Source organism: Diabrotica virgifera, chromosome 5 (assembly GCF_917563875.1).
Source record: "Diabrotica virgifera virgifera chromosome 5, PGI_DIABVI_V3a".
NCBI classification, from domain to species: Eukaryota; Metazoa; Arthropoda; class Insecta; order Coleoptera; family Chrysomelidae; genus Diabrotica; species Diabrotica virgifera.
Genome location: NC_065447.1, coordinates 222,193,896 through 222,265,984, shown reverse-complemented (window position 1 = coordinate 222,265,984; position 72,089 = coordinate 222,193,896).

The window sequence follows — 72,089 nt, the reverse complement described above, 5'->3', positions numbered from 1 at the left end:
GTGCTGGTTGATATTCCTGGCATCTAAACATAATCTCAATTCTCCACTGCTTTTCTTTACTATCACAATCGGGTTAACATACGGTGAATCACATCTTTCGATGATTTGATCTTCCAACATTTTATTTATTTCTTCTTTCACCTCTTGTCGATACTTGTATGGAATCGGGTAAGTCTTTGATCGAAAATTTCCCAAGTTTTTCACCTCAAATGAATGTTCGTACTTTTTAGCCACTCTGTTTTCCTCATTGATCAAATTTTCGTAGTTTCTTAACATCAACCGCAATTCTTTTTCTTTCCCTTCTCCACATATCAATTTTCTGTCTTTTTTCTCAGATTCTTCACACATGTTTACCGTGCATTCTGCATCCTCGTTTGCATATACCTCCTCTTCAAATACCACTGTTTCAATCATATTCTTTTCACTTTCATTTTTTTGCTTTATTTCTTCTTCTCCTGAGCTCGTCTCTTCTTTTGAGGAATCCCAGGTTTCCTTTGTTTCTGATACTCTCAAATTTTCTTCTTCTGGGCTCAACTCTTCTTTTGAGGAGCCACAGGTTTCATTTTCTTTTATCTTTTTCTGATCTTTTCTCCTTTTTTTTCTTTGTCCTTGCTTCGCTGCCAAATTCATTTCCACTGTTTGTTCTTTACCTGATTCGTCCGTATTTTGTTTCTCATGTTCCTTGTCCTGTTCTTTTTCTTTTTCTTCTGTTAGTTTCATCGTATTATTTTTAAAATCTATCACTACATGTTTTTCTGCCAATTCGTCAACTCCTACTATCATGTCATGTGACATGTTTGGCATTATTACACATTGTAGTGCATACATCTTCTTACCCAGTCGTACCATTACTCGTATGCCTTCATTTATAGTTGCCAATGTCCGTTTGTTTGCGCCCACTAAATTTACCCTAGGTATTTTGTAAATTAAATTTGTTAAGTTAACTTCTTCTATTAGTTTTCTGTTGACCAATGTTATTTCAGATCCAGTGTCTATCATAATTTTAATTGGTTTCTCGTTGATAAATCCATCCACAAATTTTAAATTAACTCCATTTTTCTTTTCGTTGTTTCCTGCCAATTTAATAAACTCCTTGGGGTGACAAAAGATTCCTGTTTGATTTTTGGTTTTTAGTGAGCGCCGTCGTGAAAAGACGCCGGTTGCTCATCGTTGTTTATATTTTCGTCATAATGTCTCTCTCCGTCATATTCATCTGTCTGGGTATTATTTACTTCTCTTCTATTTTCTCTTGGTCTGTCGGATCTGTTTCGGTTTTCTCGATATCCCTGTTCATTTTGTCTACCATTATTTCTGTTTTCTTGATTTGAGCGTGTGGTGTTTCTATTCTGGTATTCTCGATTTCTATCCTCATTCCATTGCCTATTTCTTTGTTCATAATTTCCTCTTCCGTTGTCTCTATTTTCGTTTTCCCTTCTGGGATTAAAATCTCGTCTTGTATAGTCCCTCCTATTTTGATTTCTATCTCTGTAATCTTGTGTTTCTCGGGGCCTGTAATCTTCTCGCGACCTTCTTGATTTTCTTTCTCTTAGACGTGATTCTCTTATTTGTAGGAATTGGCATAAACTATCTATGTCTTTGTAGTTTTGCAATGTGATATGGTCTTCCAGCGTTTCTTCGAAATGTCTTGCAATCAGTTCGACTAATTGTTCCGATGAGTAATTATATTGTAAATGTTTTGCGTTATAGTAAATTTGTAATGCATATGTCCTTTCTGATATACCCATCCTATCATTGTATTTCCCATTTTGCAATTCCTTGTTAATTTCCAATTGTTGGACTTTTCCCCAGAAATAATTCAAAAATTTTTGTTCAAATTCTTGCCAACTGTCAAATTCTTCTTCTTTGCAATCGAACCATAGGCTTGCTTCATTTTTGAGATGGTTTCTGATAGTTTCTTTTGCTGTTTCGAAATTTCCGATGTGCTGTATTTTCTTTATCAGGCTATTTATGAACGGCACTGGGTGTAATCTTCTTACATCCCCGCCAAACCTTATCTTCACGTCATCTGTGCTATGTATAACCATTTCTCTTCTTTCTCCGACATTCTGTTGCGTCCTGTTTTCGGTGACTTGTTTTTCTATTTCTGTGATTCTTTTTTCCACTTCTTCTCTGTCTACTTGAATAGCATTTTCCAACTTATTTTCCAAATTTTCTATTTCCTTTTTCTGGCAATTCGTTATTTCCTTTATTTTGCTTTTGATTTCTTTAATCTCTGTCTCTTGTTGTCCCATATCGTTCTTGATCATTGTCAAACATCCTTTTACTTCCTTTTCATACTTTCCTATGCGTTCCTCCATTTTCTTGTTGTTCTCTTCTATTGCTTGTTTCATTTTTTGTTGTGTTTCATCCATTTTTTGATCCAATTTTTGTTGTGTTTCATCCATTTTTTGATCCACTTTTTGTTGTGTTTCATCCATTTTTTGTTGTGTTTCATCCATTTTTTGATCCAATTTTTGTTGTGTTTCATCCATTTTTCGATCCACTTTTCGTTGATTGTCATCCAGTTTTTGTGACTGGAGTTGCATCAGTTGTAATAGTTTATCTATTCCTGATAATTCTTGCTGTCCTGATGCCATAATTGTCGTGTCTAAAATATCTTCTTGGTCTGAATTATTCTCTTGATTTGAATGTTCTTTTTGTTTTTTGTTGTCTTTGCTTTGGCTTCTTGTCACAGACATTTGTTTTCAAGAAGTACTGTCCCCGCCAAATATGAAATTTTACTAGTATGTTACCAAGACGACTTTTTCTCACCCAAATATTATAAATTGTCAATAAATATATCAAATGTAAATATCGTAAAAATTAAAATATTAAATCAGTTATGTAAAATTTGTACCTAAAGAGATCTAAAATTTTATGTTATCAAATGTAAGTATCTCACTTTTTACCACAGGCATATAAATTTTCAAATACCGGCTTTACTCTTTCTATCCTTCAAATTTGCCACTAGAAATACTTTACAATGCCCTCCACGTTGGACGACAGTTGTTGTGATCTTGATTATTGATATGAGATGATAATTTTATATGTCATTTAATTTAATCAATGCATTACTAATAATCTAATTAATTTACCAGATCACATATCAATATGTTTTCAATCTCAGGGCTTTTTATAAAATTAATTACTTACATACGTGGCTTCTAAGTATTTCTTAATGGTTCCTAATCGGGATAGGAAAGAAAAGAGTAAAATAATAACACATATGGGTTACAATTGTAATCAAAATATTGTTTATTTTATTCAAATGGCAATCACTGCTTAATATTTGCTATATCTTATTATTCTTAAACATAACATTTACACATGGGAATCTTATTTTCTTTTGATTTCCAATTGAAAGTTTTTATTAACATTTAACTATTATAATTTATTAGCAACAATTCTATTTAAGTTTGATGAAGCTTTTCTGATATTATTGATTATGTTTCTTCAATTTTAAATGTGGTATTTACTACGAAAAACCCATACATTCATGTCCAAAAAAATGAGACTGACCTTTTTCTGGTGCACTGAGAAAGTCTTCACACAAGACCCGTTTCCTGCTATCCTTGGCTGCAATCAAAACCTCGTCCTGGCTTCCAGTAATGTTCTCCTCTGAAACTAGCTCGTATAGCTCTCGTTTCCTGCTTCTGTCGTGATGCTGTCTTCTACCTTTTTCGAAACTGCAATCAGCTACCGGGAACTCTTGGCTCAAGGAGGTTCTTTTACTCTCAACCTGGCCTACCTCTCGTTCTACGATAGATACTCCACACTCACGGAACTACACAGGCTTTCTCACTCTCCGTACACTACCGTCTACTACTCGACTTCACTTCTCGACAGCTCAAAACATTCTGATCTCTATTTGTCATTCATTCCCCTACTTTCTAAATATCCCTTCCAGATTCACAAATCAAAATTCCACCACCAACTCTCATTCGCAGTATTCCTCAAAACCAATTTTTAAACTTTCTAAATATGCTTAATGGATTTCAAAGAAAATAGTTAATTCCCATTCTAAAATTACTTTCTACTATATACAAATTTTAATGACCTATTCTCTATTTCCACTTAGTCTTAATTAGCATCGGCTAATGACCGATCCTTCCGCGAACAACGATAATGACCTATTAACGATTTCACTTGAGTCTTATTTAATCACTTCTTAAAATTAAATATAACAATTTGTTGTATACAGGTTGTTCTAAATTTATATGCCCGTGGTTGAGAAAATTGAAAATATTTTATATTAAATTGAATTTTGTCTATAATTATCAAATTTTAATTTTCATATCAAATAGAAATATAACAATATATATATATTTACATTGCAGTATTTTGCTTTTAACAATTTTCATCCTTTCAGATCGTAAATCTTTCGAAAATATCGTCTGAGTGCGTCATATAAATTTTGATCTTTTATGGTTCGTGAATATCATTAGTAACCGTGCTCCAAAAATTACTTGTCCCACTTCACCTGTCAATTCCAATCAGTTTCAAAGCCTAACGATATGATCTTGAGAGAAAACGAAAGTGATATTGAGATCACAATGCAGATAGTTGGTCCGATAAGGGCATTGTTATGACAAAAGTGACAAATGATCGTTAAATGGACATAAACAAATGGGATTAGAGATCAGATGTTACCATCTCATGTTCTATTAAAGTTTCCGCTAGACCGTAACAAAAAAGCGGTTTATTGTATAAAATAGATAATCGATTATTTTTTAATCAATATGACATGACAACATGTATGCTGTAGTTCATAATAACGAGGAACCCGAGTAATGAACGAGTTGTTTCTTAAAAAAATTACCGGAAAGATGGTTTAAGATTAAATTCTGCCATAAATAAATTAAAAAGATAAAGAAATATTGATATTTCAAATACATAGTGCTATTTCAATTATTTCAAATGATGCTTTTTACTAAAAAGTATTTTCAAAAATATATTAAAAATAAAAGCATCGGCCAAAGGTGCAGCAGAGAAGCAGGGCTATTGAGAAGTTACACAAGATACAAATTCTTGTCTGTCTCAGCATTACAGGTGTAATGAGAGAAACACTAACTATAGCAATGGAAGCTTTACTTGACCTTCCTCCCTTACACATCATAGTGAAGGGCGAGGCAAGGATGGTATTACATAAACTGCAGGGAAATTGCAGTGGGCAAAGGACACTGCAGCTGCAGCATCAAGGATATATGTGGGGATCCAATATGGGAGATGACAACAGGTCATTCAATCCCCAAATATAAAATGAAAATACCTTTCCAGGTGGAAATACACTCCAGAGCGGTATGGGGAGATCCTGGCAAACATCTGAAGTATGAGGGCCACACCTGATATACAGATGGGTCCAAGATAGAAGATGGGTCGGGATCAGGAGATCGAAATCACTATGTATAGTGACGATAGGCATTATAATGGATCTATTCCACTACGAGAATACAAAGACAATACAAAGAATACTGGAAAAAAATTCACACGAAAAGCATGCGAAGTAATTTATACCTCAGACGTTCGCGAAAAGAGCTGAAGAACTGCTCAATAAAAACAGAAATCAGCTCAAAATCACTACAGGTTTCCTAACTGAACATTTTCCAGTAAAAGGACACTTACACATGATAGGACTATACAATAAAGATCTCAGTTGCAGACGATGCAAGAGACAGACCTAGACAGTCAGACATATTGTCTGAGAGGCTCTGGACCGCAAGAGAAACGCAATATATGGAGACTGCACACCAAGTCTGAAAACATATGGCACTAACCCAATGGACCTTTACACGATAGTGAAGGGCACTATTATGAATAGTTGATGGAATGGAGAAGCTGATGGAATTGAGAACATTGAGAAATGAATATACATGGGAAATCTAAAATATGCATTCCATAACGCGTCGATTTATCTAGGTAAAAATCCAATTTTTTTTCCTAGGCCTTAATTTGTACAAACAACCTTCTATAGCAAATTATGTAAAAAGGCAAAGATGGGCAGGTTTTCTTCTTCTTCTTTCTTTTTGTATGTAGGCTTTAAAGCCTGTTTCTTCTTCAATATTAGCCTCCTAAATTATTTAAGTTATCGCACCATCTTTTTCTTGGTCTGCAAATACTTCTTCGTCCATTTGGTGACTTATCTCGTGCTTATATTCCCAGATACCTAAACCTTGCTTTCTGCTTTATTATCTTCCCATCAATTTCGATTTTACAGGTGGGTATTTAGATGTTGTCATACATTTGGTTTTTTTTGCTGATATTATCATATTTTATTTCTTGGTACGGATGCACATCAAGCGAACTATTCAGAGCAGCAGCATCTAAGATCAGAATACCCATAATGATTGCCAACCTCCGTCGCGGAGATGGCACGTGAAGAATAAGATTTCTTGGCTGTTGTATTCAAGATGTGTGTTAATCTTTGGAGATCGTCTTCTGTCTCGGCAATTATTGCGGCGTCGTCTGCATAACATAATATTTGAAATAATTTGTTCCCCATTCTGTAACCATGACCTTTACGTACTGCTTTTTTTATTTCGTCCATTATTATATTAAAGAGCAGCGGGCTTAATGAGTTACCTTGTCTGACTCCGCTTTGTACTGGTATAAACTGCGTTAGTTTTCCATTTATCTTTGCCTGTATTCGATTATGAAAATAGATGTTTTCGATGGGTTGTATAATATTGATTGGTATGTTTCTTCTATACAGTAAATATAAGACGCTTTCGACTTGGATGCGATCAAAAGCCTTTGTCAGGTCTATAAAACATAAATATGCTGGTTTATTGTAATCAATTGCCTTTTCTGTGATTTGTCTCAGTACAAATACGGCGTCTAAGCAGGATCTTCCGGATCTGAATCCTTGTTGTTCATCTGGTAAAGTTATTAGTTTATTGATTTTGTTGGTTAGGACTTTTGTGGTTAGCTTAAGTGCGGTGTTCAGTAGATTTATACCTCTATAATTGTTGGGGTCTTCTTTGTCTCCTTTCTTGAACATTGGTATCATTATGCTGTTTCTCCATGTGTCTGGTATCTTGCAGTGCAATATTAGTTTTTGTATAAGTTTTGTCATCTCTAGGGTTGTACTTTCTTCTCCGTATTTTAGAAGCTCGTTGGTTATTCCGTTTGATCCTGGTGACTTTCTGTTTTTGAGTGAATTTATGGCTATCTCTACTTCCTGAAAACTTATTTCTATTTCGTATCTTAATTCAGGTAGGTTATTGTTTTGATTAATATTTTCCTTTCCTTTAAACAGTTCCGTCAAGTATCTTTCCCATTCTTTTGTTGGTATGTTATTGTATTCCTTCAATTCTGCCATTTCTTTCCGTTGGTTCTTATGAATCTCCATATTTGTTTTTGTGTTCCGTAGAAGTCGCTTTCCATCCTTTTTGTAAGCTGTTCCCAGTGTTCATTTTTTTGTTCTTCTTACCAAATGCTTTGTTCCATTTCGTATTCTTCTATAGGTGTCTCTGGATTCTGGAGTGTTTGATGTTTTATACTTCATGTAGGCCTCTCTTTTATTTCTTTTCTGAACCATGGTGTATTTTTGTTTCTTTTGTTCAGTATGACTTTGCGTTTTCCTAGAGCTTCTGTTGCTGCCTCTTCAATGTTGTTTTTAATTTTCTCCCAGCTCCCGCTTATCTCTTCGGTATCGTCTATTTGTTTCAGCCGTATCTACTGTGCTAGCCTATTTTGGTACATTTCTCTTGTAGAATCGTTCTACAGTGATTCTATATTGTAGGTAGGTCACCTTATATAAATGGATAATCAATGACAGATCACCTAGTAGAACGCATAGCGGAACTATGGTGGGACGTCGGTCAACAGGACGACCAAGGAAGGGGTGGATAGACGATAACGGTGAACACACGGTGGATAAGGAGATATTGGGGGTGGATAACTGGAGGAGAGCAGCCAGGAACAGAGATACTTGGAGGAGGATGCTGGGTGGTCCAGGGCCCGTCTTGCTGTGTAGCGCCATATGAAAGAGACAAGAAGAGATCAACGTCTGAGTAAATCTATGGTAATAAAACATAGTTTAATAATTATTTTTGTTTCGGAGACCACCAAAAGTTGTATAAGCTGTTCATTTCTAAGAGCTCTATTTATTAATTTGAAGAAATTACATTCGCCTTTAAACCGTTAACGGAAAGTAGATCCCCGCTTGTTTACTAATGTTCTTGTTATTGTCAGTCCGTCGATAAAATCTATAAAAGGAAAATAGTATCTTATAATAGCCGGTATCATCTACAACAACGGACTTGGTATGCATCGAATCGCCCGCAGTGAACATCCCTAAATAATTCACATTGCGTCTGAAAGTTCATCAGCAGACACAATGTTAAAAGCGACATCCTCCGAACCATCGGTACCGTCCGGTGTGGTACTGCTTTTGCATACGATATCAGCTCTGATTCGATAGACTTTAGAAGGTAACGAAGGCGGCAATCGGACGATATCCATATCCTCTGCATACGGATCGGTGCATACCGATGCGATGCGCCGAGGCTCTCAATCGTAAAGACTGGACAAGTACGTGAGCCCAAATAGAAATGGGTTGTTTGATCTTCTTTTATACATAAATTGTACAATCAAACTGTTATGTAATGATAATTGTTTTCAGGTAATAACATATTACGTAAAGAGTATGGTAAGGCCCTATTGCGCAAGTCTCAACTGTAACTAAATTGACTACTCTGACACTCTGACGGTTTACCACATAAACTATACAATGAGGACGTTTGAGTTCGAATAAATTCATTTTATGCATATAAAATATGCATAAAATGCAGAAACAAATCGATATTTATTTTTTTCTACAACCGTACTTTTTAGCACCCCATATAGGAGCGTTAAAAATGCTAATTTAAGGCAGTAGTGCTTTAAAAATTTTAAGGCACTGCAGTTAAAAGTAAATTGTCAAATTGTGAAACGTCAAAATATTTATATTTCATTTATTAACATTAATATTAATAGTACAACTTGCGCAAGTGGAAAAAGGTGGTTTAAAAGGTTTTTTAAAATTTAATTTAAACGGTATTATTGCATTTTTAACACGTTTGTAGAAAAAACAAGTTTATGTAACGGTATAATATTTTCGCTCAGAATTTTTAGACATTCCCCTCAAAATTTGAGGGTCAAATTAATGTAGAGTTGGGTCAAAGGTAGGGTCAAAGTAATGTAGGTCAAATTAATGTAGACAACCAGTTCTACCTTTTACGGGTCATAGGTTTCATGGTTTCAACAATTAACAAAAATATTGTATTTCATAAATTTATAACGTTTTTAGAAAAAATATTGTATGATATACGTGTTAAAAAGTACATTTTTAAGGCACTCATGTGAATTGCAGAATTCGCTTCGGTCATTCTGCAAACTTTCACATGCGTGCCTTAAAATTGTACTCTTAACACTTATATATCATAAATAACTATTAGATTTATAATTTTCTGGCATATATCATACTAGTGACGTCTTCCATCTGGGCCTGATGACGTAATTGATGATTTTTTTAAATGAGAATAGGGGTCGTTTGATAGCTTATTCGAAAGGTTATTCAATGCTCTATTCGCTAATATAAACATTAACATAATTATTTATACAGGGTGCACAATATTTTTTTAAATTAAATTAATTGAGACAAAAAGAGGAATGTATATAATTTATTTAATTCGAAATACATTTTTTCTACGGCCGTGCTAAAAGAGCCACTTTCCCGCACGCATTTCTTATCCGAAAGTTGCACTTTCCCGCATGGCGTGCGTGAAAGTAAATTTTCCCGCACGGCGTGCGGGGAAGTAAAATACCTTGTAATATGGCATTATAATATATTATAATACATGCAATAAACTAATATTTAGATATTAGTTACTAATTTATTTCAAATTTATCTTATTGTGTTCATCTTTTAATGAAATAAGCGCGATTATTTCATTCATAGGAGATTCTGACCAATAGAAAGCTACAGAAATAAAAATTAAACTGATAATTTTTGATAATATCCCGTCGTCAAGTACATTACGTCAGATGCCCTTCGTTGCTACGAAAAAATACATTCAGTGACATTAATGACAATTAATTTTTTAAAAATTATAAAAGTGATGACTTTCAACTGTCAAATATTTATAACAACTGTGTGTTTAATTGTACTAATTTGTACTTACATAAATAAATTACAATAAAATTTTGGTTTTGAACAGTTTTATACATGAAATAATCGCAACAAATTGCACTCGATCTCTAACATTATTATCGAATTTTTGCCATCGTGACATTTTGACATAATTTCACTCCCCTTCGGGCCGTGAAATTAAAACTGTCAAAGTGTCACTCGGGAAAAATTCGATAATTTTAGAGCTCTTGTGCAATTACTACTGATAATTCGATGAAATAAAATTATTTTGAGATAATATTTAAAAGTCAGATCAGTAGACAATTACAATGGTTTTGAATCGTCGTCATGGAAACCAATATCGTCGTCGTGGTAACTCATTATATTGAAAGTTTGGTTTTGACAACCTTGTCACAGAATTAATTTGTGTATTTTCACTCCTAAATATAAATTGATATAACTCTATTTTTTGTGGCTTTTTCCGAAACGTACGGCCCTAGAAAAAATATTGTTGCTAACTCATGCGGAAAGTGTCTTCCCCGCACTCGACTGCTTGCCCGAACTCCGCTATCGCGTCGTTCGGTTCAACGGCAGTCTCGTGCGTGAAAGTATCACTTTCCGCACTAGTTAGGAAAATAATTATTACTGTTGTCCAGAAGCAGGAAAAAATGTTTATTTTATAAATAAATATTGTTTTTCGCTTTAATTCAATATTAAAGCGATGGGTACGAACTTTCGGCTTCAATGCTATTTAAATGGGATTAATTTTTTTTCGATCCGGAGAAAACTAATAAGTATTTTTGAAAAATTTAAACGCAGAATGAAAGACTACGTTATTACCGAGGGCCAAAAGTCCCTGAAAACTATTTTAATAAGTTACAGAGGTGAAAAACTAAGAGAAAATTTAGTGTGATTTTAATTTCAAATATCTCATTCAAAAGAAACTGTTTATTCATTCTAAGGGACTTTCGGCCCTCGTTAATACAGTAATCTTTCATTATGCGTTTAAATTTTTCAAAAATACGTATTAGTTTTCTCTGGATTCGAAAAAAATTATTACATTTAAAATGCATTGAAACTTTTGACAGGCGTCAAAATGTTTCTTTCCTCATAAAGCCAAAAGCAATGTTTATTTTTTAAACATTTTTTTCTATTTTCTGACTGCAGCAAAATGTATTTTGCGTTAAATAATTTACATTCATTCTTCTTTTTGTCTCAATTAATTTATTTAAAAAAATTTTTTTTGGGCACCCTGTATAAATAATTATGTTAATGTTTATATTAGTGAATAGAGAATTGAATAACCTTTCGAATTACGCTACCCCTATTCTCATTTAAAAAAATCATCGATTACGTCATCACCCCCAGATGGATGACGTCACTAGTATGATATATATGTCTAAAAATTATAATTTAAAAATAAAAATCGACTTGTTTCCGCATTTATCTCCAGAGTCGCCCATTCTCGAGAAAATGAATTTATTATAACTCAAACATCATCACCGTATGTATACTACTTCATGGTAAAATATTGTAAAACTTTCAAATTTTAAACAACCGCTTGAATTGACATATTGATTACAAAATATTATGTTCCAGATACTGCTACAAGCCATCCAGCAACGAAAAATATTTGGAAAGCGAGGTCCAGAAAGATGAAGAACATGCTGATTAAAGAACCTCAGAAACAGAGAGAAATAGTTTTAAGGATCGAAGAAAATTGTTCAGTGAATTGACTTCGAGTGCAATTATACTGTAAATAAGTAAAGATATTTATTTATTTTCCAGTATTAGTCATTGTAAGACTAAAATAAAACGGTATTCTTGAAATAAAATATTTGACCACTAATCCATCTTTGTCAATAAATTTCGTAATAAAATTTATTATGTTAATATTAATAAACATAACAATACAAAAAGAAAACAATTTTCAGCTAGTTCCTTTACGCACTGAATATTAAATTCGTATTGGTATGGACGTCAGGTGGAGTCCGCTCCTGTGACTCATACGAAGCGGTCATTGATTTCAAGTACCATAAAGCACCCCATTGAATTCGTCCAACATACGCGTACCTAAAAGACCGTGCATGTGTGAGTGCGCGCGGGAAACAGTCTCTCTTCGATTGCTGGTCGTAGAAGAGACCATCTGGTCAGTGGCCGGCGCATACAATGTAGAGTACCATCTTAGTACCATCGTAGATGGACGACTGGAAGCGGTGTGTGATCGACTGAAGGCGAGCAGGACTGGTTTACAGAAATTTCTTAAAGATAATAGATAAAATAAAAGACGTCCAATTGTACCTGTATCATATAATATAAAAATAATTACAATGATAAGAGGATAATTTATATAATCGATTTTACGGCAGCTGAAGCATGAAGCTGTAAGTAGTGTTTTTTAAACGCTTATTAAGATAAATATCAGAATCTGATCTGCAATACTTAAGAAGTAAATTTTCTATAACTAAAATTTCTAATCAGAATATAAGGTATGACTCAATAGTGTTTCTTCTTAGACCCTATGCCAGTTGTTTCCAACCTTTTTGTACCTGCGCCCCCTTTAAAAAATAAAATTGTAGCGTCCCCTTAATTTTTTAACATATCTAATTTTATAAATTCTCAACTCAATCTTGAAAATTTGCTATCACTAGATATATCTATTAGTCTAGGCGCCAGAGGGGTCACCGTGTCATATTCAATTCTGATGGACAAACTCAACGGTTTCTTATGGATTTTTGGCTGCTGATTACGAATTTCGAGGGGTGATTTCGATCCGAGTGGTCAAAAAATTGTTATAAACAATTTAATTGTTTATAAATTGTTTATAAGGCTCTGGCTCATAAACTAAACGAGATAAAAAAAATGTTTCAAATAAAATTTGTTCCTTAATAAAAAACGAAGAAATGACGTTTACTAAACTTAAATCTAACAATTAGAACTCAAGATATTGTAAAATTAGTGCACAATGCAAATTGCAAAATAAGTATTTTTCGAAGCTTTATCGATCGTAACTCGGCTTCTACGCACGCAAATGAACCTTAGAAGGTGAATGAAAGGTGATACGAGATACAGTATGATGATTTAATTATAAGAAGTATTTGATAAAATGTTATTAGGATATTCAAAAATGAAAAATGAAGATAACGTATATATACATAGAAATTATAATTTGCATCGAGATCTTAGCGCGTGAACCTTTACGCTGTGAGCCAATCTTGCGCCTCATAGCGCGAGTTATAGTACAACGACCGCTACCATCCAGTATATTCTACCACGTGGAATCAACACGAGGCTACGCCGCGTCGCAGCGTTGAACATTCTGGACCTAATTGCGACATATTGGACAGCAAGATCAGCAATTATAAAATTATAAAACACCATGTAAAAATCAATATTTTTCAGTCTGATTAAAATCTCTAAATAAAAGTCTAATTTAAATGTTAAAGTAAAGTCTGATTTTAAATTATTGAGTTGTATCTAAAATCTTTGTTTGTCGAAATAAAAGTTTTAATTGTGAAGTTCAGTTTTTTAAAAAAGTGTTTTTCCAAAGAACATTCATAATTCGCGCCATTAAAATATCGACATCTTAGCCAAAAATAAACATATGAACAGTTTTGTAAGCTCAAATTGTTCCTTTTGAGCTTTTCTATCATTATTTTTAATTAAAGTATAAATGTTTATAGCTCAAATTTGCTTGAAACCCTTATAAACAAATGAATGTACAATATTTTTAAGAAAATTATAAATTCAAACGGGTATAACTTTAAAACAAACGAAGATCAAATAATTTAACAAACTTTGTTTGGAAGCCTCTTAATTAAGCTTTAAAAGGATACCTTATAAGGCTCATTTACATGCGTAGAAGCCGAGTTACGATTGATAAAGCTTCGAAAAATACTTATTTTGCAATTTGCAGTTTACATTGTGCACTAATTTTACAATATCTTGAGTTTTAATTGTCGGATTTAAGTTTAGTAAACGGTTGTTTCTTCGTTTTTTATTAAGGAACAAATTCTATTTGTAACATTTTTTTGTATCTTTTTAGTTTATGAGCCAGAGCCGTATAAACAATTTATAAACAAGTAAATTGTTTATAACAATTTTTTGACCACTCGGATCGAAATCCCCCCTCGAAATTCGTAATCAGCAGTCAAAAATCCATAAGAAACCGTTGAGTTTGTCCATCAGAATTGAAAATGACACGGTGACCTCTATTTGGCGCCTAGACTATATTATCATTTCCTGCTCTGCTATCGTAAGGCCAAAATCATCATATTTTTCAGTCACAAACGGATTTCTAATCCATTCATATTTGGACATCTTTAAAGTAAAACGAGAATTGCTTCCATCGACTGGTCAAATGATTATTATTATGAACTTTACTTTCTTCTATTTCATCAGCAAGACAAGTAATTTTAAAAGTTGGAAACATGTCAAAATTTTTCAAACTTATTATTATCTACAGTTATTATTATTATCACAGTTATTATTATCCTCAGTTCTAATTTTTTCATAAATGCAGTAATCTTGTCTTTCTGCGTAATTGCACGCATTTGAGGCCCTTGCATTGATTTATTTAAAATACTGCGTCTTTGAAGAATAATAACTACTAAATACGCAAGTTTACAAGGAATTTCGTGTCATAAAACAAGTTTGCTTATTCTCTATTATTATCAGTGAGAAATAGAAGGGAGCTAGAGCTCTTTGAAAATGGCGTCTTATAATTAGTTTTTCTTAAATACCTCCAGAACACTTGAATTTAGAAAAAAAAAATCGATGCGTATAAATTTATCTTTCAGAGATAAATCGATTCCATCCATTTCGAATTTCTTGTGCCGATCATGTGCTTCCGTTTTGGGTAGGGCAACGGTTATTTTATCACATAACTTTTTTGTCTTTAACTTTTAAGCATTTTTGACATTAGATTCTTAAATTGTGAGGTATTCTAATACTGAAAGGTATTCTTGCTTTAAGTCGGTAGGACACACAGTTTTCTAGAAAAATCGATTTAAAAATTTGTCGATTTTTGAAATTTGAAAAAACATTGTAAAACAAAAATGTTATGCGATAAAATAACCGCTGAAATCGATTCATCTCTGAAATATAAATAAACGTACCAGTTTTCGAATTTTTAAATAGTTTTTTTTTGAAATTTTTTTTTTAAATTCAAAAAAGGAAAAATTTTTAAATCGATTTTTCTAGAAAACGGTGTATTCTATCGACTGAAGAGTACCTTTTAGTTGTAGAATACCTCACAATTTAATAATCCCGATTCAAAAATGCTTAAAGATTAAAGATAAAAAAGATATGGAATAAAATAACTGTTGCCCTACCCAAAATGGACGCTTATGACCTGTACTAGAAAATCTCAATGTATGGCATCGATTTATCTCTGGAAGATAAATAGGTGCACAAATTTTCGTTTTTCTCAATAGAATTGTTCTGAAGTTAGTTAAGAAAAACTAATTACAAGACGCCATCTTCAAAGAACTTTAGCTCCATTAGGAAGCATTTTCGAACTAGGTGAATTAGGTTAAAATATCTTAAAATTATCCGAGGAATCTCCTGTCTTCGTTTGTCGGTAGAATTTCTGGACACACTGTATATCATTTCTTTTTAAAATACTAATTTTTTATTAAAAAAAATGTATTAATTTTCAGCAACAATTGGAAATAAAACTACGTATTTAAGTACTGGTAATTAAAAAAAAAAATTAAAACTTCAAAAATTTATTCGAGAACAAGGTACATTCTGCTTACAAACCTGATGATGTAAATTCCTGAAACGCATTAGCGCTAAATTGCTTACAAGTAAACCAGATTAATGACTTACCATCAAATTTCGAACCACATCTAATATATTATAACATCTATTTGGAATTTTTAGTAAGTGCCGATACCGACCTTCCACGAACAAACAATTCCTCATAAAAAAATAAATGAGATCACTACAAATGAAACATATAAATACTATGTATAAGAGATGATGCCAAGTATTAGTAGATAATGAGTCAGATTATAATAAATGACTTTTATACAGAGTTACCTGTTACACAGAACTGGATTGAGAAAAAACTGACCTTGACGTCGAAAAATACTCATTTTATAACAAAACTTTATAAATGGTCTTTGTGTTATACAGGGTGATTGATTAGTGGAGTAAAGCTCAATAGATCCGCTATAGTAATAGAGAGGAATAAAAGTTAATAACAAAAGTTGTAGCCAACTTTGAGCTTCACATTACAAAATTAGTTAGAATGTTACAAGTTGTTCGATATCACAGTGGCAGACCAAACTTATGTTTTTTTTTTAAATGGAATGCCCTATATTTCATTTTATATTCGAAATCATGTTAACTTCTCCATCACAAAAATATAAAGATTTATTATATTATACAGGGTATTTACAAAGTTATAACCAATTTTGTATAAAAATCGTAACAAGTTCAACTCACCGTATAAATAAAAATAAGCACAAAAGAAATGGTTTATTAATGCCATATTTTTTTTATTTATTGTCAAAATTTTCAAGAATTATTGACATTGCTAATTGTCTTTATATCAAACACAGGGTGAGTCAAAACGCAAGTACATTATTTTCTCAGTAATTTTAAATGGAATACCTTGTATTTTATATCACTATTGGCAAGTAACATTACCGTACTTTAATTTTTATATAACATTCCCTATGTCCAAATTTATTAGTTTTCGAGATATTTTCATTTTTCAGAGCAAATTATTTTAGGTGTCTAAATTTATCTAAATTTTAAGTAAGCCATGACTGAATTGACAATTGACGATTACTGATTATAAATCCGGTAATCAATGTAACAAGGTAGCAAATAAAGAAATAAAAATAATTTATTAGTAATACATTTTACAAAAAGAACACAACCACAATATGCAACATTTTTGAAACAATTAAAAACTACTTTTTATGTAAATGCACCAAATAAAGAAAGAAAATTAGTAATAAATTTTACAAAAAAACAAACAAACACAAAATACAACATTTTGTGAAGACAATTAAATACGACTTTTGTATGTAAATGTAACAATGTAACAAATAAAGAACGAAACATAATTTATCAATAATACATATTGCAAAAAACATATTTGAAAAAATTAGAAGCTACTTTTAATAAAATAATTTTAATATTTAATCACATAAAGTGTTCAAAATTACCTCCTAAACACATTTATGCTCGCCTCGATCATTGAATGAGCTACTTACTCTATGAAGCTTTGTAAATTAACACATCGAAATACACTTTGTATTCTATTTTTTATCTCATCCCTTATTGTTGAAGACATTCTATAATTCATTATTGACGTAACCCCAAAAAAATCAGTCCAGTTTATTAAATTCTGGTGATTTGGGTGGCCACGCTACTGGTCCATTGAAAAATGAAAATATCTCGAAAACTAAAAAAATTAGACAATGGAATGTTATCCAAAATTTAAGTATGGTATTGGTACTTTTCAATGGTGACATAAAATATAGGGTGTTCCATTTAAAATTACTGAGGAAATAATGCACTTGCGTTTTGACTCACCCTGTATTTGATATAAAGAAAATTAGTAATATCAATCATTCTTGAGAATTTTGACAATACGTACAATATATGGCCTTAGCACACCATTGTTGTTTTGCTTATTTTTATATATACAGGGAGTTGAACTTGTTACGGTTTTCATATAAAATGGGTTATAACTTTGTAAATACCCTGTATAACATAACAAACCTTTATATTTTTGTGATGGAGAAGTTAACAGTATTTCGAGTATAAAATAAAATATAAGTTTGGTGTTCCATTAAAAAAAACATAAGTTTGGTCTGCCACTGTGTTATCGACCACCCTGTAACATTCTAACTAATTTTGTAATGTGAAACTCAAAGTTGTCTTCAATTTTTGTTATTAACTTTTATTGCTATCTATTACTATAGCGGATCTATTGAGCTTTACCCCACTAATCAATCACCCACGAATTATTTTTTATTTTACGCTATATAAACAACTATTTTTATGATATTTTAATCGTGTCTTCCCAGATCAATTAGCGAGTCTAGTAAACTTCCGGAATTGGTACCGTCTTACTTTAGTTGGTATCAAATCTTTAATAAGTTCACTTCATACTCATTTACGTATTCCCTAGCGTTACCACCCTTCGTACCTTTTAGCTGACTCTACAACATGCGCACTCTTCTCTGTCTTGAGAAATCTCTATCCGGTTCTCAACGTCCATAGCTTTCAGGTCTAGTGTGTATATGTCTAGTCTAGTGTCTATGTTCTATATTATCTCGCCATCGGAGTAGTGATGTTAAAAAAGTAACTATTCGTTACAAAGTACTCGTTACTTACGAATACCGAAAGTAACGATTACTATACAGAGAGGCAAATCGTTACTTTGATTACTCCAATTACTTCGTACCAATCGTATCAGAGCGAATAACGACTATTACACAGGCCTACCGTGTTTTTGGTGCCAAAGTGTTTAGAGCTAATTTTAGGTATATTTGGGGTGCTGATTCCGAATATGGCTTTAGTTTTGCGCTATCAGGGCCCGGATTACGTACACTCGATACGCATCGTATCCGCCATGTTTTACCATAGCGCCTTATGGGAAAACATGGCGGATACGATTCGTATCGAGTGTTCGTAATCCCTATGCAGATCTAGTTTTCAAGATAACGTTGGTCATGCCAGCTTTTAGGCATTAAAATACGAATATGCTGATATGGATATACTAAATTTAAATAAAAACCACACAATTAAAAAATACGTATATTGTAAGCCATTGCATCATCACCCAGCCCTTTGCGTCCACTGCTGGACATAGGCCTCCCTCATTTTTGTTTATTGTGCTCCATTTTGACACTTTGCATCCAATTTCTCGACATTTTCTTGAGATCGTCAGTCCAACGAGTAGGGGGTCTTCCTCTACTTCTTTTGTCTAATCTCGGCCTCCACTCAAGTAATCTGTTCGTCCACCTCCCATCACAGCGACGTGCCCGGCCCAGTTCTATTTCAAGGTGGCAATTCGGGAAATTACATCGGTAACTCATGTTCTTAGTCTAAGTCTTAATTTCCAACTCGGTCACGAAGTGATATACTCAGCATGGACCTTTCCATTTTCCTCTGAGCTATTTGCAGCATTTTAGAAGTTGTAGCTATCAATGTCAAAGTTTCGGCACCATAAGTCATCACCGGCAACGCACATTGGTCACATGTTTTACGTTTTAAAGAAATTGGTATATCGCTTTTAAAGATGTCTTTGAGTTTTCCATAGGCTGCCCATGCTAGGTTTATTCTTCTTCGTAGTTCGCATATTGAGTTGTTTCTTGTGCTCTTTATTTCGTGTCCAAGGTTTATGTATTTTTCCTCTAGCTCTATTTCGTTGTCTCCAATATTAATATTTCCGCTAGGTAATAGGTTTGTCATGAATTTTGTTTTGAAGATGTTTATTTTAAGACCTACACTGGCACACACTAACTGAAGTTCATGTAGCATTGCACATATCTCCTTGAAGTTGTCAGAGAACAAAACTATGTCGTCTGCGAATTAAGCCATTTAACTACAATAAAACCCTTTGTACAATGAAACAGATATACAATTAGTTTTGAGAAAAAAACTAACAAAATAGAAAAAACTTTTTCCACCTACCTCTACCGAAAGTATACTTTTCCGGACCTGATTGTAGGGAGCAAAGTACTTTTCCTCCCTAGGGAGGAAAAGTAAAAGTGACATCATGGTATTTCATTCATGAAATATAACTTATTGACGCCCTGTACAATATCTATTTTCTATTATGTAAGTATTTATACATTTTAACGTTTATTTAAAAACACTCTGTATTTTGCAGAATGGTAAAAAACAGTAAATTGTTATTCTAACTGTTTACATTAATAATTTGACTTATATTTGACAGTTGACAGTTATATTGTATCTACTTGTTAGTTTTAGTTCTAATAAATTTTGTTGGTTAATTACATAAATAAAATAAGTAAAAATGAAAAATGACTTGTTATTTCAGGAAGGTGGAAAAACCATATGTATAACATGGGAGTAAAGTGCCTTTTCCTCCCTTAAATGATTACTGCCCTCCGCTACGCGTCGGGCAGTAAACTTCATTCTCGGGAGGAAAAGTAGCACTTTCCTCCCTTGTTATACAAATAGCTATACTTGACGTATCGAAAGCTTCGCTTGCGTGATTTCCTGAAATGAACATTTAAACAGTCTCTCTTCAAACCGCAGCAAAAATCTGCCTCCATATGGGTGTTCCATCTTCCTTGGTAGCAATCCTCAATGGTTTTTATCTCTTGGTGAAGTCCCTCACCTTGCTCCTCACTTGTGTCACCTAAGTTTTCAGGGAAACGGTTCAGGTGGCTGTGAAGATAGTTGACTTTAATGCTCATATTCCATCCAAGTAATTGGAAGTTATTCAGCAAACGGTTTACCAGCTCAGCATAGTTTTCACTTTTGTGATTTCCCAGAAAATTTTTCATAATATCCACAAATGAAAGCCGAGCTTTTTTCTCTACCTCATTCATTGACCCCACAAAAGCCGGATCCTTTGTAAGAAGTCTGATCTCTAGTCCATCAAAGATTCCACCTTTAAGTTTTTCCATACTTATCTGGGGAAGCTTCCTTCCTATGTAGGCGAAGCATGGTCCATGGGCTATGAGCCATTATTAGGTAGAAGCTGAATGGGTTTACAAGTGGTAAATGTATCATTTTAAAAGTTTAAAAATACTCTCCAAGCTGTTGTATTTCCTTATAAAATAGTAATGTAACGACATTAAAAGTATTATTTCTTGCATAAATAAGGCATAATACAGTGAGAACAACAAATATATACTGAGGAATAAGTTTAATTAACAGTGTACTTTCCTTTGAATAGCATATTCTTCATTATCTCAAATATTAAAACTCTAATTTCGGATTTTGTCATATCCATAAAACTAGAGCTGATACAAAAAATCGAAACCCATATTTCGATTTATCGCCCCTAATATAGTAAAAATAAGCTTAAAGATTCACGGCACCTAAACAAATTTTTTTTCTGTAGGCCTGTGTTGTATCTACTTCGATTACTCTGATTACTTCATTACAAAATACAAAAGTAACAAAAGTAATCATAGTAATCAAATCATTTTTATCCCTTAAACAGATCGGTGAAGGTCGTTGTTATATCGGAATACCTATACAAAATACCTACCTACTGAGAAATACGATTCTCGATTTGATTACCGGGACTCAAATACAAGAGTAACAAAAGTAATCATAGTAATCAAAGTAACGCTGTAAATGATTACCTTATACAAAATACCCACCTACTGAGAAATACGATTCTCGATATGATTACCGGTACTCAAATACAAAAGTAACAAATGTAATCATAGTAATCAAAGTAACGAATACTCTAAATAATTATTTTATACAAAAGTAACGAATCGTAACGAATACTCGAAAGTAACTATAATCAACATCACTACATCGAGGTCGAGAGTGTACACACGATCTTATTCCAGTTGAAACTACTTACTCTGGGCTAATTAGCAAAATTCATGGAAAAGTTATTTACCAGCAATTTTATTGCTGGAATCGAATTATAAGATCCTATATATTAATAATATAGGTATGCAAAGTCCGCAGATAGTGTGCTACTTTTTTTATAGACAAAATGGCGCCGACAAATCGTATTTTTTCAATTATTGCTCTATAACTCCGAAGATTTTAACTTTACAACAAAAACACCCAAATAAAAATTCACCGCAATTAAATTCTGCATAGAGATATGTTTTTCCCGATTTGCTCCGACAATAATTTTCCTCGGAAAATGCGGGTTTTCCCAACAAAATCTCTAATTTTCAAATAAAGTTTTAGGTAAGTAATTATTAATTAATAATTAAATGACTTAGTGACATCAAAGCTTTCTTGGTATAGATTGTAATTCCAGAAGCCGGTGGAAATTAAAAGGATATTTTAGCAACAATTCAATTGTTAATTAACAATTTACGATCGCAATAATAACCAAAATAATCATGATACATTGATCAAACTTATAAATATTATAAAGATGAGATGCTTATTTAATATTTTATCAACAAAATATAAATTTTTCTTTTTTTTGCACAATCTTTGAATTTTGAAAAAAAATAGTTATAATACGCTGGTTTAATTAATAAAGTACAAAGAAAGGTTATTTACCAGCAATTTTATTGCTGGAATCGAATTATCAGATCCTATATATTATTAATATAGGTATGCAAAGTCCGCAGATAGTGTGCTACTTTTTTTATAAACAAAATGGCGCCGACAAATCGTATTTTTTTCAATTATTGCTCTATAACTCAGAAGATTTTAATTTTCCACCAAAAACACTCAAATAAAATTCACCCCAATTTAATTCTACATAGAGGCATGTTTTTCCCGATTTGCTCCGACGAAAATTTTCCTCGGAATATGTGGGTTTTCCCAACAAAATCTCGAATTTTCAAATAAATTTTTTGGGCCAGTAATTATTTATCAATAATTATATAACTTGGTGTAATAAAACCTTTCTTGGTATAGATTATAAATTCAGAAGCCGGTGAAAATGAAACGAATATTTTAGCAACAATTTAATTGGTAATTAACAATTTACAGTCGCAATAACAACCAAAATAATCATGAGATATTGATCAAACTTAGAAAGATTATAAAGGTGTGATGCTTATTTAATATTTTGTGAACAAAATATAAATTTTTCTTTTTTTGCATAATCTTTAAATGTTTAAAAAAATTGTTATAAACAAATTAACATTTCTCAGAAATTGTTTATTATAATCTAATTTTAAAAAATACTTAAAATGCGTATTTCATAGGTCTTGAAAATGAATGCTTTAAAAAAATTTTACAACCATTTGCAAAAAAGTTATGAAACAGCAAAATAAATATACGATTTTTCCGTTGTTTATAATTTGTTTTAATTGTTTCAAAGCTTAAAAGTGAGTCTATGGTACAATCTAATTACTCACAAAGAATGTCAAAAATTAGTGCAATGGTTATATTTTAATCAAAGATTAAAAATACTTTTTTTTGTAATTTTTAGCGCAAAAGTAGGCCTGATACAGAGTCGGAGCTGAAATGTTAACTCGAAGCGACTGACACGCAGCATACATTATTTATTAAAAGTGTCGTCGCGTGGCCGGTCGTCGCTCCGAGTGAAAATTTTAGCTACAATACTGTATTAGTCTACTTTCGCGCGTGTAAATTACAAAAAAATATATTTATAATCTTTAATTAAAATATAACCATTAAACTGATAATCGATATTTTTTTGTAAATAATTAGCTTGTACTTTAAACTCACTCCTACGCTTTGAAAGAATTAAAAAATATATATAAACACCGTAGTAATCGTATGTTTATTTTGCTGTTTCATAACTTTTTTGCAAATCGTTGCAAAAAAGTTTTAAAGCATTCATTTTCAAGATATTTGAAATGCGCATTTTAGTTATTTTTTAAAATTATAATATAATAAAAACTTTCTGATAAACGTTAATTTGTTTATAACTATTTTTTTAAACATTTAAAGATTATGCAAAAAAAATAAAAAAATTATATTTTGTTGACAAAATGTTAAATAGGCATCTCATCTTTATAAGATTTCAAAGTTTGATCAGTGTATCATAATTATTTTGGTTATTATTGCGACCGTAAATTATTAATTAACAACTGAATTGTTGCTAAAATATTCGTTTAATTTTCACCAGCTTCTGGAAATATAATCTAAACTAAGAAAGCTTTTAATTCACCAAATTATTTATTTATTGGTAGATAATTACTTATCTAAAACTTTATTTGAAAATTAAAGATTTTGTTGAGAAAACCCGCATTTTTCGAGGAAAATTTTCGTCAGAGCAGATCGGGAAAAACACATCTCTATGCAGAATTTAATCACGGTGAATTTTTATTTAAGTATTTTTGTTGTAAAGTTAAAATCTTCGGAGTTATAGAGCAATCATTAAAAAAACACGATTTTCGGGCGCCATTTTGTTTATAAAAAAAGTAGCACACTATCTGAGGACTTTGCATACCTATATTAATAATATATAGGATCTTATAGTTCGATTCCAGCAATAAAATTGCTGGTAAATAACTTTTCCCAAAAATGGCCTATTCTCCGATAATCAGCCCAGACTAACTTCCCATACCAGCCTTACTGTTCTTTGGCTAGAATGTCTTCTGAGGTGTCCTCCCCGTTGGAGTCTTCTGGATTTTATTTCTTTTATGATGTTGGCGTCTGGGTAAAGTTCTTCGAGCTATTTGTTAGTTCTTATCCTATACTGTCCTGTAGCTTCATCAAGCACAGGCCCAAAGACCTTCTTTAGGATTTTTCTGTCCGAAATATGTAATCTCTTTTCGTTTGCCTTTATTATCGTCTACGTTTCGCTTCCGTACATCACTATGGGTAGTATGATTGTTTTATATTGTTGTATCTTTGTACGTCTTATTAGTTGACTCGATTTTATAAGTTTTTGAAGCGCCTAAAAACATCTGTTGCCGGCTTGTATAATATTGTGTATTTCTTGTGATCCGTTATTGTCTTCAGCTATTGTTGTTCCAAGATACTTTAATTATCTAACGTGCTCAAAGTTAAAGTCATCGATGGAGATGTTCTGATCGATCCTGTCTTTGCTTTGGTTATTGCGGCTCCTATACTTTTCTTTCTTTCTCCCCTTCCTTATACCCTTTCAGGTGTCGGATTTGAGTTTAGTTTAGCTACATATACACCCATCTCTTCCATTCTTTTCTGTCTGGTGTTAAGAAATGAAACTATTCTTCTAGCGTTTTCTGTTTAATTTTTCCTGCTTCTACTATTTGCTGTATCAATTTTTTCCTCGGTCTGCCTTTTTTCTTTTTTGTAATATGTCGGCTCCTATACATATATGTTTTTCGTTTTATTTTCCTTGATTAGGGGCCCCATCTCCTCTGTTTTCTTCTCGAAATTGAAGAAAGTCTCCTTCATCCTTAATCTGGGGTTTCCTATTAGATCGATATCGTCTGCAAATGTTAACAGTAAATTTGGTCTATAAAATATATCTTCTCTATAAAATACTTTAGTCGGTTTCTCGCTTCTTGCACTTCTGATTATGTGTTCCAGAGCTAAGTTGAAAATTTGTTGATGAAACTGCATTTCCTTGTTTTACTCAATTGTTTCTTTCAATTGCCTCAGATTATTGTTGTCCAACTATCACCCTACATCGTAACCTTTCCATCCATACACATCCGTATCAAACTGAGTAGTTTTTTTGGAAAGCCAATTCCTGCATCGCTCTCCACAGTCTCGCCCTGCATACTCTATCAAATGCTTGTTTAAAATCTATGAACATCTGATGAAGCTCACTTTCAAACTTCCAGCATTTTCTATTATCTGTTTTATTGTGAAAATTCCACACCTGTACTTTTGAACCAATCAAAATACGTTATTTTGACAGATCACCATGGTAACGGAGGTATTTTATCGGAAATTTTTTGCTCGTGGGGTACCCAACAGCGAATTATAGTGGAAATTTTTTGACGTTTACAATAACAGAACATTTTTGACAGACTGGTTTTTATTTGTTTACATAATTTAGTTTTGATTCATTTTCTATCACTTGTAGTTACTCAAAACTTATGTAAAATTGAAGAATATACTATTTTCTATCTTGAAATGGTATTCCCATGCAACTACAATGAGTAGAAATTATGAATTTTAAAGCCTAAATAATTGCTGACAAAGCTATGGCGCGCTATTAATCTGTTCATGCAGCTTTGGATTTTCAAATGCAAATTTGGTGTGGAATTTTCTTACCGAATACCACGTGAAGTCAAATTAATATCCGGAAATTTTTTTCTGATCATGAATATTTTTAGAAAATTTCCCTCGTCTGCGACTCGGGAAATTTTCAAAATATTCATGATCTCAAAAAAATTTCCGGAAATAATTTGACCTCTAGTGGTATTACTAGTGAATATCTGGTCAATACTAGAGCGACCCGGTCTAAATCCGCATTGATAATCCCCAACGGTTTCTTCTTTGTATATTTGTTATTCTTTCTAGAAGCATGTTTGCAAACACTTTGTAGGTGGTATTTAAGGTGTGTTATTTCTCGATAGTTAACACATTGCTTTTTGTTTCCTTGTGTTTCCTTTTCTGGTGGATTGATTTTTTCCATTCATCTGGCATTCTTTCTTCTCGCTCAATGTCGAATTAGCTTGTATATAGAACTGTACAACGCTTCTCCTTTGTATTTTAAACATTCTGTGGGGGCATATACTAATTCGCTCCGGCGGCCAGATTTTAATACCTTACAGAAAAGGGTCATAGGTAAATTCGCTCCGGCCATATATTTCTTAGAAAAGATAGTTTACAAATGTCTTTACTGGATACACAACGAATAATAATGATTAGCGAGGGTCAGCGTAAATAGATAATGTTACTTTCATACAGCAGGTGCTTTGATACATTTTATTAATAAAATTTTTAATAAATATTTCTCAAACTTTGTATTTACCTAAATATAAAACTATTTCTTACTTAAAATTATATTAAAATTGTAACGATATTATCAATAAAGTATTATAATGTTAGAGCTCATATGCTATTATTAATATTACCATATATTTATATCATTTTAATAAATGTTATGAATTTTTGAAGTAAACGGTGAAGATTCTTGAATTGCAAAGTTTATTCGCAAAATTTGAGTGACGAACTTTGAAATTTAGCTTTTTAATCACCTTTATGTAAACATATATAAAATATAGAGTACAAAGAAGTTTTCTGAAAAATTTTAGATCAAATGTTTTATAGAAAAAAACGGTGCAACTTTTAATAACGACGTTATAAATTACCAAAATAACGCTTATTTTTAGGGAAACTGACCATGGGTGGTGAATGGCTAATTAGTCAATTTATTCATTTCTTATTTCAAACGTACGTTTTTTCACCTCCGAGAAAGGGTGTCTTTCACCCTCAAGTAAAAGCAACTAACGGCAGAAGTCCAACTATGAAGTGGAGGGTAAGTAGAGCCTAAAACCAAATTTTCTAGCAAATCCGTCGTAACACGGAGAATTACACTCCAAAACGGTCATTTATTCGACTAAATCTAAATCTAAATAATCTAATTCGACTGTCTCATAATATTTATACAGGGTGTCCCGAAAATATTGGTCATACATTATATGTACCACAGATTCTGGGGTCAAAAATGGTTTGATTGAACATCATTTACCTATATAAAATAGTGCACACAAAAAAAGTTACAGCCCTTTGAAGTTACAAAATGAAAATCGATTTTTTTTTCATATATCGAAAACTCTCCGAGATTTTTAGTGAAAATGGACATGGGCCATTTTTATGGCAGCAACATCTTAAAAAAAAATAAAGTGAAATTTGTGCACCTCATAAAAATTTTATGGAGGTTTTGTTCCTTTAAACCCCCCCAAACCTTTGTGTACGTTCCAATTAAATTATTATTGTGGCACCATTAGTGAAACACAATGTTTTTAAAACTTTTTTGCCTATTAGTACTTTTTCGATAAGCCAGTGTTTATCGAGATATTTTGAATATTTTTCGAATTCACCACATATTTGTACATATATGGTTAAGTACGATTAATATGAAATAGAGACATGTTAATAATCTGAAAATTTATTTATAATTTACATTTTTAGGTATATTTTGAAAAAGAAGCTACATCTCGATAAAAGGCGACTTATGAAAAAAAGACTAAGAGGCAAAAGTTTTAAAAACACGGTGTTTAACTAATGGTACCACAATAATAGTTTAATTGGAACGTACACAAACATTTGGGGGGTGTAAAGGAACAAAACCCCCATACAATTTTTAAGTAAATATATTGAAAAAGAAGCCGCATCTCGATAAAAACGGGGTTATCGAAAAAATACTAGGAGGCAAAAAAGTTTTAAAAACGCTGTGTTTAATTAATGGTACCACAATAATGAATTAATTGGAACGTACACAAAAGTTTAGGGGGCTTTAAGGGAACAAAAACCCCATAATTTTTTTATGGGGTGGACAAATTTTACTATAATTTTCTTTTAAGATGTTCCTGCCATAAGAATGATACATGTCCATTTTCAATAAAAAAAAATCTCTAATAGTTTTCGATATATTGAAAAAAATCGATTTTCATTTTATAACTTCAAAGGGCTGTAACTTTTATGAGCACATTTGTACTAAGGTAAGTTAGGTTCAATCAAACTATTTTTGACCCCAGAATCTGTGGTATAATTTATGACCAATCTTTTCGGGACACCCTGTATAAATATGTTACGACCAATATTTTATATAATTTCTATATAAAATACAAAAGTCACAGTACCAATTTTGCTGATATTAGTTTTCCTAGAACTTAATAAATAAATACTTAATCCGCTTAACCATGGGAGCGAACTAGGTTATGGTTTTCGGAGCGAACTAGTATGTAATTAAGAGGGTTTTTTGACCTTGGGAGCGAACTAAGTTATGGTTTTCGGAGCGAACTAGTATGTAATTAAGAGGGTTTTTTGACCTTGGGAGCGAACTAGGTTATGGTTTTCGGAGCGAACTAGTATGTAATTAAGAGGGTTTTTTGACCTTGGGAGCGAACTAGGTTATGGTTTTCGGAGCGAACTAGTATGTAATTAAGAGGGTTTTTTGACCTTGGGAGCGAACTAGTGTGCTCCGCTCTGTGGGTATACCATCGCTACCTGGTGCCTCATTATTTTTAAGTTTTTAAATTATTGCCTAGGTTACTTCTTCGTATTTCGGCTATTGGTCTTCTATTTTAGCTGTATGTACTTCTATGTTTGATGTATTTTTGCTAGATTAGTGGTTTAACAGTTGATAGAAGTATTCCTTCCAGGTTTTTAGGATTTTCTTGTCGATGGTTAAGAGCGCAGATATAGTATGTCCAAATATCTTAATTGTTGAGGAGAACGTTTTGAAGTTTTCGCATTACTTTTTGTTTGATACTGCTGGTATGCCGATATATCATAATATTTGGGTAATAAGTTCGGGTATCATTATTAGCTTAATGTAGATATTTTTTAAAATATTATGTATTATTGGGTTAAAAAATATTTTTTTTGAAAATGTGTATGGACATACAACATAAGGCGCATGTTACTGCATGTCCGGTCAAATAATATTTACAGCCATGATAAGTTTGTTCGCGTGAGCACTAACATTGTATGTCCCAAAACATACTATGTTTGTGCACTTCCAAACGGACATAAAATATCTGTGCAAGTCGTTTTTTAGTACAAATGGAAAATACTATATTTTGGCAAGGGCGTTTAACCCATTTACAATCATTCTGGACTTAGAATAATTATGCAGAACATTCATATGACCCTACTGAATATTTTTATAATGTTATCTTAAAATCAGCAAAAGGTGGACAGAATATATCTGTGCTCTTAACCATCGTATGTCGTCAGTACTAAGATGACCTCTGTCGTTTTGAAGGAAGTTTCTTGTTCTTGTTTGCTACCCGGTCTTGATCTCTGGAACTCCTTCAGTTCCGAAAGAACTGTCTTGCTTGTTTTTATTCTTCCTTTTTTCTTCTATATCTCTCATTATTTTGCTACGGATTCTCCCTGTTCTTCGTTTTTATTAATTTTCTTGTCTATGTTTATACGTTTCATTGTTGTTGTGAGAGGAGTTTTCTAGCATGTTCCTTCTAGCCATATATCATTCTCTTATGGATAGGTTTACTACAGTGAGAGATAATGGCAATGGCAGAGTGTGAGTTCGAAACGACTATTATAGTCTAATATATAGTATAATACTGTTGAGTTGCTGAGTAGTGTTACGAATTCCAATAAGTTTTATGAGTATATGCGTTCTTTAGTATAAATTAAAAAAAAATAGGTGATATGGCAGATTAAAAAGAAAACAAGAACATCTTCATCGGCTAATGGAAGCATGGCTGGTGGTTTACATCCCAGAAACGATGAAACTTCTTGGAATTCACGAAATTGTTTGCATTTAATTAAAAAATTATCCTTAATAAGTAAACCAACAAATCTGTAGGAAATGTAGCAGGTGCGACAATAACAAAAAAAGTTTTTGCAACTAAAAAAGATGTCTAGCTGCAAAAAATTTAATGCATTTTTGTTTTCACCCATTCTACTTCATTAAAAAAATAGTGAAAACGCTGAATTGTCCGTCTGTCCGTAATCACAATAACAAAAATGTTGATAATGTACTAAATTGTCCTAAAGAAATTTGTGTTATTATGTTAATGTGATTAGTACTTTTGAGTTGAAAAATAAATGGTCGTACTATGTAGTTATGTCTTCCACTTTCAATTTTTTGTTGTTGGTTTTATCTTTGTATTATTATTTCAAAATATATTAATTTTATATTGAATATGACTTATTCATAATTTAACATTGGGAAAATATTCTCGCAATAATGGGAATCATGTGCTTAACTAAAAGAAGAAGAAGAAGAAGAAGAAGAAGAAGAAGAAGAAGAAGAAGAAGAAAAGTGGATCTCAAAATAATCGCCAGCTGTTCACCAGTTAATTTAAAAAAAATAACAAAAATTGGTAAATGGAATTTATATTTCATTTAAAACTTGGACTCTTTAGCATTCCTTGATTACAGCAATTTAAAAATGGCTTGAAGTTACACCTAGGGGTCAATAATTATAAGCTTTATTATAAAACTAATAAGCTATATTGACAACTTTTTTCGTATACTTATTTTTAATTGTACGCCATACTCCTTTCATTTTAGGCTGTCACTCATAATTTGAAGACGTAAAATTTCGTAATTATTGGCGCCACGCCATGTTCAATAAGTAATAGGATGATTTCAATGATGATGATGATGATTATCCACTTTACATGCGATGAACAGTTTACAATAAATGTAGACCTTTTGTCAAATAAAGATACGTTGTCATTATTTTCCTTTAACCATTTAATATTATTGCTTTTTCTCCTGCAATATTATTTATCTTTCTCTCTTTCTCTTTTTCTCTCTTTCTCTCTTTCTCTATTTCTCTCTTTCTCTCTTTCTCTCTTTCTCTCTTTTTCTCTTTCTCTCTTTCTCTCTTTCTCTCTTTCTCTCTTTCTCTCTTTCTCTCTTTCTCCCTTTCTCTCTCTCTTTCTCTCTCTCTCTCTCTCCCTCTTCAGTCCTGATTCCCTGGAGGGAGTTTAGTGGTCTTCCTGATATCGTGTATGGTCTGCCTTCTTATATTTCTCTCTCTGGTTATTTCTATTAGGTCTTTTGCAACTTCCTGTGATCTGGTCAATCCTGGCCTTCTGCCATTCCTTAAATGATGAACTCTCCCAGTTGGGCTTGTGCCTCATAGCCTATACAGAATATTTCAATAGTGGTAGTTTGATTTTTGCGGAGTCACTTATAGATCTTTACATCTTTTAAACTGAAATTATTTGTTCTACAGTCGGTACATGCATTTCTGATTGCCTTACCGTCCAAGATTCGCATCCATATGTCAGCATTGGAAATTTTAATGAACTCACCAATCTCATTTTTAGTGTTTTTGAAATATTTTGGTCATCTTACCCATAACGATCTTAGTTAGATCGCTGTATTGTTTAGATCTGCTTGGCGCATATATTTTTTTCTGAAAACCTTGATGCCGTAGTAGATGAGCATGGTGAAAGGTTTCACTATTTATATTGAATATTGAAAAACACTACAATGGGAAATGGTCAGCAGCAATGCTTACCGATTTTTGTTGGTTGATTTATCAAGAAACTTTAACTAAAGCAATAAAATAGAAAAAAACTACAAAATAACTTGGATTCTATCATCATGAGATAGATGATCTGGACCTTAAATATTGTACCTACTTTGTAACTTTTTATAGTTGTTACAATCTCCCTATTGAAGTCCTGTTTGTATCTGAAACATTCTTCATGTTCCGTTCTGTACTCTAACCTTACACTCGACTATTAAGAGGGTTGCTTTCACCAACCCCACTAAGTGTATTAGGGCCGTTTGCATCGACTATATTAAGGCTAGCTTAAGATTAAGGCCCGCTTAAAAGTAAATATTTTCGCTGCACCGTATGTCAAACTCGATTTACACCTCACTTAATTTAAGCCGCCAAATTCGGCGGCTTAAGAAAACTTAAGTGGATGGGTACGTATTTTCGGCTGCAATGGTATTTAAATGGGGATTAATTTTTTTCGAATCCTGAGAAAACTAATAAGTATTTTTGAAAAATTGAAACGCAGAATGAAAGATTACGTTCTTACCGAGGCCCGAAAGTCCCTGACAACTTCTATATTGTTTATTTTAATAAGTTACAGGGGTGAAAAACTAAGAGAAAATGTAGTGTGATTTTTAATTTCAAATATCTCATTCAAAAGAAACTTTTTATTCATTCTAAGGGACTCTCGGCCCTCGGTAATGAAGTAATCTTTTATTCTGAGTTTAAATTTTTCAAAAATACTTAGTAGTTTTCTCAGGATTCGAAAAAAATGATTACATTTAAAATAAATTGAAAATGTTGACAGGCGTCAAAATGTTCCTTTCCTCTTAAGAAGTGAGGTTTAAATCGAGTCTGACATACGGTGAAACGAAAATATTTAAATGTTGAATGGGTTGCATATGTGAGTTCATTTTAAATGAAGTAAAGAAACACAGACTTACTCACAATTATTTAATTTACTTCGACGACCGGTTTCGATCTCTACAATATACAGATTATCTTCAGGTCGGCGTTACAAGTGATTAAATGCTACAATTAAAGAAAACCAGAGTTAGAACATTGTCTAGTTGTATCAAAAGCAAATAGAAAGCCAAAGTTTTAAAAGTTTTGAAAATTTTGAAAGTTTTGAAAGGTATGTAAATAGAAAATAGAAAGAAAATAGAATAGCAAATAGAAATTTCAACATTTACATACCTTTCAAAATTTTAACTTTCTATTTGCTTTTGATATATCCAGACAATGTTCTAACTCTGGCTTTCTTTAAATGAAGCATTTAATCACTTGTAACGCCGACCTGAAGATGATCTGTATATTGTAGAGATGGAAACCGGTCGTCGAAGTAAATTAAATGATTGTGAGTAAGTCCAGTGGCGGCTCGTGGCCTTAGCGACAGGATCGGCAATATTTTTTTCTCTTCTATTATAGGTATACCATCTATACTTATACTTACAAGAAAAAACAGTTTGGTAGGTTAATAGACGAGAACAACAAACTTATTGTAGATAAAGAAGAACAGTTACAGACTTGGGCAATTTACATAAAATATTTGTTTGCGGATTATCGTCATATTTCTACGAACACTCTTGATCTGAATGGACCAAAAATATTGAAAAGTGAGGTGATAAAAGCTATAGATCAAACGAAAGATGGGAAAGCAACAGGATGCGATGAAATACCAGTCGAATTTTTAAAAGTTTTTAACGAGAACAACATGAATGTAGTATTGAAACTGTTCAATAAGATATACGATACTGGTCAAATTCCATCGGACTGGCTGAAATCTACATTTGTGCCCCTTCCCAAGAAATCCAATTCTAAAACGTGTAGCGAATATCGCCTTATAAGTTTAATGAGTCATATCCTTAAAGTATTCTTGCGTATTATCCATTCCAGAATACGAGCAAAATTAGAACACAGCATAAGTAAAACACAGTTCGGTTTTAGATGCGGTTTTGGAACTCGAGAGCCCCTATTTGCAATACAAGTCTTGATTCAAAAATGCCTGGATCAACAGAAAGATGTTTACGCCTGTTTTATCGACTATGAGAAAGCATTTGATACTATCAAACATGACAAACTCATAGAACTATTACATCTTTCAGGACTTGACACTAAGGACATCCAGATTATAAAAAATCTATATTGGAATTAAACAGCCCACATAAAGAATGGACATATGGTGAGTGAAAACATAACCATTTCTAGAGGGGTTAGACAGGGCTGTATTCTTTCGCCACTGCTTTTCAACCTGTACACGGAACAAATATTTCTAGAGGCACTAGAAGATTACAATGAGAACATCAAGATTAATGGCGTACCAATAAGTAATTTTCGATATGCAGATGATACTGTTATACTAGCCGATAACATCGAAGATTTATAGATGATGCTAAATAGAGTAAATACAACTGGCAACCAATTTGGACTGAAGATCAATAGAAAGAAAACTAAATTTATGGTGATCAGTAAAAAGAACATTCAACATATCGACCTGAATATTGAAGCCGAACGTATTGAAAGAGTACACCGATTTAAATATCTGGGATATACAGTAAATGATAAGTAGGACCCAGACGTAGAGAGTAGGATCCGAATTGAAATAGCAAGATCCAAATTCATAAAAATGAGAAAGCTCTTAAGCAACCGCAACCTAAGCGTTAACCTCCGATGGCGCGCCACAAAATGCTATGTACTCTCTACGCTACTTTACGGAGTAGAAGGGTGGACGTTAACAGCAGCAACTATAAAGAAGTTAGCGGCTCTAGAAATGTGGCTGTATCGACGCATACTGAGAATTCCTTGGACAGACAGAGTGACCAACACAGAGGTATTGAGACGAATGGGTAAAGAGTTGGAATTGTTAACAACTGTTAAAAGGAGGAAAGCGTCATACCTGGGCCATGTGTTCCGTAATGAAAAATACAGTCTGCTACAGCTTATCGTCGAAGGTAAGATTGAAGGTAGAAGAGGTTTGGGCAGGAAGAAGAAATTCTGGCTGAGAAACTTGAGAGAATGGTTTCAAATACCAGAAGCTGCGAACATAATACATGCGGCACAAAACAGAGAAACCTATCGTTTGATGGTCGCCAACCTTCGGTAGAAGACGGCACATAAAGAAGAAGATACCATCTAATTAAAAGGCTTACATCATCATAGGAGATTTTTTTGTTTCTTTTTTGTTTGGTTTACTTGACATTCTCTCTTGTGTCATAGTGTTTCGACAATATGTTTTGATTATTTTGAGACAAGAGAAATCCCGTTCATTTGAGGCAGAAGTTAGTGGTAATAAGAGAATTTATGAACAGAATTGCAGTATGTACTTACTATATAAAATTATACATATTTGTAACTTATCCCACTTTCCGAAAATATTTGGATCAGCATAATATTTAAGTAACTTATAAATAAATATTTTTGAAATTTTTTGGCGAAGGTATCTTTTAAATTTGGATTATCAAAGAGGTCAAAAATTTGCAAATCTTCAAAATTCGAAAAACGAGTATCTATTTGCATAATAGCAGGTATCCAAAAGTTCAAAATATACTCATTTTTCGAGATATGTATCATGCCTTTTTCTTTTTTTGGGGTGGTTCGAAAATATCAAGAGAATCCATAACGTCACTGCGTATATATTGGAAACTTCTATCTTTACGAAAATCTCTGAAATTTTACACCAGTTTTCTTATTTTATTTTTGGAATAAATATTGACAATTGACTGATTTTGAACAACAATGAATATCAAATGGGTTTGGGCAAACACTTTCCTAAAAATATTTAAAAATATTAAATCTTAAAAAATATTTAAAAATATTAAATCTTAAAAAATATTAAAAGAGTAATCCTTTAATAAAGTTCTCAAGCCGATTGTTTAACGGATCGAGATATCACCGCTTTCAAAATCGTCGCCTTCGATAATAAAATAAAAAACTTCCAAAAAGCTGTTCACGAAAATTTGCTACAGTAAAAACTAACCGAGATTTAAAATTTCATCGCGTCTGACTCTTTGCATCTTTTTCGAAACAAATTGTTCTAAAACAGTAGTCCGTTTAGGCGAGCTAAAATGGCAAGAAAAGATGATATTCTTTAATTTTCTTACACGTATCCTGCAAAACTATGTTCATTCTATGCGCATGACAGTGATTAAATAAAGCTTGTGGTGCAATAGTTTTAAGTTTTGCCTGGAGACCATTCAATTCACCGGACATCACGGCAGCGCCGTCGTAAATTTGCCTTACCAATTTATTTTTGATATCCAAAAATTTTAATCTGTCCTTTACAACACCAAAAATATATTCTGCCTTATTGCTTTTACTGACGTCTGTAAAACCTAAAAACCTCTCATAAATATTACCACGTAACGCCTATCGAACAACAATTGATAGTTGTGAATGACAGATAATTAGAAGTTTCATCTATTTCTAGCGAAAAGCAAATGGTTTTCAGAGTCTCAGATTTAACAACGTTATTCAAAATGTAACTTATTGATTATATTAGTTCATACTGTACTGTTTTAGACAGGCCGCTAAATATCTTCGTATCAGAAAAAAATTGGAAAATTTCAAATCGTATTTATCAATAAATTTTATTAGTTCTCTATAATTACTTTGATTTAACGAATGCTCCGATTCATCATGTCCCGTAAATGACAATTCCTGACAACTTAAATAAATTACAAAATCAATTAAACGACGTAAAACGGCGTGATTATTTTTCACAATTTCTGCCGATGCTTCCAAATGAAACATCGGCAGATTTAAATGTGCCGTACCTGTCGCTTAATGTCTACGGAGAAAAGTATACGTTTGGTTGCTCTTCGACTCGTATTTCGTTGAGTTTTACGTGTAAATCGTCAAGCTCGAGATGAGCTGGGGTGGGCTTGCCGAAAACAGAGCCATTCAGTCAGCTGAATGGCTCGGATTATTCATTTTTTAAAAAGTCTCTTATGAGCAGGTATCACTTAACGCCCGGATTGGCCGAATCCTTTTAAAAACCATAAATAAAATTCAGTCTGTATTATCTGATAGATTTTTTTATTTCACAGATACAAATGACACAAACTCTGATTAAATTAAATATTAAAAAAAATCTATATCTATAAATGTGTGGGTCGGCACTGCCGACCCTGCCGACCCTGAATGGCCGCCACTGAGTAAGTCTGTGTTTCTGTACTTCATCGAAAATATTTACTTTAAGCGGGCTTAACCTTAAGCTAGCCTTAATATAGTCGATGCAAACGGTCCTTAGGATATTATATTTTAATATTGTTTTGTATAGTACATTTCTGTCTACACTGTCATAGGCACATCTAAAATACACATACAAATGGTGGGTATCAATTTCATACTCATGTTTTTTCAAAAGCTTAAGTTAGAAGGAAAATTTGATGGATAGTAGACTTTTCTTTGCGAAACCCACACTGGTATTTGCCTATTATGCTTTCACAATATCCCGAAAGCCGATCTTAAAGAATGTAGGCCAACATTCTGTAGGCCACGTTTAGCAGAGTAATGCCTCTCTAGTTATTACAAACTGTTGACCAAAATCTGACGAACAAACCCTGACAAAAAAACTGTCCTCCAGGTTGGGGGGTTGGGTTAACATCCCGACACCATAAAGAAAATTAGCAGAGTGCTTTATAATTTTTATCTTTATAATTTTTGGCATAGTACTTTATAATTTAACGAAAACAACACGGAAAATTTTTTTGCGGACCAGTAATATTATTGAAAATATGGCTTATTAACATTACATCATTTAACTCTTAAAATTTCTAATAATAGTACATATTGGTTTTTGTATGCGTTAAATATGCATTTAAGAAATCTTCACCCACAACTACCCACGGATCAACTACGGTTCTGGCTGTCGATATTAAATCGACAAAAAAACGAAAAAGATTTTTATCTTTCTATCACACCAGCAATTTGCTGCAAACTAATCAGATGGGAAGTGACCTTGCTTTCAGATTACCTCTTTTGTTTCAGATTTCGTGATTTATCCGACCATTGTCTGAGGCAATGGGCACCCACATATCTGACAGCAAAAAGTCCGTAAGCCAGGTGGGAGAAAAAAAATGGATCAATCCTTGAATGAGACTGCTTATGGAAAAATTTTAATTTTTTTGTTGATGATCTCATTAAAATTAATGGTACAACATTGTGGATGGATGATTCAATTTTTATTGTAAAGGTGTTAGAAATTATTTGTTTTTTTGTGTGTGGTTTTGTACAGATTTTGTTGTTAGGTGATTAAGAAATTAGTCAAGTTTAATAGGATAACTAATCGATGTAGTTAAATTGCAAAAAATATACGAGGTTTAATCTATTGTTTAATCTATTATTAGGTATATCTATATTTAAAAATATACGAAGTAGATGCGTAGGTATGCTATTTTTTGAAGTTTCTAAATTTATCTAAACCTTAATTTTTTAATACTGTTTGTTTTAATTAAGGATAAAGTTTTTGCTACATTTGCAGACTGAAGAAGGGCAACAACACTTACTGTTGAAAAAAATTCAAACTTAATCCTATGAAATCAATATTTTCCGCTGAAACTGTAGCTATTATAAAAGCATGCCAATACGCTGACAACCATGATATCAAAAAAATAAACATACTGTATGACTCTTTAACAGTCCTAAAAAGTTTCTCTAGCCAACTAGATGCAAATTCTGTAAGCAGTAATCCCTTTATAGTTGAATTAAAAATACTAATATCTGACCTAACGAGTAGACAATTCAATATAATTTTTACTTGGGTTAAAGCCCATATTGGTCTCCAAAATAACGAAAAAGTAGATGAGTTAGCGAAAGACGGTAGTCTAAACGGCGGCGAGGAAATTTCAAATGATATTGGGCTACAAGAATGCATTTCGATAAGTAAAAATAATTTAAAAAATAGCTGGAAATTTAGATAGAAACAATATTGCGTAAACCACCTGACAATTTACACACTTTTACATCCAGAGATCCCAAAGCAGTACTGGTACAAAAAACAAGATTTGTCGAGGTATGTTATTGTTACCATAAGCCGTCTAAAATTTGGACATGCCTGTTTTCCGTCTCACTTGTTCAAGATTGGTGTGATAAAGTCTGATTTATGTGAAATATGTAATATAGCAAGCGATTTAAATCACATTTTTTTTCGCATGTAACAAGTTTAACATACATAGAAATAAACCATACAGTCAGCTGATGCAAGAAAACCTTTTCCCCCTTACAATCTCATGAATTTACTGGCTCTAAATACAATATCAATCTTTAGTATTCTTTTAGGTTTTCTCAAGTCTTGTAAATTAAAACTTTAGATTAGGATTAGTTTTGAGTAACCTTTGTTTTTCTCCTGGTTTTAATATCCCTTATAGTATAGTATAGTTGATCCAAAAGATGGCATAACCCAGACATCCAAAGTGAAAGTTATCCTTCAACACCAAATTGTTCTATATGGTCATTTTCAGCGTCGGGTTTGGGGGGAAAGGGGGGAGAAATCGGTAAATTCGTAGTTTTTTAAGATTTTCGCCAATATTTCTAAAACTATGCGGTTTAGCATGAACAACCCTCTATACAAAATTGTTCTACATTAAATTTGAAATAAAAAAGGCCCTATGCATAATCTTTCTAAAATGAATGGTTCCAAAGTTACGGAGGTAGTATAGTATAACTGGTCCAAAAAAGGCCTAACCCAAACATCCAAAGTAAAAGTTTTCCTCCAACACCAAAATGTTCTATATGGTCTACCTATTGTTCAGTAAAAAGTAACACCATTTTGAGCGTCCGGTTTGGGAGGGAGATGGGAGAGAAGACGGTAAATTAGTAGTTTTTTTAAGTTTTTCGTCAATATTTCTAAAACTATGCTTTAGTGTAAACAATGTTATATAAAAAAATGTTCTACATAAAATTTAAAACAAAAAATGTTGTATACATAATTGTTATAAAATCAATATTTATGATATAACTATACCAAAAACCCAGACATCCAAAGTGAAAGTTATCCTCCAACACCAAATTGTTCTATATGGTCCACATAATGTTCAGAAAAAAGTCACACCATTTTGAGCGTCGGGTTTGGGGGGGGGGGGGGAGAGGGGGAGAAATCGGTAAATATAAAAAGTATCGAAAACCTCCACTTTTCACCCTCCGTAACTCTGGAACCGTTGAGTTTATAACAATTATGTATATAACCTTTTTTGTTTTAAATTTTATGTAGAACACTTTTCTATAGAACATTCCTTACGATAAACCATAGTTTTAGAAATATTGACGAAAAACGTAAAAAAACTACTAATTTATCGACTTCTCCCCCATATCCCTCCCAAACCGGACGCTCAAAATGGTGTAACTTTTTACTGAACAATATGTGGACCATATAGAACAATTTGGTGTCGAAGGAAAACTTTTACTTTGGATGTCTGGGTTAGGCCTTTTTTTGGACCAATTATACTTACTATACTACCTCCGTAACTTTGGAACCGTTCATTTTAGAAGGGTTATGCATAGGACCTTTTTTATTTGAAATTTAATGTAGAACAATTTTGTGTAGAGGGTTGTTCATGCTAAACCGCTTAGTTTTAGAAATACTGACGAAAATCGTAAAAAACTACGAATTTGCAGATTTCTTCCCCCTCTCCCCCCAAACCCGAAGCTCAAAATTGTGTGACTTTTTTCTGAACATTATGTGGACCATATAAAACAATTTGGTGTTGGAGGGTAACTTTCACTTTGGATGTCTGGGTTTGGGTCTAACTATACCATACTATTACCACCGTGGTCTACCTATTCTGTGGTTAATCACCCTGATCGATCCCTGGGAGTGAAAAGTATTTTTCCTTTTTTCATACTTGCTCGTGTTTTTTGGGTTTGTCATAATTTCGGTGCTTGTTAGGATTAGATAGTTTTTAGTTTAGGATTGGGGGCTGGCTAAATGGGCATAGCTCCCAAGGGCAAAAAAAGAAGGGCCCCTTATCTTAACCAGCAAATGTTCACTCTTCTATTTTCAAAAGTAATCACATTGTGTCATAATAAGTTTATACCTATCTCTGTTTGATTCAGAAAACTGCAGAATTTAAGAACTCTTAAAATCGAACTAAGTATATAAACAAATAACAAGAAACAATAACCAAAATGCATAATATACTAACCAAAATACATAATATGCCCAATAAAAGGAAGCGATAGAACAAATAGGTTAAGTATTTTCCTAAAAAATTAAAAAAAAAGAAACAATCACGCTTATCTTACTTCCCCTTGATCAAAATTTATTAGAATTATGTTTTTGCTGACCAAGAGCAGAAACGAAGATTGTTCGCTATACAGAAATATTCATCTCAGTAATTATCTGCTGAAGCAGGATAAAAAGTAAAAACTTACTGTGAATTTCTTTGTTTCACTCTACATGCTTTAACAGTAGACTTTAGGGGATCTTTTAATAGAAGAAGAATATAATAGAATTCAATCTTCATGTAACTTCGATGCCTAGATTGTTGAATGAAACTCTTTATCCCTCCGATAATCCTGAAAATATTCGGAGATCCGGACATCATTGGATCTCTGAAAATTTTGATTACATTAAATAATTTTTGCAATAATAATCCAAAAAACAATAATTTTATTAGTAGCATTATTTGCATACCTTGACAGTTTCATCTAGGGATTGAGTACAAATTTTGTAAATAACTGCAACACAGTTCTTATACATATTACATTACAAAATTTTTAAAATATGCAAATGTTACGACATTTTTAGTGTCCTCACGATTGTATCTCTTTTCCTTTATATTAGAAATTTGAATTATCACTTTGATATTACCAACATGATCGTTGCTAGCACGATACGTCTCATACAACAATTTTAGTCAGGATGATAAGAAAAAAATCTGATAGTAAATACAGATCAATTTCAAATAAGCCTTTGTTTATATCTTATTATTTCATTTTACATAGAACCTTGGCGATCATTTTGTTCCGAATGAGAATAGGTACAGTGGCTTCAGTATAATATTTTCTGTTACAAGAATCGTTCCTTACCAGATCCTCTTCTTTTTTTCAATTGACTATGTAGTTTAAAGTGAACAATGTAGCAGATATGTTGTGGTATATCACTAAGCTTCATTAGCTCGGATAGCTTGACTAATGAATGACATTTCTCCAATGGTCGCGGTTATCTGTCACACGTACTGCCTCAATATGCTGTTTGTTGGGAAGCTTTTTCTTAATGTTTACCCATAACTGTGGAGACCATTCATTTTGCGATCGCTTCGATGAATATGACCAAAGAAATTTAAAACTCTAGAGTATTTATTTATCGTATGGCATAGATACAATAAGAACACATAATTTAAAAAAAGTATATAAAACATTACATGAAGTATCACAAACGAACATCTAATGTATTAATATAATGTAAAACATTTACGGTCGCATTCAGGAACTCATCGAAAACTCCAGGGTACCGCCTTCGGGGGCATTCCTCAATAATGTGGCGGACGGTCTGCCGTTGCGCACCACAGTCACACGCAGGAGTAAGGGCTTTTCCCCATCTATGCAAGCTGTCAGCACATCTACCGGTACCTGTTCTTATTCTGTTCAGCGCCGTCCATGTATTGCGGGGCAGTTCAAAGCCTGGCGGTTTCTGATCGATACAGGCCATTTGGTGTGATTCCTTTGGTGAGTCGCTCTCCCATTGTCTTCTCCAAGCGTTGGTGAGGTCGAAATGTTCCTGATGTAGGGAGGTGGCCCTTAACAATGGGGGATATCTGGAGCGCAGTCTGTTCATTTCGATATCAAGTTTATCATGGTGGATGGGTAGTTGATGGTTAGCCTCGATTTTTCGATATTCTCTGAGAAGAGAATGACCTCTTCCTAGTTTCGGCGGTGGAATGTGACTCAGAATGGGAAGCCAATAGTTCGGTGTTGGTCGAATTGTACCTGAGATCATTCGCATTGTCTGGTTTAATTGGGTGTCAATGATCTTCGTGTGTTTGCTGTTGAGCCATACCGGCGAAGTATATTCAGCCGCCGAGTATACGAGTCCGAGAGCGGATGATCTGAGTACGGAGGCTGAGGACCCCCATGTAATGCCACATAGCTTTTGGATTATATTATTTCGCGTCTTCAGTTTTTCTGCCGTTCTTTGTAGGTGTTCCTTAAAACTTAAGGTTCTGTCAAGAGTCACTCCAAGATATTTTGGTGTTGAGTTATGAGTAGTCTGTTTTCAAAGTGAACGGAGAGTTTTTTGTTGGCTTGGGCATTATTCAGATGGAAACAGCACACTTCAGTTTTCGTTGCATTGGTCCGTAGCCTCCATTTGCGAAAATATTCACCCATAACAGCAAGGTCATCCGTCAGTATTGTTTCTGTAACATTCATGTTATTATGTCTTGCTGCAATGGCCCAATCGTCAGCGTAGCCAAATTTCTGCGAAGTTGTCCTAGGTAGGTCCGCGATGTATAAATTAAAGAGTAAGGGTGCCAAAACAGATCCCTGTGGCAGTCCATTGCTGAGCTTCATTTGGACACTTCTTAAGTTGCCCATTGTGACGTGAAAAGGTCTGTCGGTGAGCATGCTATCAATGAGTTTGGTTACCTTTTGGCATGGGATGGCACGGATCAGTTTGCAGATTAGTCCTTGTCTCCAGAGGGTGTCGTATGCAGCTGATAGGTCAATGAAAGCAACTGATGTTTTTTGCTTTCTTTGAAAACCTGCTTCAATATGTGTTGTTAGGGATAGGATCTGATCTGTGCAGCTGCGGTTAGGTCTGAACCCTGCTTGCTCAATAGGTATCACCCCAAATATGTTGTTACTAATTCTGTTGTGGATTAAGCGTTCCAACAGTTTATAGACACAGCTCAGCAGTGCAATCGGTCGGTAGTTTTGGGGTTGATTTGGGGTAGTCCCTGGTTTCAATATGGCTATAATGGAGGCCTTTTTAAGAGAATGGGGGATTTCTCCTGATTTTAATATGTCTGTGTAGAAATCAGCCAGCCATTTCCTAGCATATTTGCCACAATGGAGTAAAAATTCTGGATGTATTTTATCGGAGCCGGATGCCTTTCCAGACTTAATTTCTGATATTGCTGAGGTAATTTCTTCTGGAGTAAACTCGTCAGAGTATTCAGAAGTAGGCGGGCATGCAGACTTTAGTATTTTTAGTTCTTGTTTTACTTTGGTGGTGTGGTCACGATCTCTAGGTGTCCTTGAGTTTGCTACAATGTGGGAGGCCACTCTGTTGGGAACTATTGGTACTTTGTCTCTAGTTGAGTGTCTGCTACTACCGAGTTTTCTAAGTAAGGACCACGCTTTTCTGCTTGATTTACTAAAGTCTAGTTTTTCCACAGTTTCCATCCATTTTTGCCGTCTGGCTGCATCCAAACTGTGCAGCAGTTCGTCCGCAATTTCTCGGTCTTGGCTTTCATTGTATTCTTGATACAATTTTTCGCATGTTTCATTCCATCCTGGGACATAATCTCTACGATATCCTCTGGGTATAGTTTTCTTCGCTGTAGATATTACCGCGCCAACAAATCTCATATAGTTTGTACGTGTTGGGGTTATCCATCCGAGACATTTGTCCAATCTCGTAGTAAAAGTCGCCCACTCTGCTTTTTTAAAGTTCCACCTAGGTCGAGGGAAAGATGTTATTATTGGTATTTTGATGCCAACTTCTATTACAACTGGTCTATGTTGGCTATGTGGAAAATCTGGGAGCACTGTACGTGAAGCTGCCAGGGGTTGATTGTTTTCGTTTGTGGAGACAAAGCATAGATCTGGGTTGTATTCTCGCCTCCAGGCTGCAGATCGAAAAGTTCCCCTATCTTTAGCGTCAAAGACTAAATACGTGCCAGCCCCTTTGCTCCAGTTTATCAAAGCCTCTCCGTTTTGATCACTTTGTCTATACTGCCAGAGTTTGTGATGGCTGTTGAAATCTCCAACATACACTGAGGGGTGTGGGTGGGCGTGAATAACATGCGGAGGCCACAGGACTGCCGGGGGTTTATAAATATTGCTGACAGTAATTTCGCCAATTTGTACGGTAACGGTATGAATGTTATTTATGTCTGATGTAGAACATATGTGTGCATTTTCTATATTGTTTCGGACATAGGTTGCTACTACATAAGCTGGATGGTAAGTTGCACCCAGTAAATCGTAGCCATGAATTCTTCCTCTAGCGAGAATTTGTTCCTCGTTTTCTACATGGGTTTCCTGAATTGCGACTATGTCGATATTATTTTCAATGAGTACCTTTTGAAGGTACTCAAATTTACTTCTACTAATACCTTCTATATTTAAATGGCATATTCGGACGCTTGGTCCGAGTCGTTTTGTTGCTTGGTCCTGAGAAGGTCCCTTTAAGTTGTTGGTTGGAGGCATATCTTATTATTGTAATGTGTTCTTGCCAGGAGATCTAGAGATTCTAGATTGTCTGGCTGCCTATTGTGCTAGTTCATTTAGCATTACCCAGGGTGCACGTGTAGTATTCTACTACGGACGCGAACTAGCTTTACACTCTAGAGTAAAATGGGTGAGACGTTGATTGAGTTTGTTTGCATTTAGAAACTAGACTGGAATATTCGTCTGCGTGTCTACATTTCAAAAGCGTCTATGCATTTTATATTTGATTCGTTGACTGTATATGTCCCACATGCATAGAAAAATATCGAATAGATCACAGTTGAAACGAGTCTCTTCTTCTTTGTCATAGTAATGTGACGATCAAGCCATACCACATTTAGTTCCGTCATTGTTGCTGTTGCTAGTTATATGCGTCTTCGAATTTTGGACTTACAGCTGCATCTGTTATTAACATAGAGAAAACTATCTCGCACCCTGCAATAGATCGGGTTTCAGAAAATTGTTGTTGGCAATGGATAACCATGATTTTTTTTGTAGTTAAACACAAGTTCATATTTAGGACTTTTTACCTCGAGATTTTTAAATGAGTTAGTAATTTTTTGTGGAGTAGTGTCATCTGTGATACCAAGTTAGATATCTTAACACCGCCTAGGTTTACTCCTCCCTCCCAGCCAACCAAAACTCTGCACGTTATACATGGAGTAATACTCATTGAGTATACATATGTTAAATACCAAGGGAGATAAAATGCATCCTTGACGTACTCCGTTCTCCAAAGTGCATTCATCAGATAGTCATCCGTCCATTCGAATATATGCCAGGTTATATTGATACAGTTTGCTAATAAGGTGAGTCAATTGTTTAGGAACACCTATTGTTGTCAGTATATCCCATAATTTGTCGCATCTAACATATCAAAGTCCTTTGAATAATCAATTCTTCTTCTTAAGGTGCCTATCCGTTGCGGATGTTGGCGATCAGCATGGCTATCCTAACTTTGCTTGCTGCTATTTTGAACATACGGTTTTCGATGTATTAAACCACTTTCTCAGGTTTTGAAGCCAAGATATTCTTCTTCTCCCTGGTCCTCTCTTCCCAAATACCTTGCCCCGAAGCATGAGTTGCAACAAGCCATATCTCTGTTCATTCCTCATAACATGGCCAAGATATTCCAGTTTGCGCTCTTTGATTGTGTTAATAATCTCGCATTCCTTGCCTATTCTACGTAGAACCTCAACATTAGTCACACGATCCAACCCACGAAATTCTCAAAATGCTCCTGTAACACCACAAATCGAATACCTCGAGTTTTCTAAAAAAAAGCATCGGAAAATGTCTAGGCCTCTACTCCGTACAACAACGTAGAAAATACATAGCATCTGATGATATAGATTTTGGTAGCAAGAGGTAAATCGTGGCTTCTGAAAAGTGACTTCATCATTATGAACGCTGATCTCGCTTTTCCCATGCGTTGTTTTATTTCACTTGAGTGGTCCCACTGGCTGTTTATGTTGGTACCAAGGTATGTGTAGCTGTCGACCCTGTCAATTATTTGTTGGTTAACCAAAAGCTGTGTATTTAATATTTCGCGCTTACTGACCACCATGTACTTTGTTTTTTTCGTATTGAGATAAAGTCCGTATTCTCTACTTATATCTGATATGCGCGACATTATTCTTTGCAAACCATCTAGATTGTCTGCAAAAACTACAGCGTCGTCGCCATATCTAATGTTGTTCAGACGCACTCCATTGACTAATACGCCTTCCTGTAGTTCTCCCAGCGCTTGCCCGAAGATACATTCAGAGTATATATTAAACAGCACCGAGGACAGGATGCATCCTTGCCTCACTCCTCTATCTATGGAGACTGCCTCTGTCAATTGGTCATCCACTTTAATATTGGCAGTTTGGTTGTAATACAAATTATACGTGATTCTCAAGTCTCTATCATCTACTCCCGCTTCTTTCAAGATGTTTATGAGTTTATCATGTTTTACTCTATGAAACGCCTTTTTGTAGTCGATAAAACAAATATACACGTCACAGTTAACATCCCTGCATCTTTGCGTAAGCACTTGGACAGCGAAAAAAGCTTCTCGGGTGCCTAGGCATCGCAGAATCCAAACTGCGTCCATGATACCTGTTCTTCGCATTTTTTATATATTCTGCCGTGTATCACTTTCAGAAACGTTTTGAGTAAGTGGCTCATTAGGCTAGTTTTTCTGTAGTCTTCACATGTTTTGGCATTTACTTTTTTGGGTAAAGTTACGAAGGTCGACTTTAACCAGCTTTGGGGTATTTTTTCAGTTACGTATATTTTGTTGAATACAGTTGTTATCCATTTTATTCTTTGTTCATCCAAAAGTTTTAGGAATTCTACAAAAAAAAATCAGGCCCTACAGCTTTACCATCTTTAGTTGTTTTAATAGCTGACGTGACTTCTTCAATGGTAATCAGGGGTCTTGTTTGGCATTCAGTGTCTTCAATGGTATTCTGCCTTTCATCTGCAAAAGTTACTTCCACATATTTCTTCCACGTGTCTAGTTTTTCTTCCACATTTAACAGTGGTTTGATTTGGTTATCTGCCAAACACCCAACTCTTCTAGGTTTGTATAAGCCTGCAGCTTCTTTAACTTTTTGTGCATATTGAATGAATTGTGTTTATGTTGCAATTGCTGGATTTCCGCACACTGTTCTCTTAGTCGTGTATCCTTAGTTATTCTAATTGCTCTTTTGATCTCGTTACCTATTCTTCTTTATAATGACATGTCCTGATCTTTGGACTTTCGCCTCTCTTCCATCATATCTAAAATCTCGTTTGTCATCCACGATTTATTCTTTATTTTTCTTTTATTTTTTATTTCTGAATAATCAGTCATCAATAAAACAGAAAAATATCGGCATCTGATGTTCTCTGGCTTTTTCTATGATGTTTCCTACATTAAAAATTTGTTCTCCAGTACCTATGTTCTTCATAAATTCAGCCTTCTCAGGTGCTATTTGCCAACTTATGAAGTTTTCGAGATGATATTGCAGGATATAGAGAATCACCTTACTAATGTGTTATATTAGAGCTAGTAGTCTACAGTTGTTACAATTATTTGTTGGACTTTTCTTATGTAGAGGTATGATTATGGTCTTTTTCCAATCTCCATCTTCAAAGACTGTGTTGTCGGTGTCTGCGAGAGGAGTGTCATGATGTGTCCCTGTTAAAGGAGAGTGGAAAATGGAAACGTGCCATTCAGGTACATACGTGGTGTCCACGTACATCTGATCCATATCAGCGTATAAAAACTTACAGTACGTCCTCCAAGCATCCGTAACCTTGTCCAAGTCCGTCTGTAAATTGCATTCATTATCATTGATAGACAAAGATTTCTGCTTGAGTTTACGTATGAGTTGCCTGACTTTATCGAAGAGTTCCTTGATGATATTTTGTCAGCATGTGGTTGAATATCTTTGCAGAGATTCTCTGTAAGCTTGTTCTTGTCTTGTCTACAATCAGCCAGAATAGCTCTAGATAGCTTTAGGTATTGGAAGTGCCTGAGTGGTTTCTAAATTACAGCTATTTTGAATACTTTGCGTTCTTCAAAGAGGTCAAAATATCCACATGTTCTTTGGTTGGGTTGAGTCAGCATCAGACTGTCGGTCAGTCAAGATCTGTATCAAGAAATGTTTAAAAGATACCCAATGCTTTTGGTAATCACGACTACCCATGGTTGATAAAATATTTTCCAATCTTTCACGACATTAGCTCTAATATTGTTCTGCATCTTTTATTGATGGTAGCCTCTTGATTCGGATACTATCATATACTTTGAATTTTTACTCCACAACCCTTTGTTAGAATTATTTTCCTAAGAGCCCAAGATAGTTAATAATAAAATATCTTAATTATAGGTGTGTTAACATAATTGTGTGTTTACGAATGGTTGACTCATTCATTTGCGGTCATGTACAATATTGTTCGTTCTTCTTCCGGGTTTCTTAGCCTCTTACCCCGGCTATACCAGAAATTCTAATAAAGATTCATTACAAATTGTTTGCATGTGTGTAGGAGTTGTGTAAGATTTTATTTATATGGATTGCATATTATTACGGGAAGAAAATGCTTTTAAAAAATTGATTGATGATATGTTTAGATCGTGACGAAATCAAACACCACTTTATCTCTATTGTATCGTAAGATTATCTCTGCAATGAAGTCATAATACGGCTCTCATGTCTTTTTACGTGTTTTAATATTGAATTTTAAGTCACGACCATTATATATGTGCATAATTTAGAAGGTTGAACATACTAATTATTGATGGTTAATATGCTGTCAAATTTCGTGTGGCAAAATATAAGTTCTTTGTGGTAAAGAACCTGATTCTTATTCATATTCATTAAACTTCGATGGCACTTTTCAATAGAGAAAATTTGTAAAACAATGATTAAACATTACAAAATTCAGCACATTGCCTTGACTATGATGAAAATATAACATAAACACTAAATTTAATAGGTCAGTAAAGAAAAAAAAACATCTAAAAAAATCTTATACAGGTTATTGAAAGTTATAAAGAGTATACAGTGATGAGTGCGCTAATAACCAGCAAAATACCGCAAAAGATGAAAAACATAATATGTACCTACATTGCGAAACACAAAGAGATGAAATTAGTGGAGGTGGAAATTATCGTTGTAAACGTATCAATTAACAATACATTACATAGTTTCCCATCTTTAGACGTCAGTGACAGTAGTATTTTATAAAATTCTACTGACACAGTGACAGGCTGGACGGCTCATTTCAAAAGAATCGTCTTATGCTTCTTTTCATGAGCATTTTTCAGTGCGTCACAAATGATAGAAAAAAAGGTAAGTCCGTGATAATATACATTTTAGTGACATGACATTTTAGTTAAATCTGACAGTTGTCACATTTTATTTGCAATTTGGCATAAAAACAAATCAATTGCGTTTATTGCATTTATAAATAGTATTTTCTGTGATAGAGTTTTTTTTATTAAAACTAGAATTTATCTTTCAAATAGTGCTTTTTAAATTTCCTTACGTTTATAAACAAAGCTACGTTGAAGTTTTGGTAAAACTTCTCGGGTTTAAAAAGGGCTAACTCGGGTTTTAAGGGTCGTATTACTTTGTATTTTTTTTATTCGTGTAAAAATGGCATTGTTTTGAATAAAAATGATTTAACTTCCTATAAGTATTGATGCATCTGAGATACACACAACGCAAAAGTCTAAGGATATTTTAATAATTTGACAATACCAATGACAGAAATTTCATGACCATGTAAATTTGCTTGTATGTACTATAATTGTTGATACAGACACTCACTTCTTATATAAAAAAAGTGTAAAACTGATAGCAATACGTGTTTTAGAATGTTTTTTATAAGGGACTAAAAAATCGATATTTTTATGTTTTGTTTATTTTTAATTTTATTCTCTTTATACCATTCTTCCTTAATAGGTAAGTTAAAGATATTGTCTTTTTACCATGCAACGAAAACATTTAACGTTGGACGAGATGAATAGAGCCGTGGGCCTCCTTCAAGCTGGTATGCGACAAACTCAAGTTGCTGACCACCTGAGTGTCTCCCAAAGCGTTGTAAGTCGTTTGTGGCATCCGTTTAGAGACACTGGGAGTCCAGCCGAGCAACATCCAGGACGTGGTCGCTCTACAACCGTCGCTCAAGACCGATATTTAATTTTAAATGCCAGAAGGCAGCCAACAATCACAGCATTCGAGCTGGTTAATGAATTACAGCTTGCACATAATGTAACAATTAGCCGCAGTACTGCGAGGAATCGTCTCCATGAAGCCAGTCTTCGTAGTCGGCGACCACTGAGATGTCCACCTCTATCTAGAGGCAATCGCGCTGCAAGATTAACCTGGTGTCAAGAGTTTCAGAATTGGACTGACAATGACTGGGCCACAGTTTTGTTCAGTGACGAGTCTAGATATGGATTTCATCCAGATTCTCGTCGGACAAGACTTTGGAGACGACCCGGAAATGGAGAACGATTACGACATCTTCAAGAAGTGTATGCATACAGAGGTGGTACATTAATGGTATGGGGCGGTGAACATTTTTACTTTATCCATGATAACGCTCGACCACATGTTGCGCATATTGTAAGAAACTGGTTGGATAACAAGGAGATTTATGTATTGCCGTGGCCAGCACAATCACCGGACTTGAATCCCATTGAGCATGTATGGGACATGTTCCAACGAAGAATTACTCCACTTATGGGCAATATCTACAATTAGTTTCAATTAAAAGAGCTTCTGAGAGAACAATGGACACAACTACCTCAAGCAGATATTAACAATGTGATTCGGAGCATTAACAGTAGATGTGGAGCTGTGATAAACCAACGTGGTGGCAATACTTTACTTTAAGTTTATATTTCGTATTTTTGACATTTTTTATGGTGGTATGTGAAACATGGGTGATTTGCAATATATTTTTTTTTTGCTCCAATTTTCTGTTTTTTTTTGCAATTTATGATTTTTGACATATTAAACAACAATTTAAACTACAAATTTTGTATTACTTTTTTTAAGTTGATTACAGATAAACAAAATACTTCTATTTATAAAAATATCCCTAGTAGTCCTGTCGCCAGGGGGGGTACAACGGCCTCGTTAATTCAGATGGACTTACTCAAGTTTTTTTTATGTATTTTGACCCGTAGAACACGAATTTTTTGGGTAACAGTTGATCCGGATGTCGATAAGATTGTTATAGACCAAGAACTTGAGGAATCAAATAACAGCGATTTTTGGCAAAACAAAACACTATTTTGTATTTTTTGGGCCATTTTAAGTAAAAAATATTTCTACAAGTTTTTTCGTAGGATGCACAGTTTTCGAGATAAACGCGGTTGAACTTTAAAAAAATCGAAAAATTGCAATTTTTGAACCCGAATAACTTTTGATTAAAAAATAAAATAGCAAGTCTGCTTACCGCATTTAAAAGTTTAAGTCAAATTATATCGGTTTTGATTATTTCCATTGGTAAAAATTTATTTTTTTATTGTTTAACAAAGCTATAAACACGTAGGGTTTCCCGTGCTTTTACATGTGTTTTAACGCATGTAACGTAGAAATAGTCTTGATTGCACTAGTACCTATTCTACCTACTCGTTCGATTTTAAATGAGAAATCATAGAAACATCACTCACGCACTAGTTGTTTGTAGCTTTGTTTAACAATAACACAATAAATTTTTAGCAATGCAAATAATCAAAACCGACATAATTTGACTTGAACTTTCAAAGGCGCTAAGCAGAATTGCTATTTTATTTTTTAATCAAAAGTTATTCGGGTTTAAAAATTGCAGTTTTTCGATTTTTTGAAAGTTCAACCGCGTTTATCTCGAAAACTGTGCATCCTACTAAAAAACTTGTAGAAATATTTTTTGCTTAAAATGACCCAAAAAATACAAAATATTGTTTTGTTTTGCCAAAAATCGCTGTTATTTGATTCCTCAAGTTCTTGGTCTATAACAATCTTATCGACATCCGGATCAACTGTTACCCAAAAAATTCGTGTTCTACGGGTCAAAATACATAAAAAAAACTTGGGTAAGTCCATCTGAATTAACGAGGCCGTTGTACCCCCCCTGGCGACAGGACTATAGACTTTTGCGTTGTGTGTATTTTAAAAGTTATTTTAAAAATGACAGTACATTTGTAAAGCTATTTTGTAATATTTGTCATAAATTTTTTAATCATTATATGATATTTGATAGATCATAAGTGTTTCACTTTAATTTGATGCTTTCAGAATGCATGTAGACTCAATAGTTTATATACAAAGCAATAAACAATTTCAATTTTTCAATAACTATTAAGGGAAACTTTTTGAAATTTTTATAGCTGAATATTATTTGTAATATTTTCATTATTTTCCTGCGAAATTAAACATTTTTGTGTATTTTTAGAAAAGTTATTAATGATTTTCAACAAATCGACTTTTGCAGTTATTTTTGCAGTAATCCGGTAACAAATTATCAAAAATAAATTGACAAACCTAAGGAATTTTTTATGGATTTTTAGTAAAATTTTGTGACTTTTCTATATACCTATATTATCGGTTTTCACCTTTAGTGTTTAGCGAGTTTACATTTAGAGCAGGGCGAATCTGAGAAAAAACGTCTATTTTTGGATGTGCGAAGTGCCATTCGGATTTCTGCAGATAAAGTTAGGTGACAACTTCAATAATTATAATTGACTTATGCTCCTTCTCAAATATGCCCGGAACATTAATAAAAAAATTTAAATATTTAAAAATTTCGAAATATATCGATTTTTTTCTATTTTCATTGCTTATAACTTTAAAACGATTCATTTTGGAACAAAGTCGTAGGGAAAGAAAATATAGATAATTGAATTTTGTATAATATAAGACTGGTTTAAAATATCCTAAATTATTACCCTTTCTGCAAAATAGCAATAAATATAAAATAAGGGGCAAAATAAGCCTGTGTTTATTCAATGTTTTTCAACCACTTTGGTTGCACCTAGAACTTTCGTAATTCGCTTAGAAAATTCCTACAACATACTTAACCTTTAACTACCCGCGCATCAAGTTATAACATAACTACACGCGTGGCGTACTTTGTACGCCACAAGAAAATACACTTAAAAACAGCAGATTTGTTTAATTTTTTTTGAAAACAATACATTTAGTTGTTTGTTATAAACCTTATTCGGCATCAGTGAATACTTGCGAGTTCCTTTTCAGTAAGCCAATTGGGATTTATAACTGGAATCATGGAATAACTGGATTCCATGATAAATAAAATTACTAATAAAAAATTTTTTTAAATGTGATTTTTTACAGGAGAAAAAGTATTGTTTACAAAGAAAAATATATTTTTTGCCATAATGACTAAAAAAAAAATTAAAATATGTACTTATATTACGACTTATAGTAATATAATCCTGGGGTATATTGTCCACCACCGGAAACAACAAATAATAAAATGTAAATTACGATCTTTCCAGAACGCCGATTATAACGAAACTAAAACCAAATTGTAAAAAGCAAGGTCAAAAATTAAATTTTTAAATATATTTCCAGTAGAATTCTTATATCTGGCGTACAAAGTACGCCAGCGCGTGTAGTTAAAGGTTAAATCGTTCACCAAATTTCATTAAAATCGACCTTTTGCAATCTAATTTTTTTTTGAAAGTTCAAATGTTTTAAAAAATTTTTGAAGAAAAAGTAGACCATTTAGAAGTTTGTTAATTTTTTTACATATAAAGAGGTTCTCTACCTATCTAATACACTTTACAGAATTAACATTGGATTTTTTAAACGGCCTTTGCATCATTTTAAGGCGATAAGCAGTTTTTCGGCTTATAAACAAATACAGTGAGGACGTTTGAGTTGGCATAAATTCAGTTTCTCGAGAATAGGCGTCTCTGGAGATAAATCCCGAAACAGGTCGATTTTTATTTTTAAATTCTAATTTTTTGATATATATATTATACTAGTGACGTCATACATCTGGGCGTGATGACGTAATCGATGGTTTTTTTTAAATAAGAATAGGTGCCGTGTGATAGCTCAATCGAAAATTTATTCAATTTTGTATTCACTAATATAAACATTAACATAATAATTATTTATACAGGGTTTGAATAAAAAAAAAAAATTGAATTAAATTAATTCCAATATTTCGATTACGTCATCACACCCAGATGGATGACGTCACTAGTATGATATTTATGCCAAAAAATTATAATATAAAAATAAAAATCGATCTGTTTCTGGATTTACCTCCAGAGTCGCACATTCTCAAAAAAAATGAATTTATTCCAGCTCTAACGTCCTCACTGTATATGTTTATAAGCCAAAACATTGTTTATAACATTAAAACAGTGCTGAGTCTAATTGTTTATATTTTGTTTATAGGGACAAGATAACCTTTAATATTTTGCATATTTTGTTTATGACCAAATTTATCATAAGCAGTTGTTAGACACAGAGCATCTTGGAAAAATGGTTTACTTCCTGGATCTAGTAATTTAATTTAGATCACGATATCCTCTTGTTTAAAATAATATGTGATTTATAAATTAGAGTAAACAATTGAGATCAATAATTGTAATCGTAGGTAATTTACCTCGAAAATGAATTCTTTCAATTTTCGTACTGTAATTTGGAAGGCCCTAATAACCACTTACCCAAGAAAAGTATTTATTTGTGTAAAAACGTGCTAAAGGAAGCAGCATCGGTGTGAGGTCTTTCGAAGATGACCAAGAGTATATTAATCATGGCACGTCCGACCATTAAATCATACCCTGCGACCGTTTACCTTATAGGGTAATGGGCTGCCCAAAATGGGAAGTACGTCGCTCTACATTTTAAACAACTTTTTGTGGTTCCATATAATATCAGCCATTAACTCGGTCATTATCCTTTTGTCGAGGTGTTTCATGTCAGCTGTTAACTGCCCCAAATATTTTTTCAAGCAATTTTCAAGGGTAATTACACATTTTTTAATAATTTGTTTTAAGCGGTCGAGTTTCTCTTCGTCTCGTTTTGCATAATGGGAGAAAATGGGAACGACATTTTTCTTATTTGCAGAATTAATTCAATACGCTAATTTCCGTAAAAAAATCCCATCCCAATCTGAAATATACGACTTAATTTGTGTAGGTACTCATAAAAATTCAAGATTAAGCTATATATGGAATCTGCAGTTATTTGATTACAATATACACAAGTTAATGTAGAAAAGCAAAATAACAACTTTTTTTAATTACATTGTAATTTTTGGTGGAGATCCTTAATAAATGTCTAATCAAACAAGAAAATATCAACAGCTAAGACCAAATCCCTGGTAGTGTCAAGAAAACCCATAAGATGCAAAATAGTAATTAACCACGAACTAATAAAACAAGTCTCGAGATTACAATATCTGGGAGTCGAAATATGCAGTTACGGAGATGTTAAAGACAGCGTTCGAAAGCAAGCAAATAAAGCCAATTACGTCAAGTGTCAGGATGTCTAAGGGATGTCATTTGGAGAAATAAAGATATGAGGCTGGAAGGGAAAGTACGCATATACAAATCATGTGTAAGACCCATCATGACGTACGCAATAGAAACAAGATATGACACAGCAGAAACCAAGAGGATACTGAGAACATCAGAAATGAGAACGTTAAGGTCAATAATTGGGAAAACACTGAGATACAGAATACCGAACGACAGAATATGAGATCTCTGTAACATACAAGACAGTACGGCGGAGAAGACAGAGAAGACGAGAGTGGAATCAGCATGTGACGACAATGGACAGCAAGATAATAGCACGTATAGCTAGATATTCAAAGCCAACAGGAAAGAAACCAATAGGAAGGCCTCTTAAAAGATGTCAAGATAGCTATGGCCGTCAACATTACAGCTACGAATACAAGCTCAAAATCGATTAAGAACAAGTCAAGAGGCCTAATATAAGAAGAAGAAGAAGAAGAAAAAGAAGAAGAAGAAGAAGAAGAGGAAGAAACAAGAAAATATTCCAGGACATTGGAGCTTGACTTGTATAAGCTCTACCCGCCAAAAATAAGACAAAAAGAAATAAAAAAGAATGTGTGTGTACTTTGTACGCACATAAGAAGTTATACTTCTATTATATGATTTCTTAAAAATAAATATAATTTAAACAGTTTGTTTTAATTTTTTAAACACCAAACTAATTTTGTGCTTACCGCTTTTAAAAATATAAAAAAAAATATAGGATTGCTCCGGACTCGAACTCAAGATCTCTCGATCTCTGGCCGAATGCTATACCAAATAGGCTACGAGGACTGTGTCTGTATCGGTTCGGACGTACCTAATGACAATTCACGGTAACAAACAGACTGGAAGGTGAAGTATAATAAATATACAATAAAATGTTTTAATAATACTCATCTTACTCCTGAGGAAGACAAATCCAAAGACACAAAAATTATAATCAATATATTTACTAAAAACACTAATATATTCTTTTCACACCTTTTCTTGCACTGATATATTTATACATAACTTGAAAGATTCAGCAACTAAACGCCATACTGTCTGTATGCGCATGCGCGCAGTATTATGAAATTTTACTCTCAATCGCGCCTAAAGAAGTGTAACTTCAAAAATTAGAGAAGTATAACCATCTCATTGGGGAGGTTGTATAAATAGAGAAAATAGAAGATCAGAGTGGATTCCGTGCTGGCAGATCTTATGCTGAGAATATATTTGTACTTGAACATATTATACAGAAAAAAATAGCCACAAATTTACCGACTCACTTAGTGCTCGTTAACTCAGAGAATGCCTTTAATACAGTACCTTTAGTAATAATATTGTTTAAAATATTAAAGAAAACATGCCTACGTAGAGCATACATCAACGCTATAGCGAACATGAAAGTAGATGCAAAAAGTACCGTTAAAATAGGGAATAAAATTTCAGACGCATTTACTCTTACAAAAGGGCTTGAGGCAAGGATATTCTTTGTCTCCGACTCTATTCCAAATCTGTATCAAGATAGCATTAAACAACTGGAGGAGAAAATTCACAGGAAGCACAGGAATGGGAATAGAACTTGGTAACAAATACTTAACAAATCTGTCCTTCGCAGATGACCAAGAAACGGCGAGAAAGACATCGATTATATGATTCGAAAGTTAACCGAAAAATACGAAAATTGGGTACTCATAATTAATCTAAACAAAACATATTATCTTAGAAAGGACAAAGAAAAAGATCCTAACTCTCGATTAGAGATATAAAAAAAGGCGAAGAATTTAAATACCTAAGGACAGTAATAGCGAAGGAAGGAACATCGAAAGGGGACATTCAGCACAAAAGGGGACATACAACACGAAATATGGTACCAACATAAAACTCTTACTACTCTATATTGGTATATATATTATTTTGTATAATAATAATAATACTATATAATTTTGTACATAATATACAGGGTAATAATAATAATATCGTATGGCATTTTTGCCGGGGAGATCCTTTCGGACAGTTCCGGCGCCATTTACATCTTTAACCCTGTTTCAAGTAACTAGTGCCGATGTACACTAACCCAGGGGGACCGACGGCTTAACGTGCTCTCCGAGGCACGGTGAGACGGCTCGTGTCATTATTGGAAATGAAAATGGTTTGTCTTTGGCAGGGCTCGAACCCACGTGCACTGGCGTATGAGGCCGGCGGTATTTCCGTTACTCCACGGCCGCTCACAATATACAGGGTGTCCCGAAAAATTGGTCATAAATTATACCACACATTCTGGGGTCAAAAATAGTTCGATTGAACCTAACTTACCTTAGTACAAATGTGCTCATAAAAAAGTTACAGCCCTTTGAAGTTACAAAATGAAAATCGATTTTTTTCGATAATCGAAAACTATTAGAGATTTTTTATTGAAAATGGAGATGTATCATTTTTAAGGCAGGAACATCTTAAAAGCAAAATTATAAGCCACCCCATAAAAAAATTATGGGGATTTTGTTTCCTTAAACCCCCCAAACTTTTGTGTACGTTCCAATTATTTCATTATTGTGGCACCATTGCCACAACGTTTTTAAAAGTTTTTTTTTGCCTTTTAATATTTTTTCGATAAGCCAGTTTTATCGAGATGCGGCTTCTTTTTCAAAATATATAAACATAAATTTTCATATTATTACCAAGTCTCCATAATCGTACTTAAACCATATACATATACAAATATGTGGTGGATTCGACAAGTATTCAAAATATCTCGATAAACAATGGCTAATCTAAAAAGTGCTAAGAGACAAAAAAGTTTTAAAAACATTGTGTTTAACTAATGGTGCCACAATAATAATTTAATTGGAACGTACACAAAATTTTGGGGGGGGGGGGTTTAAGCGAACAAAACCCCCATAAAATTTTTATGGGGTGCACAAATTTCACTCTAATTTTTTTTTAAGATGCTGCTGTCATAAAAATACCACATGTCTATTTTCAATAAAAAATCTCTGAGAGTTTTCGATATATTTATGAAATAAAATCGATTTTCATTTTGTAAGTTCAAAGGGCTATAACTTTTTTTTGTGTGCACTATTGTATATAGGTAAGTGAGGTTAAATCAACCTATTTTTGACCCCAAAATCTGTGGTATAATTTATGACCAATCTTTTCGGGACACCCTGTATATTTGTAGATATATAAAAATGACAATTTACAAATCAATTTTTTCTTTATTTTGATCAAATTATTATTATTCACTTTGATATATTTTTTACAGGATGAAAAACTGTCTTTTATAAACTTTCATATGAAATAACTTCATTGTCACTATCAATATGCGATTGATATTCCGATCGAGTACATATCGTATTCAAGTTGGCTGTATAACCGGACGCTTTAGATACAAAGTGTCCGGAGCGATACCTGATTGGAGTTAATAAGATCAAAACAATGCATCATGAGTCATTTGTTTTATTGGAATTTTATTATGTATTTGCTTGCGATAATAAAATATCAAGTACCTTTCTTCAATAAAGAGAATATGTATAGTATATTTCTCGAACTTGCAACTATTTTGGATTAGGAATGAAAGCTTTGACTTAAACAGTCGCTATTCTGAGGAAATTAATAGCAAAGTATATATGTTACCGGCCAAACCCGATTCCAGGACAAACTAATTTGGCCTAGGCCAAACTAGTTTATTCCAACCGGCTTAGGATAAACTAGTATGGCCTAGGCCAAACTAGTTTATCCTATCGCGCGTAGGCCAAACTAGTTTATCCTGATATAAATAAACACACTTCAGGCCAAACTAGTTTATCCTGATATAAAGACGCACACTTCAGGCCAAACTATGTAGTTTATCCTGATATAATAAAGATTCACACTTCAGGATAAACTAGTACGGCCTTCTTATTCTTCTTCTTGTAGTGTCTATCCGTTTCGGATGTTGGCGACCATCATGGCAATCTCTACTTTTCACACTGCTGCTCTGAAAAGACTTGTAGTGATTGTGTTGAACCACGTACGTAGATTTTTCTAGGTCTTTTTTAGATGTGTCTGTAAATACGATATGATCATTTTTAAAATAATTTTCTATGTCTGAATTAAACATCATATTTCTCGCGCGCAAAACGCGCGCATAAGGCGCTCCAGACGCGCGCGTTGTGCGAGCATTAAGCGCGCGTTTTGAGCGCATTTTGCGCGCGAGAAATATGATAATTCAGACATAGAAAATTATTTTAAAAATCATCATATCGTTTTACAGACGCATCTAAAAAAGACCTAGAAAAATCTACGTACGTGGTTCAACACAACCACTGCAAGTCTTTTCAGAGCAGCAGTGTGAAAAGTAGAGATTGCCATGATGGTCGCCAACATCCGAAACGGATAGACACTACAAGAAGAAGATAAAGAAGGCCGTACTAGTTTATCCTGAAGTGTGAATCTTTATTATATCAGCATAAACTAGTTTGGCCTGAAGTGTGCGTCTTTATATCAGGATAAACTAGTTTGGCCTAGGCCAAACTAGTTTGACATGAAGTGTGTTTATTTATATCAGGATAAACTAGTTTGGCCTAGGATAAACTAGTTTGGCCTACGCGCGATAGGATAAACTAGTTTGGTCTAGGCCAAACTAGTTTGTCCTGAAATCGGGTTTGGCCGGTATTATATACAGTGATGAGCGCGCTAATAAACGGCAAAATAACGCAAAAGATCGAAAACATAATACATTGCGGAACAAAAAGAGATGAAACTAGTGGAGGTGGAAATTATCGTTATAAACGTATAAATTAACATTACATTACATCGTTTCCCACCTTTAGACGTATCAGAGGAGTATGACAACTGTCACTGTGACAGTAGAATTTTATAAAATACTCATCTCACAGAGGTCTGAAGGTGGAAATTGTGTAATGTAATGTTAATTTTATATATCCTCGCATAAACAAAAATCCCGACCACTACATTTTGAATATTTATTGTTTCCTTTTCAAATGCAATACCAAATCGTATTATAGAGTATTGAAATTGAAAAATTAGTTACTTACTAATTAGTAGGGGTACTAATTATTATGTATTTTAATAGAAAACGTCATTTAAACACTTCATTTTATAAGATAAAAGCTATACTTATTGAAATGGAAGGTTGTAAGTGACATGATAATAATATCTATTATAAGAAAGTAAACTTGAATTCAGGATTTGATTAAGTATACATAATATATTATTGGACTATATATTGGCCAAAAAAAAATAATTTAATTCATATACCCATGTTAGAAATTTTATTTAGAAAATTAGTTCATATTAAATGGTAAATACTTATGGCCATAAACGAAAAACCAGAAATAAATGTAATTATATGTTAAAAAGGAACTTATCAAACCTGTCGGTATTTTGGCCGTCGGGATTTTGTCTGTCGGGATTTTGGCTGTCGGGATTTTGGCTGTCGGGATTTTGGGGTAGACCCGTCTAGACATATTATACCATTTCCAATTTTTCTAGGATATCAGGATACATAGTTTTTTCTCCGATTACAGCGCTATCTCTCAAAAATTCTGAAAAATATCTAGAATAAATGTTATTTATTTTTTCATGAAGAATAAACTTTATGGATTCAAAGTTGTTCATCGCCCCAACTAAAGGGTGAGGATGGATGATCTGGTTTTGTGTTTGGTGTCATTTGATATATTTTAAAAAAATATTAAACCAGTTATTTTCAGTTTTTCGATCCGATGTAATTTTAGCGAATTATTCAACCGTTCCTCTTCTTTTAACATTGTCGTTTACATTTTTAGTTTTGAAGAGACCTCGTATAAATAATACCTACATATTAAAAAAAATACAATTAAGGCAATATACTTTCAAAGGTTTCAATGTCGCTGTGGTTTAAATCATATACGGTCTTCCCACTGACATTAAGAAAAAAACCGAGTGTTGTCGACACTCCGAACAATTGAAATAACAAATTAAGTACGGTGAATGAGAGTGGGAGTACAGCACAGCAGTGAATACAAAAAATTAAGTGTTCCAGTTAATGAAACACTGTCAGAATTTTAATGTGCAGCATAATTTACCTTCGTTTTTGGACCACGTTCCTTTGTTGTTGTAATGTTAAGGTATAAATTATTGTCCGGTGAAATAGATCAGTTTGTATCAAAAGCAGCTAATTAACGTAAGAAAATAATTTCAATAAACAAATAAAATGTAAGCAAACTAGTAACAGTTCTTTAAATTCTAAAACAGAGTTATCATAGGGGTTTATGACCCCAACAAATATATGTCAAAAGAAAATAAAGAACAATTTTACTATAATCTACTGATAATATTAGAAGGAAATAAGATAAACCAGAAATAATTCATTCTGGGAGACTTAAATGCACGAGGAGGAAGAAGAGACAATAGCCAGATTATTGAAAAGTAAGGAGAGGCTATTTTAAGTGAAAACGATGAGCGACTTTTTGGCTTATTTGAGAGCTTATCATTAAAAGTGAAATGTATTGTACGGTCACGAAGACATACACAAATATAGATGGATAGAGCTAGCAAAATGTTTAAGGTCAGTTATTAATTGTCATCGTGCGAAAACAGATAAATCTAAAAGAAATGGAAAAGAGTCAGAACAGAACCAAAGGCACATAGCAAGCTGTAAATGACGTAGAGGTATAATCCACCTCAACAAAAAATAGAATTTTACACGCCATGGCGTTTGCTGTAATCGCTATGGGGATTATAGACCAGGACTAATCTGTAAAAAAACGTGTATTTTTGAATGTGAGAGGTGGCATTCAGATTTTTGCAGATAAAGTTAGGTGACACCTTCAGTAATAGTAATTGACTTATGCTCCTTCTCAAATATGCCCGGAACATTAATAAAAAAATTAAAATTTTTAAAAATTTCGAAAAACATTGATTTTTTTCTGCTTTCTTAAAGCGGTTCGTTTTGGAACAAAGTCGTAAAGAAATAAAATAAAGATAATTGAATTTTGTATGATATACGACTGGTCAAAAATGTCTTATCGTATTATCTTTTCTGCAATATAGCAATAAATACAAAATTAGGGGGCAAAATACGCCTGTTGTTATTCAATGTTTCTTAACCACTTTGGTGGCACTTAGAACCTTAGTAATTCACTTAGAAAATTCTTATAACTTACTTAAATGGTCTACCCATTAAAATCGATTCAATAGATTTTGCATAATAAATTTGCAATATAAATGTTTTTAAAAAAGTTCAAATTTTTTAAATCTTTCTGAACAAAAAGTAGACCATTTAGAAGCTGACTAATTTTTTTACATATAAAGAGGTGCTCTACCTATCTAATACACTTTACATAATTAAAATCGGATTATTTAAGGGGCCTCAGCAATGTTTTAAATTTACAAACAGTTTTTGGGCTTATAAACAAATAGCTTTGTTTAATAATAAAAAAATTAATTTTTAGCAATGCAAATAACTAAAACCCGTATAATTTGACTTAAACTTTCAAATGCCTTCAGCAGAATTGCTATTTTATTTTTTAATCAAAAGTTATTCTCGTTCACAAATTTTGAATGTTCCACCGCGTTTATCTCGAAAACTATGCATCCTACGAAAAAACTTGTAAATACATTTTTTGTTTAGAATTACCCAAGGAATACAAAAAAATGTTTTATTTTGCTAAAAATCGATGTTATGTAATTCCTCAAGTTCTTTGTTTATAACAATCTTATCGACATCCGGATGAACTGTTACCCAAAAAATTCATGTTCTACGGGTCAAAATACATAAAAAAACTTGGGTGAGTCCATCTAAATAAAGGAGCCCGTAGCACCCCCTCCTGGACACAGCAATAATTTGTTTATAAGCCAAAAAATTGTTTATAATTTTAAAACATTGCTGAGGCTGCTTAAATAATCCGATTTCAATTCTGTAAAGTGCATTAGATAGGTGGAGTGCTTCTTTATGTGCAAAAAAAAAATTAAATCTTTGTACGTTCTAGTTTTTGTTGTGTAAGATTTTAAAATTTTAAATTTTAAAAAAATAATTGTTATGCAAAATCTAGTAAGTCAATTTTAATGAAATTTGGTGGAACGTTTTAGCACATTACAAAAATTTTCTAAGCGAATTAGTAAGGTTCCAAGTATAACCTAAGTGATGAAAAAATTAAAAATTTTTTAACCGATCGTATCTGATAGAAAATTTAATTATATTTGTTTTATTCCTAAAAGACTTTGTTCCAAAATGAATCGTTTTAAAGTTATAAGCAAAGAAAAATAGAAAAAAAAACGAAAATTTTTTGAAATTTTTAAATATTTTATTTTTTTTATTAATGCTCCGGGCATATTTTAGAAGGAGCATAAGTCAATTATTATTAACGAAGTTATCACCTAACTTTATCCGCAAAAATCCGAATGCCACATCTCACATCCACCTAAAAACAGATCTTTCCTGGTCTATTATAATACTTCATGAATGAATGAATAGAATGAATCCACAAAATTTTTATTATAAATTTAAATTTTCTACAAAATCGCAAAATATATAAAAAAAAAACAAGACGATGGAGGAACTATACCGTCAAATAAAAGAGTCCACACATAATGCAATGCATGAGGCCAGATACCTAAGTAAAATGATAATTTTTAGACCAGGAGATTCTCTTAGTTTAAAATTCAAAAATCCGCACAAAATTCCATGTAGATCATCAAATATTGTTTACATAGTTTGCCCCCTTATTTGTTTCACCTAGCAGATAACACGGGCTCTACACTTTCAAAAATCAGCTTCACTTATTTTGGCCCAGATCTGAATTTAATGTATTAATACTAGGTACATTAATATCCTTCTGATTTCTCTTTGACCTTTCTTGACAACACCTTCCCTTTCAAGCTTTTACTCTATATCATTAAAAATTACTTCTCAGGTCTTCTTGTGGATAAGATAAGATCATTCAGATTAGAATGATCATACACTTTTATATTATTTTATAAAACGTTTTTATTATGTACTTGGCTTGGTTTGTGTCACTGTCTCCGCAATAGTTCAGAGAAATAAGGAAAAAAAAATATCGTGTTGGTGACACATCCCCCTCCAGGCTAAAACCAAATTTTTCGAGTAATATGGTCATCTATAATAATAACCTATATGTTTCCTGCAGCCGATTTTGATGATATACATAGTTATAAACAAATGAAGATCAAAAAACGGTAAATTTTCGCTTTTTTCGTCTATAACCAAAAAGTTAAGTATTTTAAACAAATTTGAGAGTAATAAACTCATAAACCGTATAAAAAACTTCAATATGGCGTTCGCTGAATATGTCTATCCTTATTGGTTACTTAGAAAATTGCCAAATAAATCATAAATTTTGAGTTTTTATAAATATTCATAACTTATGAAAAAATTAACTTAGAACCTTCTTATTACATGGAATGCTGAGACTTATGGTTCTTAAATTATACCCTAAATTCCAAAGCAATTGGTCAAATAGTTTAAAAGTTATTTAATTTGTTTTTCCAAAATTAATTTTTTTTGCAACACTGTAAGTCAGAAAATGATGAAGTTACAGTAATATTTGGGATAGTTTATGAAAGAAGAAAATTTACAGTATTAATTTAATTTAAAAAAAATGACAAAAAATAATTATAGATATTGCAAAATAATTTTGCAAAAACATGTGAATTAAAAAAATGGGGGGGCTAACTTTGTCCCTAAATGTCCTAGAACAGTTGTTTTTCTTTCTAAATGTCCTAGAACAGTTGTTTAGAACTTTGTCCCTAAATGTCCTAGAACAGTTGTTTTTCTTTCTAAATGTGTATAAAAATTCAGTCTTTCTAAATATGAAAAAATAATTTTTCTACGGGTAACGGTTAAAAAGTTATTCTAATTGTTTATAAGTAAGCAAAGAATGGACATGTTTTTGCAAAATAATTTTACACTGTTTAAAATTATTTTTTGTCATTTATTTTTATTTAAGGTAATAGTATAAATGTTCTTCTTTCATAAACTGTCAGAAGTATTATTGTAACCTCATAATTTTCTGACTTATAGTGTTGCAAAAAAAATGAATTTGGGAAAAATAAATTAAATAACTTTTAAACTATTTGGCCAATTGCTTTGAAATATAAAATATAATTTAAGTACAAGAAGTCTCGGCATTCCGTGTAATAAGAAGATTCTAAGTTAATTTTTACCTAAGTTACGAATATTTATAAAAACTCAATATTTATGATTTATTTTGCAATTTTCTAAGCAACCAATAAGGTTGGACATATTCAGCGAATGCCATATTGATGTTTTTTATACGATTTATGAGTTTCTTACTCTCAAATTTGTTTAAAGTGCTTAACTTTTTGGTAATAGACGAAAAAAGCGATAATTTACCGTTTTTCGATCTTCATTTGTTTATAACTATGTATATCATCAAAATCGGCTGCAGGAAACATATAGGTTAATAATATAGATGTCCATACTACTCAAAAAATTTGGTTTCGGCCTGGAGGGGGATATGTCACGAGAAAAACCTTATTTCTCTGGACTACAAATTTTGTAATCCAATTTAAAATAGTTCTAGAGTACCTAGGCACCTGAAATTTTCAGAATAGCTCTGAACTAGCTAACAATGCAATACTTAACTGCTATTATACAGGGTGATTGATTAATGTGGTAAAGCTCCGTAGATCCGTTATAGTAATAAATAGCAATTAAAGTTAATAACAAAAATTGTAGCCAACTTTGAGTTTCACATTACAAAATTAGTTGGAATGTTACAGGGTGTTCGATAACATAGTGGCAGACCAAACTTGTTTTTTTTAATGTAACACCCTGTATTTTATTTTATATTCGAAATCTTCTTAACTTCTCCATTACAAAAATATAAATGTTAGGTAAGTTATATAGTGTATTTACAAAGTTATAACCAATTTTATATGAAAATCGTAGCAAGTTCAACTCCCTGTATAAACAAAAATAAGAACAACGGCAACGGTTTATTGATGCCATATTTTTTCATTTATTGTCAAAATTTTCGTAAATGATTGATATTGCTAATTTTCTTCATATTGAATACAGGGTGAGTAAAAACGCAAGTACATTATTTTCTCAGTAATTTTAAATGGAAAAACCTGTATTTTATATCACTATCGAAAATGACTATTACCGCACTTTAATTTTTGTTTAACATTCCCTATGTCTAAATTTATTCGTTTTAGAAATATTTTCATTTTTCAGAGCAAATTATTATAACGGGTCTAAATCTCCCCAAATTTTAAGTAAGCCATGACTGAATTGTCTAAAACTGACAATTTACGATTACTGATTATCAATCTGTAATCAAAATTGGCTACAATTTTTGTTATTAACTTTTATTGTTCTCTATTGCTATAACGGATCTACGGAGCTTTACCCCACTAATCAATCACCCTGTATGGATAAATCGATTTTTTCTTAATTTCAAACTATTTTAGAAATGTGACTAATGCAATGATATATTAAAGAAGGTTAATAAATCGATATCTAGAAATTGATGGTGGCTCAGTGGCATTAGACTGCAGATCGAGAAGTTCCGAGTTCGAACCCAGCTGTGGCTTTTGCGTATCTTTTAGTTTTTTTAATAAATAAATAAAAGTTGATATAATTAAAATTTATATTTTATAAGTTAATTATTATATATAGAAATTATACAGTGTGAGTCATGAGGAACTGTACATACTCCTACATCGTATAGAGGCTCCTATGGGGAATTTTTTATTTATTATTTATTTATTTATTTATTATTTATACATATGACCTGGCCTCTAGTGACTAATCCAGGTCGTTTTTTCCTGATGGGATTACAGATATTTTTTTTTATTTTTACTCAACTATTAAATCTATTTTTACAATTAACAATTTGCCATAATCTATTAATTACTTTTAACAAACAAATTTAAATAAACAATTTAAAATATTTTTGGTACTATCAACTCCCTTCTAAGTTATAAAGACAGTCCCTCTATTTTCAGAAGAGAGTTGGTAGTTTTTTTTTTTTTTTTTTTTTTTTTTTAATTTTATGAATTATGTATTGAATTATTATTTTTATTTATTTATTTTATATTGAATTATTATTATTATAATTGTAAATATCTATTTTTGAATTTATATTTTATTTTATTTATTTTAACTTCATCTTACTCAACTTCATCAGGGTTGGATTATTGGTTGTCTTCTTCTATTATTATAGATTTCTTGTTGTTTTTTAGATATTATTTGTGTGAGATTGTTTAATATTTCAAAATATTCTTCATTTTGTAATATATCTCTTATTTCAATTCTTTCTAATCTTCTTCTCATTTCTCTATGTTCTTCATTTTCTATAGTATTTTCACAATTTAACTATATGTTCTGGTGTACCTAGTTCTCCACATTCACAATATGCATCATCTTTTAAGTTAAATCTTTCCAAATATGTTGGGTACGGTCCATGTCCTGTTAAAAAGTGTATTAAACCTTGTTTTGGATTAAAATAATTTGGAATGTTTTCTAATATTGGTATAAAATTGTATAAACGTCTAGATTTTGTTGAATTTTCCCATTCATTTTGTCTTTTTCTATTTATTATTTCTTTTAATTCTCTTTTATTTCTTATATCTAATCCTATTATTTGTATTATTTTTTCATATTTTTCTTTTTTTAGCCAATAATTACATGCTCTTTTTGTGTTTCTAAATGCATTGGCATTACTCCAGTTAAAACTGTGAGTGCCTGTGCTGCAGTTGTTCCAAATGCTCCCTTCATTCTTACAAGAAATCCTCTCTGAGCTCTATTTAATTTTTCTGCATTTTTTTTATTTATTAATCTATGTGCCCATACACTTGAACCGTACCCTACAATTGATGCAAGTATTGTACTTAGGTATATTCTCATCTGTCAATAATTCCTATAGGGAATAACAAATGACCATTAAAAAGTGTCTGCTGCCATTGTTTAATAATATAAAGGGCGAGTTTCACATTTTGACAGAAATTTGTATTCGCCATAATTTTTGAACGGTCAGATCGATGTGTCTCTTATTTTGGTCAATCGTTACACTATTACCACCCAATCAACTGATTTAGTCAAACTAGAAAAAATCAGGTCCGGCTTTAAAAAATTAGTTCGTTTGGGCCTTAGAAAAAATTTCATCCTGTATACGCTTTTTGAAAACTCTAATATGAATTTTACAAATTAGACAAATAGGCAATTAAAATGGCATATTTATTTTTTTCCCACACGATTACTTAATCTTTTATAAAAAAAATCAAATTTCACTATGAATTAAAAGTTTGGTAAAGTGAACCATAGATTTAAAAAAAATAACTTTTATTACAAAAATAAATTTTAGTAAATTTTTTAAACAAATATTTAATTTATGTTACCACCCAATTAACTGATTTATTTAAACTAGAAAAAAATCAGGTCCGGCTTTAAAAAATTAGTTCGTTTGCGTCTTAAAAAAATTTCACCCTGTGTACGCCTTTTGAAAACTCTAATATGAATTTTACAAATTAGACAAATAAGCAATTAAAATGCTATATTTATTTTTTCCCCACACGATTACTTAATTTTTTATTAAAAAATCAAATTTGTCAAAATCGGAATTTTAACCTAAAAACGAAAAAAAAATGAAATCACGGTAACTCGTTAAAACTCTGTTCCATTTTAATATTGATTTTTTCTGAAATTTTTACAGCACATCGTCTATGTTAAACTATAGAGTCCAAAGAGAAGTGTATGGGGAGTTTTAGATCTAGACGTGTTATAGAAAAAAAAAATTGGTGAAACTTTTAATTTTAAGAAAAACGTTGTTTAATTTTTTTATTTTTATGGTGAAATTGCGATTTTGACAAATTTGATTTTTTAATAAAAAATTAAGTAATCGTGTGGGGAAAAATAAATATGCCATTTTAACTGCCTATTTGTTTAATTTGTAAAATTCATATTAGAGTTTTCAAAAAGCGTATACAGGGTGAAATTTTTTTAAGACCTAAAACGAACTAATTTTTTAAAGCCGGACCTGATTTTTTCTAGTTCAATAAATCAGTTAATTGGGTGGTAACATAAATTAAATATTTGTTTAAAAAAAAATTATTTTTGTAATAAAAGTTAATTTTTTTAAATCTATGGTTCACTTTACCAAACTTTTAATTCATAGTCAAATTTGATTTTTTTTTATAAAAAATTAAGTAATCGTGTGGGAAAAAATAAATATGCCATTTTAATTGCCTATTTGTCTAATTTGTAAAATTCATATTAGAGTTTTTAAAAAGCGTATACAGGGTGAAATTTTTTCTAAGACCAAAACAAACTAATTTTTCAAAGCCGGACCTGATTTTTTTTTAGTTTGACTAAATCAGTTGATTAGGTGCTAATAGTGTAACGATTGACCAAAATAAGAGACACATCGATGTGACCGTTCAAAAAGTATGACGAATACAAATTTCTGTCAAAATGCGAAAGTCGCCCTGTATGTTATTAAAGAATGGGAGCAGATACTTTTTAATGGTCATTTGTTATTCCCCATAGGGGCCTCTATACGAAGTAGTAGTATGTACAGTTCCTCATGACTCACCCTGTATATACCATTTTAAACAACCGTGGTATTATAAAAAGTACGTTTTTCTACTAGTGGAGTTTTTGGAATTATAATTATAACAGTTAATACACAACCTACTGCAGTCGAACCCGCATAATAGAATACCTCTTATAGGAATATCCCCCTTTAAGGAATAGAAATTTGAGGTCCCGAAACGTTTCTACTAGCCACCGATGATCGGTTATTAGAATATTCCGGTTATAAGAATACTTTTGATTGGCACGAAGACTATTCCAATAAGCGGGTTCGACTGTAAAAATTAATATTTTATAAGTTAATTATTCTTTCGAAACATGCTGTGTCCTATATATAACAAAACCGTAGTATTATAAAAAGTAGTTTTATATTTATTATAGTGTAATTTTTGGAATTATAAGCATTTTATATCGTCAAATTAATTTATATTCTCTCCTTTAAATAATAAAAACGTTTTATTATAAAAAAGTTCTTTTTTATAAATAATGTGTAATTATTTAGTTTTTTCTATCTTACCTAGTTTCGAAATATTAATATCAAATAGTTTGACAATAAACCACATAATATGAAAATAAAATGACATGGTTTTATTCAATGTTCGTAAAGAGATACATAACATGACACTGAAATAATAAATCTAGAAACATCCTAGCTTATTACTTGATATTTGTACTTCACTGGTCAGGTGTAAAATGATTATTTACTTTTACACTGGCTGTGAGGCATTACGACCTGGACGCACGCAAAAAGATTGAGTTGTCAGACTGATAGATATGAGTAACATTCGTCGATTTATCATTGTTTGCAAGCGGGGCCCCTCTACCCGTGGGGCCCTGGGCCCGTGAGTCGTGTGAAATAAATTTATTAGACTAGGAGTAATTATCGAGCATCGCGTGATATTGTTTGGAAATATACCGCGCGGGGTACCTTCAGCGCTCAAATAAACGTAAATACGCCAGTCAATGGGAGCAAAAATAGGATATTACCTTCGAATTCTATCCTACTACAAGGATTTTAATGAAATTTTGGGAATAGCCTCTACTTATCTCCTAATTCAAAGTCTTCCTATGCCGATGTGCGCTTTTATCTTGGGGGTGGTTCCCACCCCTTCCCGGGGGTGGAAAATTTTTTGGTCAAAATAATGACGGAAGTGACTAGAAAACCTAATTCTAAGCAAAAAGTGTTGTATATCTTTTTTTTAAACTCAATATTTTTTGAGTTATTCGTTGTTGAATATACAGGGTGTCCAGAAACTCTACCGAAAAAGGAAGACAGGAGATTCATCAGATAATTTTAAGAAAATTTAAT